Source organism: Leopardus geoffroyi, chromosome B1 (genome assembly GCF_018350155.1).
Source record: "Leopardus geoffroyi isolate Oge1 chromosome B1, O.geoffroyi_Oge1_pat1.0, whole genome shotgun sequence".
NCBI classification, from domain to species: Eukaryota; Metazoa; Chordata; class Mammalia; order Carnivora; family Felidae; genus Leopardus; species Leopardus geoffroyi.
Genome location: NC_059327.1, coordinates 71,627,045 through 71,689,240, shown reverse-complemented (window position 1 = coordinate 71,689,240; position 62,196 = coordinate 71,627,045). Strand labels below are relative to the sequence as shown.

Sequence of the window (62,196 nt, the reverse complement as noted above, 5' to 3'; positions counted from 1 at the left end):
CGAGAACCTCCCGGACCCCACTCTGTTCCTGGAGATTCACCCTTCCCACCAGAGCACTGCCAGGTATCGAGCTGCTGAGTTGCAGCCTTTGCGCTCCCCTTGTTTACAGTCTCAATGGAATGTAAACCCTCTCCTTTCTCCCTTTTTAGTTTAGTCCCTGCGGCTGTTTCCAATTTTCCACTTTCTCTCCAGCTGCTTTTGGGGAGGGGTGCTTTTCCCATATTCTCCCCCCCCCCAGTCCTCCCTCTGCTCACAAAAGCACCTCCCTTACCGCTCCCCAAGTTCAGCTTTCCGCGCCGCATACCTGCTGAATTCTGTGGTTCAGGTTGTGAAGATTGTTATGTTAATCCTCCAGTCAGTTTTCTAGGTGTGTAGGATGGTTTAGTGTTGGTCTGGCTGTATTTCATGGACGCGAGACACACAGAAAACTTCCATCCTGTTCCGCCATCTTGGTTCCCCCTGGCTTTGTTTTTTAAGGCTAAAATAAATAGTTCCTCCTTTCCTAGATTTGTCCCTTGAGCCCAACACCAAATGGGCACTTACCATATGTTGGGTGAAGGAGAGGAGGGAGCAGTCTCTTCCAGTGGTGGGGCCACAAATGAGAATCAAAGAGAATGATAAATGGAGACTGGACAAAAAGGGAAGCACAAAAGGACTTTAAAAAGTGGCATTGCATAATTTGTGTTTGGAGGAGACCATACTGTCACTGAGGTAGGGGCTGATTTAGAGAGAGAAGAACCAGGGTCGAGGGTGGAACTGGGGGGCCTCTGCTAGTTTGTGTACTACTTTATTGTGGTGGCAGGACAGAAGGTTTGCTGAAGACAGATCAAAGTTCAGTGAAGCAATCCTACTGAAAACCATCCAAAAAAATTAGAGCCAAATGTTATGAAAATGTTATGTCAGTTTGAATTGACGATAGAAGTACACATTTTAAAACTTTTACATTAGAAGACCAATTTATATACACACACAAAAATACCTTGCAGAAAGAATTCATTATTTTATTTGGTTTAAATAAATATAGGGGTAAGTCACCAAATGACATATTCTGTTTTCTGTGTTATTAAAGTTTGTGACATTGTAATAAGAAATATCTATTTCATCTTTGTCTCCTCCCTGTTTCTAAACACAGGACTCCTTGGGGATGGCTGGGTGGCTCAGTTGGTTAAGCTTCTGACTCTTGATTTCGGCTCAGGTCATGCATGGTCTTGCTGTTCGTGAGATCAAGCCCCATGTCAGGCTCTGTGCTCTCAGCATGGAGCCTGTTTGGGATTCTCTCTCTCCATCTCTCTCTGCCCCTCCTCCACCTGTGCTTACAGGCCCTCTCTCTCTCTCTCTCTCTCTCTCTCTCAGAAATAGATAAATAAACATTTAAAAAAAAAAGAACTAAAACTCTTGGAATTTCCTGAGTGATGAGAGGACAAAGGTGTCTTTTTTACTTTAATGAGGTGACTTTTATTTATTTATTTTATTTATTCATTTTTTAATTTTTTAACGTTTATTCATTTTTGAGAGACAGAGAGAGAAAGCATGAGTGGGGAAGGGGCAGAGGGAGGGAGACACAGAATCCGAAGCAGGCTTCAGGCTCTGAGCTGTCAGCACAGGGCCCGACGTGGGGCTTGAACTCACGAATTGTGAGATCATGACCTGAGCCGAAGTCAGGTGCTCAACCGACTGAGACACCCAGGCGCCCCTATGAGGTGACTTTTAAATCACACCTAAGGATGGAGGCTGGTGCCAGTGGAGCCAACCATTGACTGGAGGGTTGGAACTTTCAGTCCCACATCTGAGCTCCAAACTCCAGGGAGGGTAAAAGGACAGGAAGCTGAAAAGAATTGCCAAATGGCCAATGGTTTAATCAATCATACCTATGTAATGAAAACTCCATAAAAGCTCAAAAGGACAGGGTTGGTGAACATGAGGACATAAAGGGTGAGTGATGCCATGGGAGAGGACTTGGGGACTCCATCCTTCACCTTCACCCACCTTGCTCTATTCCATTTGACTGTTCCTGAGTTATACCTTTTATAATAAACTGGTAATTTAGTAAGGAAAATGTTTCTCTGAGTTTGCATGCTGTTCTAGGAAATCAATAAAACCCAAATAGGAGATTGTAGGAAACTTGGATCTATAGCCAGTTGGTCATAAACACAGGTGACAATCTAGACTTGCAATTATCCTCTAAAGTGGGGGACAGTCTTGTAGGACTGAGCCCTTAACCTGTGGAATTTGATGCTGTCTGCTAGTAGATAGTGGCAGAAATGAGTTGAATTTTAAGACACCCAGCTGGTTTCATGCTTGGCGGTGTGCAAAAAAAAATAAAATACAAACAAAAACCCACCTTGTAAATGGGCGCAGAATTCTTAAAGGGGAAAAGTCATTTACCTGCTTACCCCTAAGTAAATTTCTCTTTTTGCTGTCCTCACTAATGACTCTTAAAAGCTCTAGAGGGCAGCAGAGAATGCTATTTAGAATCTAAGTCTGATAAAGAATTGGGAGGGACACAGGGTACCTCTTGGAAGTGCAGTTCACCACCTTGGCTCCCGACTGTCACTTCTTATGTGCAACCTTGAATGCCTCCCTTCCATTCATCCATCCTCCCCTAGGTTCAAAGGAATGTCATCAAAATAACTATTTCTATCTCATTATAACCGTTTGTGTAGCATGAAACATATTCACACACATCTTGTTTCAAAATTTCACCCATGTCTTTCCTGCCAATTCTGTAGGAAGCTGTTTAAATTTATTAAAACAGGCAATTGTGACAGAAGCTATAATTTTGTACAGACAAACTAAGCTGTATTTGTCTCATGTTAAAACCTATTAAATACAAATAAGCAAGTACTATTTATTTACCAGGAGAAAATTAGAAAACCTCTTCTATTGTATTAAAAGTGTATTTAAATGATACCTCCTTGCTACTTCTACTATATTGGAGAGAGGAAATAGTGTAGGGTAGATTTTAAAAACCAAACAAAAGCAAAAAACACTGGACAGAAAGTTAAGAATCTGAATCCAGTTCTCCTGAGTTTAGCCCTGTGGTTTTAACACATCATTTAACTTCTTAGGATTTAGTTTCCTAATCTTTAAAAAAGGAGTTGAAAAAGATACCTAAAGTTAATGCTTACTCTAAAATTCCATCATTCCTTCGGTAAAAATTCCAGTGGAGTGATGCTATGACTTTGGTGTGGCCCTTTTGGAAATACTTAGATAATCTGTACTAAATGTACTCTCTTAACAGTTAATGAACATTGAGTAGATCAACTGAGCCATTTTAAAGTAACTTCTAAGAAATGAACAAATCCAAGGCAAAGAGTTGATGAGGACTTTTGGCTGCAAGCTAAAATCAGAATGCCTAGATCCTGATTAGTGTATGAAAGTATTAACGTATGTATTTCTATTAAAAATTGACCTTATATTATTTACCTAATTATGATACCTAAGTTTAAATTCTTTAATAAAGTTTTTTTTTAATTTTGATTCTCTAAAATAAGGGGAGAAAATGTACCTCTATTTTAAGCAGTAATCCTTTTGAATAGAAAATTACCTCTTAAAATTAAAGACAGCAAGTGTCAATATTACCTGTAAGGTTTTTAAAATTAGTACTAGGGGCACCTGGGTGGCTCAGTTTGTTAAGCGTCTGGCTCTTGATTTCAGCTCATGTCATGATCCCAGGGTCGTGGGATCGAGCCCCACATAAGTCTCTGCACTGAGCATGGAGGCTGCTTGGGATTCTCTGTTCCCTCTGTCCCTCTCCCCTGCTTACACTCTCTCTATATATAAAAGATAAGGTAAGATAAGATAAGATAAGATAAGATAAAAATGTTTAAAATTGTTACTAGTGAAATTTATTGCCCATTTTGTATTAACTTATGAAACATTTCCCTTAAAAAAAAAAGAAAAGAACTTCATTACTGAAACTTGGAAACAATCTGTGTCCATCAATGGATGAATGGATAAAGAAAATTGATACATACATACAAATGGAATGTTATTCAGCCCTTAAAAAAGAGTAATCCTGGGGCACCTGGGTGGCTCAGTCCTTAAAACGTCCAACTTTGAATCAGGTCATGATCTCACAGTTCATGAGTTCACGCCCTGCATCGGGCCCTGAGCTAACAGTGCAGAGCATGCTTGGGATTCTCTCTTTCTCTGCCTCTTCCCCACTTGTGCTCTCTCTTTCAAAATAAATAAATAAACTTAAAAAGACAGAGAGACAGAGAGAAATCTATTTGTGACAACATGGATAGATTTTGAGGACATTAAGGGCATTATGATAAGTGAAATAAGCCAGACACAGAAAGGCAAATAATGCATGATCCAACTTATGTATAGAATCTACTAAAGTTGAAGTCATAGAAACAGGGAGTAAAATGATGATTACAAGAGATAGGGTTTGGAGGAAATGGAGGGATGTTGGTCAAAGGTACAAACTTAAGAGGAATGAGTTCTGAAGACCTAATATACAGCATGACTACTGTTAAGAATAATAATGTGTTGTATACTTAAAATTTGCCAAGATCTTAAGGGCTGTCACACACATATGCACACACATACACACAAAAGGTAAATATTAGAAGTGATAGATATGTTAATTAGCTTGTGGCAATCTTTTCATAATGTATACATATATACATACATCAAAACATCATCTTGTACGCCTCAAATACATGCAATTTTAATTTAACATTTGTACCTCAGTAAAGCTAGAGAAAATGGTTTTGTCAACTTAAAAAAATAAATTAAAAAAGTTTATAAATACTTTCCCTTTTGTGGTTTTGTGCACCACATGAATAAATTTCAACATAATTTATATATATTCACGAATATAAAACAATCATAAAGTTCTAGGCAACCACAACACGAAAATCTGGCAGTTTAGTTTAAATGTATAAGGACAAATAACAGAATCAAAGGGATTTGGCTCATCTCTGTGTAAAAATCATTACAGTGTAAGGCACAGGCTGAGCCAGCTTCCGGGCAATTGGCACTCTCAGTGGGAAGGGTCACAGTGTTTCCCAGGGAGTAAGGAGTTTGCATCCTGGAGTCTGGGACAAGGTGATGTCAGGGCTGAAGAAAATATCAGTCTCAGGAAGTAGGTAGAAACCAAACTTAGGATCTGGCAGGAAAGCCTCGTATCTTCGAGATAGGGGCCGGGAACCTAGAGATTGCGAGGCAGGAAAGATCTGGGAGTTAAACGTGTCTTGGGGTCCAAAGCATTTTAAAAGCAGGGTGCCAATGTGTATGTGCAGTGATGGTTTTGAAACATGTGTGTTTAAGGATTTTGCATTCTCAATTTTAAATATAGAGCAGGATATAAAATAATAAGGTGGTTATAATTCCTTGATGCATTAGTAGAACTATTTCTGCATCCAAAGCACCATATCTTTTAAGCTTGTTTAGAAAATTGCAAGGGTGGTCTTTGTCCACATGGCCAAAAAGAAATGTAACATCAGATGTAAATTTGAGTCACATTAAAATAGGGAAATTTTAAATGAAAAAATGTCTGGTAGCCACACTTCAAAAAGAAGAAAGAAACAGGGTGCAACAATTTTAGTAATATGTTTTATGTAACCAAATATATACAAAATATTATCATCTCAATATGTAATCCATGTACAATATTATTAATGAAGCATTTTATATTCTTTATATCTTCCTGAAATTTTGAAATCCAGTGTGTATTTTATACTCGCAGTACATCTCAATTCAGACTAGTGTTAAAATTTTATATGTTAAATATTTTAAGAGTCTATTTGAGCAGCACCTGGGTGGCTCAGGCTGTTGGGCATCTGACTCTTGATTTCAGTTCAGGTCATGATCTCGCAGTTTGTGAGTTCAAGATGGTGCGGAGCCTGCTTGGGATTCTCTCCCTCTCCTCTCTCTACTCCTCCCTGTCTCTCAAAATAAATAAGCAAACTTAAAAAAATTTTTTTAAAGAGTTTATTTGAGCAAAAATCCATTCCAAGTGGGCAGTACTATACTGGCAGTGGTTAGGAGCACTCCACTGACTGTGATATCAGGGAGAGACTTTTCTAGAAAAAAGGTGGAAACAAAGTAAGGAAAATTTTGAATGGCTAATAGTTTAAAGTATAGATGGCTGTTTGTGATTGGTTGTCTTTGGGTTTCAATTTCATAACCCTGAGGCATTTTCAGGCTTAGATTTTGGGTTGCTTATGTAGACTTACATGGCCTTAGAGCCACATCAGTCTAATGACCTCCTCATTTGGTTAATTTAACACCAGCCCCGCGTGCCTTGGTGGCTCAGTCGGTTGAGCATCTGACTTTGGTCAGGTCATGATCTTGCAGTTTGTGAGTTTGAGTCCCGCTTCAGGCTCTGTGCTGACCGCTCAGAGCCTGGACCCTGCCCCCGATGTTTGTCTCCTTCTCTTTCTGCTACCCCTCCCCCCCACCAAATAAACATTAAAAAAAAATTTTAAACAAACAAATAAAAAACACCAGCCACTTTTCAAATGCTCGATTGTCACTCAAAGCTGATGGCAATTATCAGACTGTTCAGGTCTAGCTACACAGGATACTGACTGCATCTTCTATAAAAAGTGAATAGTCATAATGAAATATTTGATTGTTTTGTTTCTTCCTTGCCAGCACGTTGAATCGTACCTTGTTATTTATAAAAACAAAACAGGGGGCTCCTGGATGGCTCAGTCATTTAAGCATCTGACTCTTGATTTTGGCTAAGAATACGATTTCATGGTTGGTGAGTCTGAGCCCCACGCAGGGGGGAACCTAAAAGTGGGGAACCTACTTGGGATTCTCTCTCTCCTTCTCTCTCTGCCCTGTCCCTGCTCTCCCTCTCTCAAACTAAATAAATAATATAAAAAATATAAAAATATAAGAACAAAACAAGAAAAGTAGCTGAGTAGTTGAAAGTGAAAGTCATGTGATAAAGAAAAAAGTATATGTATGCTTATACTTCCTATTTTAATTTATAATATGCAGTTTTGAATAGAGCCTTTTCTTTTAAACTTAAACACTCTGTGTACTACAACATAATAGAAATGGTGATAAGAAGAGTAATGAAGGAAAATGAGTTCTATCTGAGAGATTCTTAGAAAAATATTTAAGGAAAGAGAAATTGGACCTTTTCATAAGTTGCTAACATTAGCAACTTAATGTTAAAATATTATAAAGATTATAAGGAACCTTGCATTTCCACTTGACAATTCTTTTGCAAGTTTTGCGAAAGAAGCAATTATAAAGTACTAAGCAGCACCTATTATCTTTTGACAAAGACTATAAAAATCTAGTTTATCGTTCAGTTACCACCCACATTCCATTTCTCCTCTTCATTTGTATTCTTGTTAAATGCTGCTCTTTCCCTGTCAACGGAGCCTATTTTTAACACCTGACAGGAGGATTATCAAAGTACTAAGTGAAAATGAATAATGCAAAAGATAACTACTAGCAGTTTTGCACACCTGTGGACACATGAGCAATTTTTACTTCACTTGTGCTCAATAAAATCCCCTGAAAGGTAGGAGTTCTTCAGATTTCAGTGGGAGAAAATGTGCCTATCATACGGAGCTCATGCTCTCCTCTTTCGTGCTAAAAAGGTGTTCCTGATTTATAAATTTTGGGGGATTTAAAGCTGTTTATATATAGCTCATTGCATTTGTTAACATGTAAATCCCTTTTAAAAGTTCTTTTAAAAATAGCATTAAAACTGTAATAAAAGTTACAAAATTCTTTCAGCATACGTTTCTTTAAATGTTGTACTGTACTGTAACAGTTATTTGAACTTGGCATGAAAAAGTTGAACAAAGAGGTGATCAGAATCCCTGCAGCCCCTCAAACTCACACAAAAAAAATCTACATGACCAATGGCATTTGGGGAGCAATACTACAGTCACTGGGTACCCCATGTGCCCAACACTGTTTTGAACATTTTGCATGTGTTTATTTTATTTTATTTTATTTTATTTTATTTTATTTTATTTTTATTTTTAACTTTATTTTAATTTAATTTAATTTTATTTAATTTAATTTAATTTAATTTTATTTTATTTTATTTTATTTTATTTTATTTTATACTTTCAAACTGTATCCAGCTTTATTAAAGATGCTTTTCATAAACAATCATGGTATTTCAGGCAGGGCATAGGGAGACAACCGCTAACAGTATACAACAACTTTTGGGTTGCCTGTGTGGGTCAGTCGGTTAAGCATCTAATTCTTGATTTCAGCTCAGGTTATGATCTGACAGTTTCTTGAGTTCGAGCCCCACGTGGGCTCTATGCTGACAGCGTGGAGCCTGCTTGAGATTCTTTCTCTGCAACTCTCTTACTTACATTCTCTCTGTCTGTCTCAAAATAAATAAGCTTAAACACACACACACACACACACACACACACAACAGTACACAACAACTTTCAAATTCCCTTCTTCAATGGACTACCAAAATCAGAAAGCCTCTATGAAATCCACTGAAGTCTTCATTTGATGTTCTGAACATCAAAGTGAAGGTTGACATTTCACATGTAACATGTTGTTTAACCACTTTTCACAAGTGGGTCCTGACTTTCAGGAAGTGAAATGAAAATGGCAGAATTACCAAGATCCACAAGCTAAAAAAGAAATGGTTTTAAGAGATGCCATCTCCGTGGTGACACTGCAAAGTCCAGATTGCCTGGTGTGCTGGGGACCACTTCCTGGGCTCAGGTTCCAACAGGTCTTTGGGTTTAAGGGAGTCAAGTCTATGGTGAAGGCAGAAAGGGAAAAGAAGTCATAAAAAATTGAGGAGGAAAGCTGGTAAACGCAAGTAAAAAGGACCAGCCAGATGTCTGAGGCTGGACACTCCCCTTGCGTGCTTTTGGCTTCTGTAATCTTGCTTGCCAGCAGCCAGGAACTAAAAGCTTGACTATACTAGTCCTGCCCAACCCGGAAGCAAATATAATAACAGATCAGTAAAACCCGAGCCAGAGGCTAGGCCTTTGAAGGTAACTCTGCCGGCCAGCAGCGGTGCGAAATAAACAGTCTTTTCTGATTTCCTGAGTGTGTGCTTCTTGTCCCTTCCTGGGCACCAAGTATTTGCTGTAACAAAATGAATTTCAGTTTTTCCACACCACAGGTGTTTGTGCCAAGGTAGCTAATGTGTGTCAACATCAAGGAATCCCCCACTCCTGGGAACCAAGAGGAAGTTTCTCAAAACTATAAGGCAAAGGCGTTTCACCCCTGTATCAATCCAGCTTCGGAAATATTCTATTAGTGACATGGGCCCTTTCCCCAAACAAAATGAAGCTTTCTGTATACTACCAATATAGTTCAAAAAAAAAAAAAAAAAAAAAAAAAGAGAGAGAAAGGAAGGAAGGAAGGAAGGAAGGAAGGAAGGAAGGAAGGAAGGAAGAAGGAAAAAGAAAATCCTGCATTTTTATAAAACTTGATGAAAAATAGTATTTCACCAGGAGTAAACAGTTGTCAAAAATGCACACACTTCACTTGGCGTCTCCAGGACCCTCACCTCCCTGTGCCTGGTCTGTTTGGGCATCTCTGTTTTCCGCAGGGTTGTTAACATCCTCACCAGTATTTGCTTTTCCCTTTTCCTCTTTGAGTACCTTCTCTCCTTTCTTCATAGGGGTCTTTTGAGGGTTGGGCTCTGGCTTTGGAGGCACAGAGAGCCTTCAGACCTTTTCTGTGGCTCACCCTTCACCTTGGCTTTCCTTCTGCTAGCATCCCCTTCAACGATTCTCTTAGGTATGGTGGTCGTTACAGGGGGATGTAGGTGCTGGTTGCGGGGACGCAGTGGCCCTCGGTTTTACCGATCCGGGGTCGTTCTTGCCTCTTCTTCACACAGCTCCACCTCCATTTTACTTAAAAGGAAATGGAGCACATAAAGTTTGGGTAATCTGCCAAAAGTCAAACAGAGAGTGAGTGGGAGAGCTAATAATTATATATGGTAACTAGGTGCCAGAACCTTCGCTTCTAAGCAGAACGTTCTGATGCCTAACATGTTATAGGCAAGCAAAGCAGTTGGCAAGGGGTGAGCTTCTGATGAGAGTTTTAACATTAGATTATTATCTGTCAGGTGATAAAGTTCTAGTTGGACAAGTGTGCAAGGAGCGTGGGGGAGATATGACAGGTGGTTTTAGCCCTATACCTTATGACTAATACTGAAAGGCAGGATTTGGAGGGCTGGGGCACAGGCAGGTGACAAAAGCAGGTCCAGAGAAAGAACACGTGATAAAACGCAGCGTAGGTCACAAAGCGACAATCATAAGGATAGAACAAGAGGATCATATATGTAGTAGGAGAGATGTCGTGATAGCGATCAGGCCTTCTAAGTATGAAAGGCTTATGCTCTGCCTGAAAACCAGATTTGCCTCAAGTTTTCAGGTTGTGGGACTGTTTAATTCCAATAGTATGCTTTGATGGGCCATAAAAGTAGGGATAGAAAGTCATTTACTGTACCTTTCCATTAAGGCATTTTCTAAGAGTGCGGACTCCTTGGATGTGGAGAGAACCCTCCGAACGTGGCCAACCTCGCTCTCATGCTCCTCACCTCTATCGACTAGCAACTTCATTTTATTTGTAGCAGTTGTTGACTAAAAGAACTTTTACTGACTTTCCTTCTCAAGTCTTGTAACGAGGTCTGCCAGAAATACAGGAGACCCTGGTTTCCCATCCTAGTTTAGGTCTGTGCTTCCATTGTACCTGGGCATAATCCACTGCCATTCTTCTGTCTGATAAAATTTTGATGGCTTGTTCTCTTGTCAAATAGATTATGAAACAATGCATGTCCAAAACTGCATCTCCATCCACTCAAATCCCTGGCAGCCAGGCTAGAGCTTTGCCAGACGGCAGGAGTTCAGGATTGTCGATGTCCTTCTTCCGGGGGCGCCTGGGTGGCTCAGTCAGTTAAACATCTGACTCTTGGTTTGGGTTCAGGTCATGATCTCTCATTCATGGGATCGAGCCCCACGTTAGACTCTGCTTGCCACTCAAATCCCTGGCAGCCAGGCTAGAGCTTTGCCAGACGGCAGGAGTTCAGGATTGTCGATGTCCTTCTTCCAGGGGCGCCTGGGTGGCTCAGTCAGTTAAACATCTGACTCTTGGTTTGGGTTCAGGTCATGATCTCTCATTCATGGGATCGAGCCCCACGTTAGACTCTGCTTGGGATTCTCTCTCTCCCCTCTCTCTCTGCCCCTCCCCCCACCTCCCTCTCTCAAAATGAATAAATAAACTTTAAAAATAAATGACGTCCTTCCAAATACTAGAGAATCTACTGGGGAGGAAGAATCATATTTGCACAGTTTCTAAAGCATCTGTGTTTTCCACTTAGCAGTTTGTTCTTTGTGCTGACTGTGGAGTTATTTATTGAAACAGCCTTCCCTTCACATACACATGCACATGGATGGTTAGTACCAAGTTGCAGTTTGAACAAAGCTTCACTGAAGATATGAGGGAAGAGATCAGATGGGAATAGCTGCAAAAAAAAAAAAAAAAAAACAGAAAAAAATGTAACATTAAAGTTCATTATTATTCTCAGGTGTCTGAATTTCACTGATTATACTCAATCACAGCAATCCAGCATTAGTCAAAAGACCACTCAGAATCTCTGCCATCTTGTCTCTTTGTCAACTTCTGGTGTCACCAATGCTCTGTTGACCACCTGGAGGAATTGTCTATTTCCTTTTAATCTCAGCGGAGGGCAGAGGGGAGGGGCTGGGGGAATAGGGAGGATGACAATTAATTATTATTTTAAGGGAAAAATTTTAAATTGTTAGCAATTATCCTTGCTATCAGATAAAATATTGTTGATATATGTGAACAGATCTCATCATTCATTCAAGGGTATATGCGTATTTTCTTCTAAATGGTGTCATCAAAAGAAGACTTGATTAGCAAAAGATATATATGATGGATTTATTTTCATATAGCTCCAATAAATATACTCAATTTGACTACTGCAGTAAAATGCTATTATTAGAGCATAAGTATTTTATAATCAATTTTATTCATTTAAATTAACCTAGATTTCCCCATATATACCTTCCACTCTCCCCACTGGCACAAGTGTGTGTGACTGTGTGTATATGTGAGTACATGTATCTTAGAGAATTTAGAAGATGATATTAGCCAGATTTAAAACAGTAATTATATGTACCTAAAGAAAACTGACTCACACTTAGATATAAAAATTTGGATTTTAAAATCTTGAAACTTTAACTGGATATTCCTTGACTTTTTATTTTTCCTTAAACAGAACCAAAACTAGTAACAGACTTATTTGTTTACTTGTTTCTGTAACTCCCTAATAATATACACATTTTGCTTTTTCATACGGTTGTAAGAGAAAAAAATGGAAAAAGATGCCAACATGTCTCGATCTGTGGGCTTGAAATAAGAGAAATGCCAGGCAGGTCCTGCGCTCACTGCTTTCAAGGTGCTGGCTTTCAGTGTTAAAATTCATCCTTGAAGCTCAATGAAGATCTCACAAAAGGCTCACTGCTTAGCTCTTGCAATAGTGCTGATTCAAAGGTTTACTCAACTTTTGTTGCTATATTTTCCCTTTCGTTTTAAAGGAATTTTAAATTAGATAAAATTTGTATTGCATCGTAAATCTATATTTAACAAAAAGGCAAGGTCTTAACAAGTTTCTAAAACTTTCAAAGATATGAGATCCCAACAATTTTGCTAAATGATTAGCACTTCAATCAGTATTTTGTATATATAAAATATTTTATTGTCTTCAACCTTTTCTTTTTGTCAAAAGAAGAAAAATTACTCTGACCTTCATTCTAGAACTAAAGCATCTATTAAGTTCTTTCGGAAGTTTAATCACCCAATATTTTTCTCAAAATTTTTAAATGTCATGACCTGGGTTTGCCCATTTACTTTTCTTTTTTTTTCCCCTGGTAATTTTTTTTCAGATGTTTGCCATAAGCAGCAACTACTTTAAGTGAAAAGAAAACAAATCTTTCTCCTGGTTCTCACTCAGTAATTTGATTATTACACATTATTTATATGGGATTGTATATTTTTGTCTACATTTTAATGACTGAATTCAAATAGATTTTTCAATTACTATCTACTGTATTATTTTAATCACTCAAAAATCATCAAATTGTTAAAAATCATTTCTAAAATGTTGCTCCTTATTAAAGCACAAGTTAAGCTAAATAACAACAAAAGTATCAACACTTTAACATCATTAACATCAAATAATATTTCCATAATGGAAAAGTACCATTTTCCAGGCATAAATTATTTATGTGGCCAAACTTGACTGAAAACAAATATCGTCATGACACTGAAATAGGAAATCTTTATTTGTTCTTCCACTGTGAGGCATGATCTATTGGGGGTCACCAACATAAGTGTCCACAAAATAACATTTCTTTACTAATGGACTACCAAAATATCCCCAACTCCCAACGTTGTAATGTATGTATATTTCTCCTCATGTTTTTATGTGTGAATTCTTCCCTTGGGAGATTATACACATGAACAGACACTTGTATGTATGTATGTATATATATATATATATATATATATATATATAGAGAGAGAGAGAGAGAGAGAGAGAGAGAGAGAGATACACACACACTTTTGGAAGAAATACTTACATATTTACTTTTTGAGATTTTTATATATGATATATGTGATACGATATATACATAATATGAACACATAACATACTGCATAATATTAAATATATATTATATATAATATGTATTTATGTTTTCAATAGTAAAATTTCTGGGTCCTAATTAATGTGTAAATTTAATCTGCCTACTACTTGCATAGAATCTGTCAACATTACTATTGGCATTGCATGGAGATTCCCATATTCTGTTGGTATCATACAGCCTATTTTTCCTTTTGATCTGCAACCACAATCTAACCACTCCGTTCAAGAAACGATAGTGTCTCTTCCTCAATTTGCTGCAGGGCAAAGATCAATTACCTTAGAGAAGAATTTAAGGATTCCTATAATCTAATCACTTCTTTTATTCAAAAGGATTTCTAGTTCAACTTGATGTCCTTCCCACTCTCTCTAAACTAATCTCCTTGATGTTTTGCAAACACACTGTACAAATCTGCAGCTGTAAGGTTTTGTTTCAAGCTTCTATGCTGAAGACCTTGCCTTCTCTCTGTTTATCCAAGTTCTACCAATCTGATCTGCAGGATTCAACTCTGTTTAGATATCTCCAAAACTGTGAATAATTATTTCTCTTCATCTTTTCTGAACTTTTTTTTCAATAAGCTTTCTGAAACTTAACCGTGTATTAGTATAGATGTATATATACCATATTATTAATATATATGTACATATAATCATGTATTAGTTTTCTTTTCTCTCTCTCTCTTAAAACAAGAATGATTTAGTGGATTTTGTTGTAGGAAAGCTCCCTTTAGGCTCAGGAGGTTAAAGGTGCTAGCTTGAAGGTGATTTTAATTTACTTTTAACAGAGACAGAAATTTTGCCAGTGCCTTAGAGAGATGTGTTAATTTATTGGGGACCTCCAAATGGTCACTGACAGAGTTCATATTTAATTGAATGGTACACTGTGTTTTGGTAACATGAAAATTTTAAATTCATTTAATACTCAATCTCCATGAGTATGACATCAGGGGGGAATTTTGGCTTAACTGCTGAAAAGACAGCCTCATCCTGGGATCATTGTCTACTCGAGTTTCATTTACCTTTCAATCCATAATTAAAACTCTAAATCTTTTATTGTAACGTACAACTGCAGTGGAAAGATGAAAAATCGTCTTTCCATACCATATCTCAGTTAATATTATCATGTTATTTATCAAACCGTCCCCAAAAGATTTCTTTCTATATAAAAATGCATCCCCTGCTACAAAAACAGTTACCAGAGGCCACTGCTCACTAAACTTCAGGTTCCATCTGGGATAAGAGGGGCAAAATTCTAGAAGCAAATTTCCAACAACATAGGTTTTCAGGTATCACTTTGAAGCTCTGACCATTTTCCTCTCCAACAATCTGACATCTACCTCCTGAGCAATTGGATGTACCATGGGGAAGGTTCTTTGTTGATTCATGGCATTTTGGAGAGGAAATAGCACTGATATATATATATGTGCTCTTACCAGAAACATGTCATATTTTAAACTGTACAGGGTTTCCACAAATGTATTCCTCTAGCTTGAGTCTTCTCTGTATGAATATGATAAACATGGCTTGAAAAGCAAAACCCAAAAGATGATTCCTACTTGCTCATTTTGCAGGCAGTTTACCAAGGGCTGCCAATTAATATCTTTTCTTCAAATACCTCAAATAGCTTTATTGGGTCAACTTTATAGTTTGGCTTCAGGTCATTTTTCTGTCTCAGAGGAAAAGCACATCAGCATGGATCATGACCCATGACCATACCTGAAAGAATTAAGAGTACTAGGTCTCTTGTTCTGAGCCCCTCTCTCTGGAACAGAATGACAGTATTCTTTCCCAAGGTTATTTGTCATTTATGTGCTCCTTTTCCATATTCCACAGCTTCTGCCTATCTGTTTTTCACCTGGAGACTTGACCTCTCTAGGCTATAGTTTCATATGCAGCCATGCCACCAACCCCTCACAGGCAAGTAGCAAAAATCTTAGTGTTCCTTTTGTCCATTCCCAATAAAGTGTACTGTTAGAAAGGGAAAGATTAGGGGACTGTCACTACACAGGCAGTGGGCCAGGACTTCCAATTATTCCCAGGTGAGCCACATAGTGTGGAATCTTCATTCAGTCTATTTTTCCCCTTAGAAATATTTATACTTTCAGAAAAATTGGTGGCTCTTCCCTCTTCCAGAACATACAAGTGCAGTCCTCGACCTGGTACAGCTAGACACATAGAATAAGGAAGATATTTTTGAGGTGAGAAAGTCAGATAGTATGTGCTTGCATCATCCTCCAACATTCATTCTCATCCCCGTATTCTTTACAAAGAATGCTTTGCAAAGGTGCTCCTCCACTATCCCTCATATTCAGATAAAATCTGAATTTACTCATGAGTCGGATCAGCTTTTCATACCTCTATCATACTCTTTCCATTTTTAATAAAGGTTTTTGATTCCAGTTTGAGGATGATAGGAGATATATTAAGTCCATATGATGTTAAGCTTCTAATCTCAATTTGCTACATTAGCAGCAATGACATGTCTCCTTGATCTGTGAAATGCAGTTGGTAGAATCAAATAGAAACACAATCTGATGGGGCGCCTGGGTGGCGCAGTCGGTTGGGCGTCCGACTTCAGCCAGGTCACGATCTCGCGGTCCGTGAGTTCGAGCCCCGCGTCAGGCTCTGGGCTGATGGCTCAGAGCCTGGAGCCTGTTTCCGATTCTGTGTCTCCCTCTCTCTCTGCCCCTCCCCCGTTCATGCTCTGTCTCTCTCTGTCCCAAAAATAAATAAACGTTGAAAAAAAAAAAAAAGAAACACAATCTGTTGTTCCAAATCTTTGAGGGGATTGACTTCAGTCAAAGGGTAATAAAGCCCAAAGTAGTAATCATGCCTATTCCAGTCAGAACCTATTTGAAGTCACATGGGGTCACTGGTAAGAGTTCCCCTAACCTATCTGCTAGCTATTGTCCTTGAGAATCTTACCCAAAGCCTTGTAATCTTTTCCTCTTGGCATTCTGGGAAGTGTTTTAAATTTTTTTTTTAACGTTTATTTATTATTTTTGAAACAGGGAGAGACAGAGCATGAACGGGGGAGGGTCAGAGAGAGAGGGAGACACAGAATCTGAAACAGGCTCCAGGCTCTGAGCTGTCAGCACAGAGCCCGACGCGGGGCTCGAACTCACAGAGTGCGAGATCGTGACCTGAGCCGAAGTCGGCCGCTTAACCGACTGAGCCACCCAGGCGCCCCGGAAGTGTTTTATACAGGAGAAAAGAATGTCACTTTTATACCCATCATTGAATAGTTTAAACATCTCTGTATTCTTATATTTCATATACCAAGTAGCCAGCTTCAGGGGCCAGAACAAGCCTCAGACTTTGCATTCCAAATTCCTTTTGAATCAGCCACTAGGCTTTTCCCAGATGGACATCTACATGACCCATTTAGATTTTTCTTCAGAATTCTTACAGAGATTTCTAAAATTTCATTCTCCATAGAGAGATATTCCTAATTGTCCTAACTGAAGCCTCATTTGATTGGACACACAGCAAGACTGTTGACAAATTCCAATTGTCTATGAATATCCAAATGTTATTCTGGTGGTGGGAGTCCCATGCTTCAGTATCCCCAAGTATAATGTCTTCTATTATGTCCATTGTGTGGACTTACTGTGCCTTCTTCAACCAAAGATTTATCATTCACAGGGTGAATGAGGGCTCATTTCTAAACTGACTTACATCTTTCAGTGAAGAATTTTCCATCAGTACGCCAAGAAGCTTGTTTTGTTTAAACAGAGAGGAAATGATGATGTTTGGGCCATTCAGTAATAGGAGCTCCCCATTTTGGGGATTTTGTCATGGCCTTAAATGCACAACTACAACCTGTTCTTGGATGCAATATATTCCCACCCTTCCCTTCCTTCAGAGCTGCCATTGAACATGCTTCTGTAAAGACCATTTCCATTTTATCATACAGTCCTTCTGAATTGTTCTGTCTTTACTGGATGGCATCTCTGACGTTGCAGCTAAATTGGGGCTTAGAATTATTTGATGTGGTTCTATCTCCACTAAAGCCTGGTAACAGATCAATGATTGACTACTATGAGGATCATCTGTAGTTGCTGCATTCAGTGACTTGCAACCCTAAACTTCCACTATTTTATGCTGAGATGCAATATTAGGCTTCTGTAGGGAGACGACAATCTTCATATATCTATTTGACAATATTTTCAAAATTATCTGTGCTTTTTTTAAAGTTAAAATATTAACTGTGGATGAAAATTGGGTAATTCTAAAGGTTCTCACTTAGCATGACAAAATGGAGCAAAAGGTTAAATTGACTTATTTAAGCTACAAGCCATTAATGGCAAAGCCCTCTATTTTATGCAGTAAGTGCATTCCATTATGGTAAGTGCATTCCATTCCTATCAGGTATAGGCAATGCCACAACAAGATGTTTTTGTTTTTCTTTTTTGCTCTCCAATGTGCAATTTCTTATTAATACTTATGTCATCCACTGCAGCACCAATGCAACCTCCAAGTTGTTCTTTCAACTTCTGGATATTGCCCTACATAGCCTCAAGTTGCTATGTGACCTTGTCCCCTTTCAATAGGAGGGCTATGTAAAGGGCCCAAACATTTATTGATATCCACTATTATTGGCCTCAGGGTTGTATCACTGGAGGGTTTGCTGGTTATTATGTCACAAGCCTAGAGTTCTTTGCACCCACAATATTTCAAATGCTTCAGAACTATTCCATTTTTCTGTAGGTGCACAGACTCTGTATTTCCATCTTCATCAATTCCCAAAGAGGTAACATTTAAAGTTCTGCAATTGTATGTTTAATTATATTTACATTTAAAACATTTGGGATTGTGTATTTAAAGTTCTGGGATTTTTGTTTGGATGCTGAACATGGCAACCAACCAAAATTAATATTCATCCTGAATAGTCTCCTCCATTCCACTGTGTTTACCATTCCATTATTTGTCTCTTGATCATTTAAGCAAAGAAGTGAAGAAAGCAAGGATTCATTTGCAATTGATGGTACTTTTCAGCCAAGTGGTCCAACTGTCCTCTGGCCTGTTACTGTATAATACTGAGATGGTACATTTGTAATAAAGTCCTAAATAAGTAGCCTCACAGGGCACCTGGATGGGTCAGTCACTTAAGCGTCCCACTTTGGCTCAGGTCATGGTCTCACGTTTTGGGATTTCAAGCCCCACATGACTCTGCTGTCAGTGCGGAGTCCATCAGATCCTCTGTCCCCCTCTGTCTGCCCCTCCCTTCACTTGCTCTCTCTTTCTCTCTCAAAACTAAATGAACATTAAAACAAAATAGCCTCATAGTATACTATGTTTCCAAGTTCCCAAAAGAACTTTGAGCAGAAATGAGGCCCATTTTGTTTGCATGTTTGTTTCATATATCAGTCTTGATTTTACCTTGTTTGTGTTTCATTTTTTTTCTCTTTCCTCATCAGTAATTTCACTTTTACAAAAGTGATTAACAGACACAGCAGCCTCCTCTTTTCTATCATTTCCCCTTTCATTCATCTTCTTTATTTCAATCAATTTTGCCAATTTTCCAGAGGTCAAAGCTCTATCAGGCAAAGTCTATGGATGAGATTGGTCTCTGCTTAGTCTGTTTTAGAGCTTTTGCTACTTTTAACCAAGGGTAAGATGACAACCCTTAGGCATCAAAATCTCATGAAATCCATAATACCTATTGTTTTCCCAAAGTAATTCTGACCTATTGATTTAGGGGTCCAAAAGCTACCCCTTATACTGCTTGTGTTGCTCAATTCTCTTTACTGACTCTATGGTCTAGGGTCTCGGAACTTAAGTCTCAATTACAGGAAGTGAGGCTTACATTCTGAGAAGTTCTGTTCTTAATCAGTTACTTCATTACAACAATCCTTATTTAATTTCTTTTAAACAGTATATATTTGTAATGTTTAAAGCATAGGAATATCGGAAGATAAGTTAGTGAAGGTCATGTGAAATACTTAAAATTTGTTGTAATTCAGGATTCCTCAAGTCCAAAACATAGGAGTTATCTCAATTATATTTTGTGACTTTCTCATTTTATGTTAGGCATAGAAGAATGTTTGTGGAGTTTTTCCTGATGGATTCAAATCAGTTAAATATTTTTTCAATGTGTTGAAAAAGAGTAAGAATGGTATCTCCTTGGTTTCACTTAACAAATTTGAATAAGTAGAGGAGAAAAGAATTGCAATACAAGAAGTAAGAAGCTGTCCTGCAGTAAGCCTGAGATTCAGTTACACTAATATTAGCACAACAAATGATTTTTCACAACGGTCACAAAACAAAACCAAAACCAAAAATAAACAAAAAAAACTCATGGCTTTGCAGCCAAATATTTTATGCTAGATTTTGGTCCACAGGGTAGAGAAATGAGTTACTTCTCACTCTGCAGTATCATCAGTCCTATATTTTCTGTTTATTGGTTTATTTACCTTATTTATTTCTTATTTCTTATTTTATTTCTTGTTTCTTTATTACCTTATATATTTCTCCACTTCTCATTCCCCTTTCCACTACAGGCAATCTTTCTGATGTGTTTTTATGTAAATATTTAATGTGATATTTTTGTTTACTTTTTAAATATGTGTTCTCTTAAAGACATAACATACTTGCTCTGTGTGCATGCATATTCAATTTACATAAACTATCACATTATAGAGTTTTGGAGTCTTATATATATATGTTATATATATGTTATATAAATTATAATATATATGTTATATGTATGTGTGTGTATATATATATATATATATATATATATATATATATATGTTTATTTATTTTGAGAGAAAGAGAGAGACACTGGGGGAAGGCAGAGAGGGAGGGAGAGAGAGAATCCCAGAATCGCCATGCTGTCAGTGTGGAGCCCGACGTAGGGTTGGATCTCACAAACCTTCAGATCACAACCGGAGCCAAAATCAAGTCAGATGTATAACCAACTGAGCCACCCAGGTACCCCAGGAGTGTTTTATATTTTAAACTTTTCTTTACTTAACACTTTATTTTTTAAGATTTATCAATATATCAGCATTTGGGGGGAATCACATTTAATCCATAGTGTCCCTCTGCTGCTTAGTCTTGCATGGCATGTACCCACGCCATTGCTGTAGGTCTCCCCAATGATAGCTATAAGGATGAAGCAGCTTCTAGCCTGTCACATCTCAGGGAGAGAATTCCTCTGAAGTATTTGTCATGATAGGGATGGCCAGGTCATGAGATAAACATATTCCTCATTCGACTGAGTCCTGTCTAATTGCACTGGCCTTATCTCCACAGCACTAAGCACTTGCTTATAAATAAACTTGAAAACAACACCTTAAAACTTTTCAGATGTTATTCTCATGTGGCTGGAAAAGAAATGACACCTGGCAGCACTAGAATGAGTTTGGGGTTAGAATTCTATGACTTGATGATTATTTCTTAAATGTTTTTGACAAGACTTCTGAATAATTCACCATTGATTGAATATTCTGAGAGGCTGAAAGCAGGTTGATTGATTAAATAAGCACATGGAGATATGTGGAGAAACTGACAAAACACTATGTACTCCCAATATACCAATATACCAATAAACTTAAATAAATTTAACTTTACTTTTAAATAGATTTAAATATCCACCTGTATAGGAAATACATAGAGATTCCTGCCCCTAAAAAAGTTATACAGCTATACAGTATAACTTTCCAGACAAAGTAAAATAAAATTACGTTTAATTTTAGTGAAAATAAATATTCTCAGAAATTTTGTAAAGCACAGATTGCACATCTTATTTCCAGAATAAAAAAGTATCTTTTCTCCTCACATACAGTTCATTTACCAGGTCCAGTTTGCATTTTTACATAGGACATAAGAACATAAAGGACACAAAGAATGTCCTTTTACATTATACATTCATTCATTAAAAAAAAATTATGAAATGCCTACTACACCATCTCTACTGTTGTAGGTGCTGGGAATTCAATGTTGAAAAAAAAAAAATAGTACCTGCCTGCTCTCTCTCTCTCTTTTTTTTTTTTCTCTCTCTCCCTGTATGTGTATGCATGTGTGTGTGTGTGTGTGTGTGTGTGTATGTGTGTGTGTATATATATATTATATATATGTAATGTATATATATATATATATATATATATATATATTATAGATATACACATAAGTATAGACAGAGATAAAGATGTATAAAGAGATAGATACCTACAGTGGCTTTTATTGAATTCCCAAAATATAAGATAAAATTACATAACAGTGAATTAGTCATGAAGAAATTTGAAGGTATTATGAAGAGAAAAACAAAAGCTTTTGTCCTATGTGAACATTAGTGTTCTTCTATGTGATTTCTCTTCTTCAGATGATGCTGAGGTGGAGGAGACCCCTGGGTCATTTGAGGTATCTTCAGCAAGAACAAAATGCACATCCAGTAGAAATTGGTGAATATAGGGGTGCCTGGGTGGCGCAGTCGGTTAAGCGTCCGACTTCAGCCAGGTCACGATCTCGCAGTCCGTGAGTTCGAGCCCCGCATCAGGCTCTGGGCTGATGGCTCAGAGCCTGGAGCCTGTTTCCGCCCCTCTCTGCCCCTCCCCCGTTCATGCTCTCTCTCTGCCCCTCCCCCGTTCATGCTCTGTCTCTCTCTGTCCCAAAAATAAATAAACGTTAAAAAAAAAAAAAAAAGAAATTGGTGAATATATATTCAATAATTTCTATAATTGTAATCATGCTGGCCCCACAAAATAGGTCCAGTTGACCACCAACATCTGATGTAATAAAGCCAATAATGAAATCAAATAAATAATGTGTCTTTTATAAAAGGCACATCAAACATTACTAGAGTTTAAATTATTTGAAGCTAATAGATTAACCATTATATGAAAATTAATTAGTTGTATTATGTTAAGATTGGTATAAAGTAATATAAATTAATGATATCTTAAAATAATATTTATGTAAATCATCTCAAAAAGGAGAGAGTTACAGAGAAAGAATTAACCAACTGATGAGAGAGAGAGAGAGAGAGAGAGAGAGAGAGAGAGGGAGAGAAAGCAATTATAAAATCTGTTTCCAAAAATATAACTCAAAGATTTTGGAAGATAATAAATTGAGGCAAATCAATAAAACATCTTAGACAATTACAAATTCATTTCCATGTGCTAAATGAACAGAAATGTAACATTCAGGTGACTAATTGAATGATGATGTTTTCCAGAAACAATTTGTGAAGCAATTTGTGAATTCTAACGTCCAAACTATTTCTTTTTAAGCACTTGTAATATTTCATCTAACTAAAATATGTTAGCACAGTATTGCCTTCTCTTTAAGAAATTTTTAAAATCTACATTTGTCTTTATTGATTGTGCTTAGTTGTAGTAAAATGTGACACAAAATTTGCCATATTAATAGATTTTAAGCATGTAGTTCTGTGGCACTACGTACATTCCCACTGTAGTGCAGCCATCACCAACGTCCGTCTCCAGAACTTTTTTATCCCCCCAACTGAAACCCTGTACCCATTTAAAAATCTCTCCAGTCTCCCATTCCCCTCAGCCCCTGGCAACCACCATCCAACTTTTTGTCTCTGAATTTGACTACTGTAGCACTGACTTCTTTTTTTTAAATTATTTTTTTAAATGTTTATTAAAATTTTTTATGTTTATGTTTATTATTTTAATAATAATAATGAGTGAGGGAGGAGTAGAGGGATCTGGAATCTGAAGCAGGTTCCAGGCTCTGAGCTGTCAGCACAGAGTCTTATGCAGGGCTCAAACCCATGAACTGCGAGATCATGACCTGAGCTGAAGTCAGTCTCTTAACTGACTGAGCCACTCAGGTGCCCCTGTAGCACTGACTTCTTAAATAGATTACATTATTAATCTTTTTCTCATTGCCTTGGACCATTCTTAGAATCATGCTATTTTTTCGTACAGTTTGGTAGTGAAATATAAGTTGCCTCTAGACCTTTGAGAAATTTGTATATTTCCTCCCCATTTAGGGTCTTAGCTGCCCACGTGTGATTGCTGTTATTTTGCCTGATTGATACTCTCTACTGTCTCCTACATCACTTCCTGTAAATATGCAATAAGATCTACAAAATCAGCAATTTTAAATTTGTTAAGGACATGAACAGACAATGCTTGTAACTTAAAGATTGAATTTTACTTGAGTGCTGATTCATGGGGGCATATGTACCCCAATGTTTATAGCAGCACTATCAACAATAGCCAAATTATGGAAGGAGCTCAAATGTCCATCACCTCATGAATGGATAAAGAAGAAGTGGTACATATATACAATGGAATACTACTTGGCAATGAAAAAGAATGAAATCTTGCTATTTGCAACAAGGTGGACGGAACTGGAGGGTATTACACTAAGTGAAATAAGTCAGTCAGCAAAAGACAGATATACGTTTTCACTCATAGGTGAAAGTTGAGAAATGTCGCAGAAGATCATGGGGGAAGGGAAAGAAAAAAATATATACTTACAAACAGGGAAGCCAGCCATAAGAGACTTTAAATACAGAGAACAAACTAAGGGTGGAAGAGAGTGGGGTGGCAGGGGGATGGGCAGGACAATCAGTGGTGGGCACTGAGGAAGGCACTTGTTGGGATGAGCACTGGGTGTTTTGAGTGAGCGGTGAATCACAGGAATCTACTCCCGAAGCCAAGAGCGCACCATGTACACTGTATGTTAGCTAACTTGACAATAAAGTATATAATAAATAAATAAATAATAAATTGGAAGTACAAAAAGATTAAATTCTACTCGCTCAGTCTCTTCTTTTCGCTCCAGTCTGAGTGGAGTTCTGTGTGGATGTCTGAGATGCTTATCTACTCAGAAGCAGGATTGCTGAAACACTCTATAATAGTCAGTTGCTTGGCAGGGAGGAGTGCCCAGTGTCTGAAAGGAAAGCAAGATGCTGAGTTCAAATATGAATGTCAGCCTTTCTTGGTGAAACCCGGTGTGAGGTTTACTGGATGTGTGTCTAGGGAGAGGGAAAATGTCAGATTTAAATGACAGACGAAGACTAGCACTATCACTTCTCCGTTGAGAAGCTAAAACCTTAAGTACAAAAGGAAAAAAAAACCAACAACCTGAGAGAAAATGTCTTAAAAATTGAAGAACAAGTAAATTAACACTTACCAAGTAACTCAGACACACTCACTGCCTTTTGCTGCTGAGTTATAGTATAAGTCACTGTAGTTTATTTCAATGTTCACAAGATTCTCCCTGGGGATAAAAACAGAGTTAATCTGGCTCAAGATTGTCAGCATTACTTTTAATGCTTATTTGATGAAATTAATATTCATTTTTAATTCAGTTGTCACTTAATGTTGAATTAAACACAGCACTGTAATCACAATAGCTTGTTACATTTGGAAGGTACTCTTGCCATGTTGGTATTTAAGGAGAAGAATTTTTCCCCAGATCCAATAATTTTTCTATGGCTTATTCCTGAGAAAATTGGAAAAAGACATTAAATGTTAATATCTATTGAGTAGATTGGAATATTTACAAACATTTAAGTATGTGTCTGATCTGAATTCAAATCTTGTCTTTTGTTACTTGTGTGATCCTGGAGAAACCATGTGGGTTTCTGGAACCTTGGTTTCCTCATCTGTAGTGGGGATTTTAGAGTCAGGATTGGATTGGATTTGATTTGATTTATTATTTTTTTTAATGTTTATTTTTATTTTTGAGAGAGAGACAGAGAGTGAGTGGGGGAGGAGCAGAAGAAAGGGAGACACAGAATGCAAAGCAAGCTGCAGGCTCTGAGCCGTCAGCACAGAGCCTGACATGGGGCTTGAACTCACGGACTGCAAGATCATGACCTCAGCCAAAGTCAGACACTGAATCGACTGAGCCACCAGGCACCCCAAGAGTTGGGATTTTAAAGCTATGTGAGGAGAAATTAAATAATGTATGTAAAGAATTGGCATAGAATCTGGTATATACTGGGTGTTCAATAAATGGCAGTCATTTATATCATTAATATATTAGGACAGACTGTTTTCCTAGTGTCTTCTAGAAATCTTTACTTGAGACCAAAGTGAATAAAAATTATTTTAAAATATCTCTTCAGATAGCCTTGGATGCCCTCACACTCTGTCCCCACCCCAGCTCAGATCTTACTTTGAACTTGAATAACATATCCAGTTGTCTCATGGTATTTTTCTTTGAATGTTCAATAGGTATTTCAAATTGAACATATTCCAAGTCAAACTCTTCACATTTCCTCCATTTATAAGGTATTAACAATACACAGCCAAATCCATCGGTAAATATTTGCTTTACCTTCAAAATATGTACAGAATCCATCTCACCTGGATTTTTCCAATAGCTTTCTGATTGGTCTTTCCACTTCCAACTTTAATGTATTTCACTGCAATATCTGTATATCCTATTTTCTTCACACAATGATCAAAATAATACTTCTGCAACTAACAAACCATATCACTCTTTTGCTCAAAACTCCCTAGATACTCCCCAGTATACTCTAAGTAAAACTCCATGGCCCTACCTCTGTCACCCACCCACTTTGAACTTTCTCAACTCATGCCCTACCATCCTTGGTCATTGCTTATACTGCTTCCTGCCACACCAACCTCCATTGTGCTCTATCCGTACCTGAGGCATGCTGTTGGCTTAGAATCTTCCTCTGCATTTGATTTTCCCTCCTGCTGGAATGTTCTTCCACCATTTATCACTGAGGCTAATTCTTATATCTCCTTTAGATCAGTAGTTTTCAAAGTGTGGTCACAGACACTTAGGGGTCCCTGATATCTTTTTGGGGGGTTCATGAAGTCAAAATTATTTTCATAATAAACGAACATATCATATCATGTGATATTTTCACTGTGATTGTTATTTCAAGAAAGCTAGCAAACTGGCAAACTATGGTTATTCAGACTATGATATTTGGTGGACATTGTCACAGAAATGAACACAATGACTTGTTGCTTCAACAGCTGATAAGATTTGTAGTTAATAATAAATTTCGAGGGGCACCTGGGTGGCTCAGTTAAGCATCCAACTTCGGCTCAGGTCATGTTTCACAGCTTGTGGGTTTGAGCCCCATGTCAGGCCCTGCGCTGACAGCTTGGAGCTTGCTTCAGATTCTGTGACTCCCTCTCTCTTGGCCCCTCCCCCATGCACCTTCTGTCTTTCTCAAAGGTAAATAAACATTAAAAAAAATTAATAGAAAATAATAATATAAATTTTGAGCCTAGGTTTTAATGTGACAGTTAGAATTTTGGAGAATTTGTGTCTGCTATGATGAGCTTGACAACTCCCCAATTTTTAAAGACTTTTCTGATAAATAATGATATTAAAATGAAATATATATTATATAATAAAATGGATCAATATTTGGAAGATCTGCACAACTCAGAGAATTTTTTTCTTTTTTTAATGCTTATTTATTTTGAGAGAGAGAGAGAGAGCATGAGTGGGAAAGGGACAGAGAAAGTGGAAGAGACAGCATCCCAAGTAGGCCCTGTGCTGTCAGCGTGGTGCCCAATGAGGGCCTCGATCCCACGAACTGTGAGATCATGACCTGAGCTGAAATCAAGACTCTGATGCTTCACTAACTGAGCCACCCAAGCGCCCCTAGAATTTTTCTAATGACCAAGAAATAACGTTCAAAATCATTCATGGATGAAAGATCCATTGAAAGTACAAGACCAAGAGATATTAATGTATTTAAGTAAAAAACTTCATTGAGATGTTTTGATATATCACTACTTTCAAATGGCAGCTTTCCAGTGCCATCCTTGCCTCTTCCTATCCCATAAGAGATAAACTGATAGGAAAGCCCATGCACTTTCTCCTTTGGTACCTGGGAAAGTTCAAACCCTTGGGATTTGTAAGCCAAGTCTTAATTCATAACCACATTGCAGGGCAAAGATGGCTGCCTCTCCTTGTTCTCTCAAGCCAACAGAGGATCTGCTTGGGAGACCCCAGGGACTTCCCAGAAAGTCTCATTATATGACGATGAATTTTTTCATACTCCCTTGATGCGAGTGTGGCATCATGGGTCCCAACATCCAAATCAAATTTTGAGTAGAGAGTTAATTCCACTCCCCATGGGGCAACCACAAGATGCGTATTATAATGAACATGTAAGAAACTTCACTTGTTGAGTTCTGATGTGTTATCAAAGAAACGTGTCACATATCCACAAAAGCTATTAAAATATGCCTGTCTTTCCCAACTACATATCTGTTTGACCTAAAGTTTTCTTCACAGTCTTCAACCAAAGCAACATGAACCAACAGATTAAATGAAAAAATGAGAATCTAGCTGGCTTCTATTAAGCCAGACACTGAAGAAATTTACAATATTCTAAAACAATACTACTCTTCTTCCTAAATTTTATATTTCTGAAAATAGTGATTGTTTATAAAAATCTTTTATCTAATGTTGCCATAGAGTAATTTATTATTAGTTTCAAATGAATTAATAAATAACATTTTTATAGTTTAAATTTTCAATATGACAAATATTGATACAACTCACACAAATAAAAGCTCATTGGACTCTTCAGTAACTTCTAAGAATGCAAAGGGACCTTGAGATCAAAAAGTTCGAGAACCACTCCTTTAGATCTTTGCTCAGCTGCCACCTTCTCAGGAAGATCTTACTTTATTGCAATCCTCAACCCTAAGAACAGCTCTTCCTGACTCTGGCTTCCTCGGGCCCTTTTTCTGCTTCCTTTCTCTCCACAGCACTTAGCACCATCTGATATGACTTATATATTTATTGTTCATCTTCACCCCCGTGGGAATAAGTACAACAAGTCAGGGTTTTTGTCTTTTGTTCAGTGAGGTAAACTTAATGCCTAGAACACCTCAAATCCTGACACAGAGTAGGTGCTCAGTACATATTTGTAAAATGAAGAAATAAGGGAACAAATTGAAGATGAAACCAATGAAGGAAGGGGTACATATTAACCTGTCTGTTTATAAGCTGAGGTGGAAACCAACCACCTGACGATTTTTCAGATGGCAACAATAAGAATGAATCCTATTAGCAATGTTTCTTGGAATTATGTGGTGTTTTCTCATATATCTAAGGAACATGGCTGTAAATCACTCTCCTAATTGTTCACAGTTAGAAATCAATATTCCTAAGTACACTTACTTCAAAATATATCATTAATATGTTTACTTAATTTCCACTGGTTTAACCCAGGGTGACAGGAGAATGTATTTTATTTAAGTTGATAATCAGGAGGCACTGCCATATTTACAAATAATAAAACAGCTGCCAAGGTGAAGGAAATAATAAAGTCTTGGAAGTCCAATAACTTTAGCAATACTGCAATCTTCTTACTCTCCATTGTGGTCCTAATTTGCATGTACACTGATAATATTGTTTCATTTCCTAAGCACAAACCTCATAACTGTTTCCAATCATTATCCATCTGTGTTTTTGAGAGAAGATAAATTCATCCCTTACAAAATAGTGTGACATTTATTCTACTTCTCGCAGGCATGTGCCTTGCCTAGTAATTTGGCTCTCATTGAATCTATGCTTCTTGAAGATAATGAAATTGTTTGGGATTTAAGTCCAAGAATATTTGTTTGTGTCAGGGGAGGCACAATTATAACATATTCGGGTTTTAATAACAGTAAGGAGATCAACATAAAAATCGAGAGTATATTGCGTTTACAAAACACTAAATAAGGACTTCCAGTTGCTTGAGTACGAGTGCTGTATTAAGGGGAATGAATTAGTTTTGCATAAAACAAACAATTTCATACAGTTTTTACTTGAAAAATTGTCAAATTAAAACAGAACAATTCACAAAGTTCATTTGTTTTGCTAATGGAATTGGCCTGGATTCAGCCAAAATTTATCTTTATATTCACTTGCAAACTGCCTACCTTAGTCAAGCTAAGCTTCCTATCATCTTTCTAATGGGGTTTGGCAGCTGCCACATGAGGCCCTGGACTGGTCATAGTCTGAGGTTGGCTTGTGTGCACGGAAGAAACACAGACAAGTCTTCATGTATGTTGGAAGTTGCTTTGTTTCAAATCTTACCGCGGCTGAGATTTCACATCTGCTCTCCTGGCATTTGTGTTTTCTGATTTATTACTCTTTGATTTCTGGTACCTGTGCCCAAGCCAGTTTCCTAATTATATGTGTGGTTTCTAACCACCAGCTCCATCTATGATTTGGACACCCTGCATTCCGCTGCCTCAGTTTAGCGACTCGCCCTATCCTCGCAGTAATGGCCTCAACTCTTCACAACCATGTGAGGTCCTCACATATCCATTGTGTGATAAGATTAATTGGAAAGAAATTTATAATAATCTAAGTTTTAGGGAAAAAAAAAACCTCTCAATGTTCTCTAGGATCATCTTTGTTATACATGGGTTCTTTTCTAATTCACCGATATGTCTCCAAAATCATGCCTACATTCTTTGCATATTAAATAATGATGAAACTCGGGAGATCTCTAGCAGCCAAAAGTCACACAAAGTACTCTTCTTGGTCATATTTTAGTATAACAGAAATAATACCATACATAAATCACTTTCACATATTAAAATGGAATACAAAGAGACATCTGTACTGGATACAAAACCATTAACAGAGATCATTGCAAATTTTCTAGCCTTTTCTTCTTTTTATCTGCTAAGTATTTGAAATCATACCTTATCAACCCTGTCTTGATGAAAGTACTTTCTCCTTCTGATTTAAAAATGTTTTAAATGTTTCTAATTTCTGAGAGAGAGAGAGAAAGAGAGAGAGAGAGAGAAAGAGAGAGAGAGAGAGAAAGAGAGCATGAGCAGGGGAGGGGCAGAGAGGGAGAGAGACACAGAATCCAAAGCAGGCTCCAGGCTCTGAGCTGTCACCGTAGAGCCTGATGTGGGGCTCAAGCCCACAAACTGTGAGATCATGACTTGAGCCAAAGTCAGACCCTTAATCAACCCAGCCAGCCAGTTGCCCCACTTTCTGATTTTTAAAGATCACTTTATTGTTTGGGTATTTACATGGGGAGAGTATTTTATTTATTTCATTAAAATAAATACCAGGATAACACTGGATTCAAAACATGCCTTTACCGTTAGATACCGGGCTGTGCAAAAGTAAATCAGCTTTTAATTAGTTAATATATTTTAATTATATTAAATGAAATTGCAAACACCAGTGTACTATGTTGCTGTTTCAGGTGCTCAACTTAAAAATATAAACACGAAACAAAGAGAAATGTTAAGGCTGCTCCCTGATTTTAAAAGAGTTCTCCATGAAGTTTGACTTGCAATTTCTAATGGTGTAGCAGAAAGAGACCTAATGTAATCCTCAGTTAATGAAACTTGGAAGTATATATCTGTGTGGAAAAATACAAGGAATCTGTGGTCATAAGTCTTGGGCATAAGTTCTTTCTGTGCCACTGACTACCTTTATAGGACATTTACATGAGATATGGTGTGCTTCAGTTTCCTTACCTGTAAAATGAGAAAAATAATTTGTGTTCCATCAACCTTACAGTTATTAAAACAAACTATGTGCTATGCAGGTAAGGAGTTTTCACACTTTAATTTTTTTAATGTTTATTTATTTTTGAGACAGAGAGAGACAGAGTGAGCTGGGAAGGGGCAGAAGGAGCAGGAGACACAGAATCTAAAGCAGGATCCAGGCTCTGAGCTGTCAGCACGGAGCCTGACGCAGGGCTTGAACTCACAAATCGTGAGATCATGACCTGAGTCAAAGTCAGACACCCAACTGACCGAGCCACCCAGGTGTCCTGGAGGTTTTCATACTTTAAAGCATCAACTAATATTAGTCAGTACTATTACTTTCTCCAGTTGGGTCAACAAGGGTGAGATCATGAGCAAATTTCTCAAGCAGGCCTCATTTTAGTTTTCACACAATTAAAGGATTCAAGGGCATGACCTTATGTACTTTTAAAATTCTAGGTTTTCATTGTTAATTGAGTGACATAAGTCTTTGCCTCCTTTGATTGATCAGAATTTTGTTTTCTCGGCCTTTAAGAGTTTTGAGTAAACAAAATATTCGTGCTGATTTCAAGGAATTTACAAGACTGAAAAAGATTACCTGATCTATTCCTGACTTGATTTAACTTCTTGGAAAGATATTTCAAAGCTTTTTGACTTGGAAAAATAGAATAAGAAATAGTAGCAGGGTATTCTGTTTCTTCACAAGGAACAGGGCAGCTAGAATTATATTTTCCCATTGTACATGATTCCTTAACTTTAATGTAGTCTGAAATGAAAATCAGGACAGGATATTGAGAAAAGGGGATCATTTCACAGTTGGGAGGAAAGAGCTTTTTAAAATTTTATCATTTGATTTTCAATGCTAAAAACGTGGTTAACAATTTCTATCATCACTGTCTTAACAAATGGTGTTTATATTTTATATTTTAACATAAATACAGTGAAGGAGACAGAATATGAAACATAGGAATTATCTTTTAAATTCATTGAGTCACTGGCTTCTGACCTTTGTGAGAAATGAGAAGTTTTTTCTAGAAATTCTTTGGGTTTATCTCCATAAAATAGTATGCATTCAGACAGGAGAAAGATGGAAAGTTGTTTGTGTGACCTTATATCACTTTGAGAGGAACTTTGAAATATAATCCTGAAAGCCAATGACTCAGGTTTAAAGTAAACTTATCCTGCGGTTTATCTCAAGTTCTAACAGCGTAAAATACATGGCTGGGTGTTCAGATTATCTTGTAGCTGTGGACCTAGTGACTTCTGACTCAACCACCGAGGTTCTCCGTCCTCTGTCTTGTCTTGACTTCTGTAGAGCAATCAGGCTATCGATGCAAATGTATCCTTGAAAAATCCCCTGCAGGAGGTGGTATTTGTCTCCAGCTTTCCTTTGGACCACATCCTGGTACCCAATCTCTCTGCTCCTTACTCTGGGTAAATATTCCTTTCTTGTTCTTCCCTGTAGTTTTGGTATGGAAACTCTTTGTTCTTGTGAATGCTTTGTTTACCAAGACTCCCTGATTAATGGCAAACTTTGGGTTTCTTCTCCGGAATCTAAGTATGATACTTCTTTAGGGCATGACTTTTGCTTGCTTTCTCTAGTTCTTTATTCTGGTAATAAACACCATCCTTTCCTTCAACTCACACAAACACATCCACTCACACACACATGCTGTCATAGCACACATTTTTCTGTGTAACCCATTATCACTCCACACTCCCTGAAGGACTGCATGCATGATTTATTTCCCCAAACTTTCTCTCCAGCCTCCATCAGGGATAGGAAATCATAAGAAATTTGACAACGTAACTCCTAACTCCACTGGTCAATAATCTGACTTCTGCATATTCAGCTTGAAAGATATTAAAAAATACATCAGGTTCCTTCTACCCGTATCCATTCCATGAAATATTTTACAACAATGGAAAAGAAACTTCTCATTCTATTCCTGGTGTCCTGGAGATATTTCCACAATGGGATAGAACAGCAAGTTTTATAGAATATTATTCTATTTTAATTTTAAAAAGCAATGATTTACCATCATAAATACGAACCTATTTATGTGGAAAAAAATAAAAGTAGAATATACTAGAGTATTAACATTGGTTCGGAGTTAAGATAAATAATATGAAAGTAAAAAAAAATATTGCTTAAAAAGAAGTTGTACTCAGTAAAGGTGGCGTGTATGGTATTGGTCTCATTTGCATAAAAATTTATATAAGCATTTACATATAATGCGGTGTATAGCGAAATGAATAAATGAGAGGATGGTCACCTAAATAATGATAATAATTCTCGGAGTGATGCAACTTGTACTGATCTCCGCAAGATTTTTCTCTGTTCTGTAATGTTGGAACTAGTCACAACAAGCTTGCTTTATTTATGTAATAAGAAAAAAAAAAGCAAGGCTATTTTGATTATACAAAACTATAAAATTGAAAAAACACAAAAGTTGGAAATAAAAATCACGCGGTGCCTGGGTGGCTCTGTCAGTCAAGCATCTGTCTCTTGATCTCAATTCAGGTCAGGATCTCACAATTCGTGAGATAGAGCCCCACGTTGGGCTCTGCACTGACAGCACAGAGCCTGCTTGGGATTCTCTATCTCTCTCCTTACCTCTCCCCTGCTCATACTCCCTCTGTCTCTCAAAATAAATACACTTTAAAAAAAAATACACTTTTTTTTTTAAAGAAAACAAATAAGAATCAAAGCTTTCTGCTGTGACTTTGTCACTGAATATCTGTTTTTCATAAGAATTTTTTAATGTCTATTTATTTTTGAGAAAGAGAGAGCGAGAGAGCATGCAGGTGGAGGGAGGGCAGAGAGAGGGAGACAGAGAATCTGAAGCAGGCTCCAGGCCCTGAGCTGTCAGCACAGAGCCTGACATGGGGATTGAACCCACACACCGTGAGATCATGACCTGAGCTTAAGTCTGACACTTAACCCACTGAGCCACCCAGGTGCCCAGGTCAATGAATATCTTTAATTCAGGTGCATCTTGAATTCAGAGGGTTTTGTTTTGTTTTACTGTCTATGTCTATATAAGCTACTGTTCTTAATTTTAAAAACATTGAAAAAAAAGTTCCTCTTTACAGTCTCTATTCTGTTTCATCTCAGCACTAGCCACACTATGGTTTAATGTCTTGTTTCACTCTGAGCAATTTTCATATAAATCGTGAGAATAAAGAAATAAATTAAACCCTTACCAAGTGTAGGTGAGGCACAGTTGTAAAACTTTTGTAGGTCACACTCTATCCCATTTCCTTAAAAATAATAAATCTAAACATAAAGACTTTACATTTCATGAAATAAGTGACCTAATGACAAAAATATATTTTATCCATCCATCTTGTTGTTTGCAAAACAGCGAGAACAACAACAAACTATGAAACCATGCTAATACTTAAGGTAAATATACATGGGAAGGAAAAATAGTAATGTTTTTGTTAATTTCCATGTTTCTTTTCCTCCATCTGTATCAGGCAAAATCATTTAAGTGGAGATAATGTCTTAAAACATAGCTTTGAAATTTAAAATTGTTCTCACACTTATCATCTCATTTGTCCCTACACTAATCCTGTGATGTGGGAATCATCATTGTTATAAATAAGAAACTAAGGTTCAGAAAGTGGTTTGTCCAAGCAGTTGCAGGGGAGCTGGGCTGGGCTCATTTTGCTCACCTTCTGTCCTGTTCCTTCTATCCATTGATTGGTTGCTTGATTTTTTTTTTTTTTTATGGTATTGGAAGATGCATAGTATACAGTATATTTTCTTTAAAAAAAAAAAAAGTTTTTATCTAAGTTCCAGTTAGTTAACCTGCAATGTAATATTAGTTTCCGGTGTACAATTTAGTGATTGAACACTTCCATATTTACATATGCTTTAAACTTACCTGTAATTACAATACTTACATGTGATTTAAACATATATATACACACTGGCACACTTGGTATGTTGCCTTTCTAGCGGTAGTATGGGGCGGGTAAGGACCAATATTGTTAATCATTGGCTGTGGACCTTGCGAGAAATTATAAAATCAATATGTAGCAGAGCTGGGATTAATTCCAGGCTGATTCTAAAACTTTAGTCATTGCACCTTAACATAGCTAATTGTCTACTGCTGTAACCCCATGCGGTCTCTGGGGTTAGCCTCAATGTTAGTCAAGGATCTTGAAAATAACCAAAAGGGATTGTCCACTTATAATTTGCAGAGACATTTGGCTAAGAAGTGCTCTTTGTAAAGGAAATGAAAGGAATGCAAAAATAAAATCTACTTTCAGCATTAAATTGATAAACAAGCCTGTCTTTCCCAAAGTATGCGGGGCTTCTTCAAATGCTGTTTTTCTCATTGCAAAGAGCAATGACGTTTTGGAAACAATCCATATCTGAAAAACTGATTTTGGGGATTGGCTCTGAAAGTTGTTAGTAGAGGTACTTTCGCTGCTTCATTTAACGTCTCTATATTTTTAACGTCCTCGTCTATGTTCTCACATAGATGGATATGTGAGGATCAAACCAAATAAGATACCATTTTGGAAGCACGTGGGATATGCAAAAGTTTGCACAAATGCCATGCTTTGTATTTTATATTTCACTTTGCCTAGCTCCTAATTACATATTTGTAATTAAATTACAAAATTACATATTTGTAATTCAGTTTCTGACTTGTAAGAAGTAACACATTTTTAAATTATAAACATTATGGTTCATCCATCAGTTCAGATATTTTTTTTTTCCCCAGGAACTTTGGAAAGATAATTAGGAATGATGGATCAGATCCAGCATTAGCAGTTTTACAGAATGGCAGTTTTTGAGGGGCCAGAGGCCAATGATCAGAATGCTCGAAAGAAGGAAGTGATGATTCTCAAAATTCCTAAGAAGTTTGCCAAGTGGAAACCATTGTTAATAAGAGCAGAGTTAGCATTAGTATGTCCAGTGTGTGTGTGTGTGTGTGTGTGTGTGTGTGTGTGTATGTGCGCTCGCGCGCGCTTGAAATGGGCCATAGCAGCAAATTTAAAGGGCCAAACTGGTATTGCCTTTAATGCACTCTACACTTCTTTATAAATTTGCCGGCGAAGGGGGATGAGGCAAATCTGAATAAAAATAACCAGTGTTTATATAGAGTGTATTCTGTGTCAGGTGGGTTTCAAGCTACTTACATGCTCCTTTCATCCTTATGACAATCCCATGAGCTAGGATACTATTATTATTCTTCCCAGCTTATAGGAGGTACAGAGAGGTTTAGTTGAAGGTCACATAGAGGAGAAATTGTGTAGCTGAAATGAACAGCCTGGGTCAGAGTCTAGCTCTTATCCACCCTGCCCTCCTGCATCCTTCAGGGCTTGCTTCCAATATCCACGACTTTGGAAATGTTCCAAATTCTATGCAAAGGGAGCCTGGGTTGTTTTTCTAACCACAAAGAAAAGAATTTCCCAATGATGAAATATTTGGGGTTAAGATTTATATAGATGATCTAATTTTGCTTTCAAATTGAGAAAACTGTGATCGGTTTTAGATATTTAAAAGCACCAGACTTACATGCTCAAAAGAAGAATTGGGGCCTCGTTCAATTTTCTTTTCTTTTCCAGAAATCTCCACTATGACTCCAGGATTTAAAATCTGTCAGCGGAGGTTGTATTTGTTAAATGGATGACTTTCTGGCATAGAATTTCATAAGAATGGAAAACAATTTTCTGATACGTTCATTTCCTGTGACTCAAATTAAGTAGGTAAAATTAAATAAGGGAAATTTGTCATTCTTTATTTACCAGGAAGCAGAAAAGGTAAACATCCACATTGCTCTTGTATGTGCTGAGCCATGCATTCCTTCAAGCAACCAGAAGTGCTGTAGGTACTAAAATTCTGCAGCTTGATGTTAGGGTTGCATTCTCCCCAGGGGTATTCTTGATGGACTGTCTTGAGACAAAATAAATACCTGGCTCAGGAAGTTTATCTGAGTCAATCCATACATCTCCATTCCAAGAAGAGAAGCTAATATACATTTTTACTTTTTTTCTCAGATCTCTTTGATTCTTTTTTTTTTAATTGACTACATTTGCCTATTTTGCCTGCTCTATTAACATGAAAATCCCTGAAGGTAGATATAACAGGGGTCCTTTCACACATATCCCAAATGCTCTGTACCTGTAGTGAATTAATAAAATCAGACAGACTGCTCTAAAAATTAACTCATATAAGAAAAATAGTATCATTTATGGAAATAATATGTTAGCATATTAATCAGTCCACCCACAAAATAGGAACCAAAATCATACACACACACAAAAATCCTTTATTGAGTACTTATTTTATGCCAGGCAGTGGGTAAGTGCTTTCTTTATGTCATTTCACGTAAACCTCATAATAACCATGAAAACACAATATTATCTTTATCAGAGAAAGGAGATGGAATTTTAGGAAGTTAATTAAGGAAATTGCAGAGCAAGAGGCTGGCCGATGGAAATCAGCCAGACATGTCTGACTCCAAAATTCCTCCTCTTCCCACTTATTTTTCTTCTTTCCAGAACATCTCATGAGAAAACGTACAGTTTAGCAACTTAGGAGTCTCTTCATATTTACTGATCCTTTCCATCTCTAATGGAATTTAAAATTACGTTGATTTTACCAGGTTTCCCAGCTTTCACTTATGTTATACATGTGAATTCATTGTTTTTGCTAAATAGTTACCTCCTAGTAATGGGAAAGAATCTGAAATGAAACTATGGAATTTCCAGAGGTCTTCTGAGAGCATGGCAGAAAAAGGTTTCTAGTGGAAGTATTATTTATGTGTATATACATTTATTACCTTACCTGATTCCCTCAGACTCTACACCTTGTGAATATTATTTACCTTGACTTGGCGGATTGTTACCTGTGCATGCATTCCCACAGGTGACGACAAGCCTAAACCATCAATCTGGGGCACCTTCTGTGGTGAATGGATAACAAAGATGATTCCAGCATAAACAAAACCAAGGGTTTGTTCATAAGTGAATTCCTCCTGAAACAGACAACAACTTCTCCAAGTTACAAATTGATATCAATTCTATAAAAGTTTAAGAATTAGTTATACTATCTCATGATAGCATTTGACTTACTTAAAATCAAACATTTCATATCACTGTTCAATTTTTATATAAAAACTGAAAATTAAACACCTCTAAGATGTACTTTTCATGGTTGAATCACATGTCAAGGTGTCAAGAGTTTCCATAGATTACTTTTCACCTTAGATGAATGCCACAGCACGTATCATGACTGTTAATCATCTGATTTCCTGGCGGCCCTCTCTTCACCTTGTTGCCTTTTAGTTGCTTCTTCCGTGGCTGTTCTCTTCGCTTCATTGGTTTTAGAAAATCATTTGGCTCCTTTCGTCTCTTTGCAATTAAAATCTCTGGCCTTCTTTAAAATTGAAATTCATTTCCTCCTAAGAGAGGAGACTTACACTATTTCTTTAACATCATGCTCTTCTATAAATCCTATGCCAGATGAAAAAAACGAAGAAACTTCTGGTGATTTTGTTATTAAAGATCTTCCTTGATGTACAATGAGATTACATCCTGATAAAGCCATTGTAAGGTGAAAATACCATAAATCAAAAGTGCGTTTAATACTCCTAACTTACTGAGCATCATAGTTTAGCCTCACCTACCTTAAACATGCTTAGAGCACTCACTTTAGTCCACAGCTGGGCAAAATAATCTAACTCAAAGCTCTTTTTAATAATAAAATGTTGAGTATCTCATGTAGTTGACAGAATATGGAACTGAACATGAGAAACAGAATGGTTGTATGGGTGCAGAACGGTTGTAAGCATATCAGTTATTTATGCTGGTGATTGCGTAGCTGTCTGGGAGCTACTGCTACCCAGCATCACGAGACACTGTCACACCACATATCATTCGCCCAAGGACAGGTCCAAATTCAAACTTCGAAGTGTGACTTTGACTGAATGTGTATCACTTTGCACCATTGTAAAGCTGAAAAATTGCAAGTGGAGACATTGTGAAGTCAGAGACTGTCTGTAGTTGTAATTTCAGGTTATAAGGAGAAAGAATGGACTTGGGGATCCGATGATTTTTCCTGTGAATAGGTCGATTGTATATGTAATTACATTTAATGAACGTGCTTAATATTCCATTTGTAACTCAGGACCCTATTTCTCCTGGGTCTGTTAGGACTCTAAGAAATACTCGGTTGGCTAGTCTGGACAAGTATTTAAGAGCCATTCACTTATGGAATATTGCCTTGCATCTGCAGACTCTACTTGCATCCTAAAAATATTTGGGAAATTCCAACTTGTATAATCCACAATGTAATATTGGAACTGACCATATGGCCAGTATTGAAATCACCTAGAAATATTTTTTTAAATTTTTTTATTGTTTATTATTTTTGAAAGAGAGAGACAGAGAGCAAGCAGGAAAGGGGCAGAGAGAGAGGGAGACACAAATTCAGAAGCAGGCTCCAGGCTCTGAGCTGTCAGCACAGAGCCCAACACAGGGCTCAAACTCACAGACCGCGAGATCATGACCTGAGCGGTAGTCAGCCGCCCAACAGACTGAACCACCCACGCTCCCCTGAAATCACCTGGAAATATTAATCAAATATATGTACAAGCAAATACAGTATATGATCAAATATATATACATGCATTATACTGTGCAGTACTGTGTTGAGCAAAAAGTATCTTGAATGAGATACAAGAGGAAGTTATGAAATACACCTTAAGAAAAATTCTTTGAAAGTAGCCAATGGCCCCATTCACTTGGATTGGAAGATAGGATAATTCAATGGGATTTGGGGAAACTAGATGTATTTCTCAACTTTGCCATTAATTGTGTGATTTCGGATACTTAATTTATCAGCATTTCAGAATCCTCATTTATAAAACCACTATAATGAAGTAGATTATCTCTAAATGTGTAATACTAGAAACAGCTGTGTAAGATAAAACTTAAGAATTAACCTTGGGTGGGAGCTACACCAGGTACGCTTGAAGTTGACGTCTGTTGAATTTCTTAGGTGTCTGGACATCTGCCTCTCAAGCTTAAACACTTAGACTTCTTGGATCAATTACCAATTTACAGAAGCTAGGCTTAGGCAAAATCAATTCATATAAAATTCTTTCCATAGCAAGTATTTTTAAAATAATCCTTCAGACTATAGGTTCCATGGTTTGTTAAATACGTGTGCATGGCTTCTTTCCAAAACATATTGCCTTCTTTACATAAAAATCTTTCTAAAAATATTCTTAAAATACATAAAGTCATCTTAAATTAACTACACACATTGTGATTTAGAAACCTCTGGTTTCCTTATTTTGCGGCATAAACGTTTCTGGAGTCGCAAAACTGACAGTAGTATAGCTAAAAATGTCCAGGTTAGCCTCTAAATTATGAATTTTTAATATTAGAGATCAATATTTGCATACATGGGACTCCAGTCTACATAATCAAAAATGGAAATAACATACAATTCGTGGGCACAATATGACGGGGCAAAATGTTTTGATCAAGTCTTTTGATCATTCTTTTTTGTCTTGAGCCCTGGCTAGGTTTAGGAAAATTCAGTACCTGATTGAAATTGAAGAGCAAGCTTAATCCTCTTCCAGAGACACTCACTTTGTTCCTTGCTCGGATATTTTCACCATAATTAAAAGTAAAACAATTTCCATATTCAGTGAAGACATGTGCAAAGTCCTCCAATATGAAAATGAACCAAATAGGGGCGCCTGGGTGGCTCAGTCGGTTAAGTGTCCGACTTTGGCTCAGGTCATGATATCACGATCCGTGAGTTCAAGCCCCGCGTCAGGCTCTGTGCTGACAGCTCAGAGCTTGGGGCCCGTTTCAGATTCTGTGTCTCCCTCTCTTTCTGCCCCTCCCCTGTTCATGCTCTGTCTCTCTGTGTCAAAAATAAATAAACGTTAAAAAAAATTAAAAAAAAAAAAAAGAAAATGAACCAAAGAAAATACAATCAGCTGGGTAGTTTGGTCACTTTTGAAGTTTAAATTGCTCAAACTTTTTTTTTTTTTTTTAAATCAGATGTCTAAATGAGAATGCATAAAGATCAGAAAGAATAGATAATGTGGTGACTCTGGTTTGTGCTCAATAATAGTTTTTATTTTTTTGTATGTGATTATCTAGGTGGGACGTTTTAATATGTAAATAAGCAAGAAGAACTAATCAGTCTTCCATGGAATTATTAAGAGGATATTGGAGTATTAATCTATGATAATGAGAGGCTAGAGTTGCCAGGAGTCATCATGGCTCTGGGAGGGAGAACTCACACGGGAAAAAGCCAACGTGAGTCATGAGACAGAGAGAGAGGACCTAATACATGTTTACTATAAAATTTCTTGGTGACAAGTTTAAATATGTTGGTTGGTAAATAACAAGCAACAGAGAAGAACTTCTTCTCTAAAAAAAGAGTACAGCAGGGCTTTATCTCTGTCAGATGTCTGTCAGGCATTTTTTTTTTTTTTCCTGTTTTCTGTGTGCTAAAGAAGGCTACCAAAAGGATACAGAATTGTGTCCCAAAATCATGAATTTATGAAATTAACTTGGAATCACCTGACAACACATGCTACAGAATTGCTGATACAAGAAACAGGATGTCAAATTGCCTTTGCTAATAGTTTTCAGGCATATCTGAAACTTTATCTTAAGTGTAGATTAATCCTATAAAGGATAAAAACAGGATGTTATGAGTGATCAGAGAAATATACATAATTTTCACAGTCAAATGCTGGTGCCTACTCATTTTCTATAGCCCCCGAGCCAAAAAAACTAAATGTTGGCTCCTTAACGATAATAAAAACGCTATCTTGGAATAAGTTAGTGAAGAATGGGAAAAATTAAAATATCCCCTGGGGTGAAAATTGTTTTTGTTTTGTAAAGATTATCCTTCAATAAAGGTAATCGAAGATTTCTGTTTTCTACCTTTTCTTATCTAAACTACTTAAGAAATACGTCTGGTGTGTATTCCATACCCCTGATGTCATAATGCTCAACTAACTAAACACAATCTTTGAGAAAATTTCAATTGATTCCCCACGAAAGTCAACTTTATCTCAGTGTGAAGCAGTACTGTGCTCTAGTTTTATTATATTGATGATATTGGAAGAAATATCAAACCATTACCTGTGGGCCACATGGCTTTCCAAAAAAGTCACATTCCAACAAAGTGCTATTGTTGAGATAAAGACCATTTTTTTTTTTTTACAAACTCTGTAATGCTGAAGTTTTGATAACTTGCAAAAAAATCAATAGCATCTTTAAAGCCAGTATAATTGGACCTGATTTCCTGAAGATAGAGGACGTTGGATACAATATTCCATAAGAGAAAAATAATACTAAATTTGGCTGCAGCATCTGCTTGGAACCTATTAGTAGAAATAAAGGCAATATTTAGAAGAGCAAAAACTTTCTATTATCTAGAAGACACATTATCTAGGGGCCAAACATTTGGCCCCTATCAACTTCTCAGGCATATCTGCTACGCTCTCCTTCATTCATAACACATTCAAGCAAAATTGAATCCCTAAGAAGTCTTTGTCACATCCTGCAATTTACCTTGTATTTGCACATACAGTTTCATTTACCTAGAATACTTCTCAGACATTGATCTGGATATGTCCTAACGGATCTTCGAGATGTAACATGAAGAGAATAGGAACACGAGGTCACTAAGAATATAGACTTAGGGGCTAGATTTCCTGAGTTCAAATCCCAGCTCTGTCGTTGTGGCTTTGTACCGTGCCCATGTGGTTATGTTGGAACTATTTTCCAACATCTTCTTCCTTGGATTTATCTGGTTACAATCTGAGGTCATCGTAGGGTCGGAGCTTTGGTCTGGTACACACATTGTTGTAGATCTCCTGACTCAACTTGTTGGTGTGGGACAGCAGCCCGGAGCTCCCTGGCCTCCTTAAGCTTCTTCAGATCTTGGGTCAAGAAAAAGTACAACCTGGAGAAGGTGCCGGCTTATCCTGTAGGTCTCCTACACTACCAAGATCAGGGCTTGTGAAAAAGAGAGACACGCATTTCTAGTCTGTGTTTGTTTCCTTCACTTCAGATCTATTTTCCTTTCTGACTGCTGATGTTGCTGACTTCAAGCCCAGCACCAGAAACAGAGGCAAGAGACTTACAAAGACTGCTTAACCAGCCCCTACGTGTAGTGGACTTAATCCCCAGAATAAATCCCTTATTCTGTGTCACTCACAGGGCTTCTTTTTCTCTGATTGAGCCCTGATTGTTACAGCCACTTAATGGGATGACTTAGCCAATTTCTTCCTCTCACTGTGACTCAGTTTCTTCACTTGTAAAATTGGTGTATGTTAAAAAAAAAAAAAAACACCTGTCTCAAAACGCTATTTTGGGGGTGCCTGGGTGGCGTAGTCGGTTAAGCGTCCGACTTCAGCCAGGTCATGATCTCGCGGTCCGTGAGTTCGAGCCCCGCGTCAGGCTCTGGGCTGATGGCTCAGAGCCTGGAGCCTGTTTCCGATTCTGTGTCTCCCTTTCTCTCTCTGCCCCTCCCCCGTTCATGCTCTGTCTCTCTCTGTCCCAAAAATAAATAAACGTTGAAAAAAAAAAAAAAACCAAAAAAAAAAAACCGCTATTTTGATGATTAAGTTATTTTTCCTAAAAAATTTAGAAGAGTGCCTAGAATACAGTGAGAGGTAGATAAATATGCATTAAATAAATGAATGCCTCATTTATGGTCAAAGTACTTTCCTGGCAACTAAAGCAGAAGTTAGCTATTTGCCCTAACTATAATAAAGATTTTGTAACTCCCTTATTCTGCTGAGCAACTTCGACCCTGCCTTATGTATGGTTGTTTAAATGTATACTCTATATTCTTTTCAAAATGTGATTGGTATTTCATACTTTGGATATTATAAATCTTGAAACTGAACAAACATGCTCCATTCAAATTTACTGCGAGAAAGCATAGAATAAAATGTGTATCCACCCTTGGTAAGTAAGTACACAGAGCTATGTGGTGCATGGTTTGTGTGTATGTAACCACACTCTTGGACTTCCTTTATGTCCCAGATTTTATATTATATTTTATCTTCACTTTCAATTATATTTTATATCCTTTTGCTTTCTCATATAAGCCACGTGAAACCCTTTCTCGGTCAGGGTAGAACACACACAAAACCAAACATAGAAAATAGAAAACAAACCCAAGCCAATATACATCCTTTCAGAGATGAGAAACTGCTTTAATGGCCAGGTCCTAAGATAGTGTCTTACTTACCCAGCTTTGACCGTTGCAGGGCCTGTCTTAAATCCACCAGCCCAGGTTCTAGAATCCTATACATAGCCTCCTATGACTTCCTCTTCTCTTAAAAACACAGCTAACTCATGGTGGTATTCTACTAAGTGTATTAGAGCCAACAGCCTTGCTTTTCTTGGTCAAAAGTGTTTGTAGTGATCTTTGAGGAGTTAGCCATCTACGTTTGCAGAGGATTTGGGGGAGAGTCATGGTGTTAGCCCTAACTGAGGGATGGACCTTCCACTTCCTTCAGCCTTCTGTCTCTCTGAATGATGACAGCATACCAGGGATCAGCTCCAAAGCCCTGTGATTTTGGGTCAAGAATCATTACTACTTCATGTAATGTTCACCGGATTCTTTTCAAAAGGACTGTGCAGAGAAATGAAGGAATTACCACACGTGTAGGAGGTATGAATACAATAGATAAAAGGAGTACAAGGGAAGGCGTTTTAAAATAATCTTTTAAAATGTTTTGTATTACATAATAATAGTTGAGACCATGAGGGTGATTTAAGCAGATGAACTAAACTTAATGAATAAAGTCTAACAATATTTGGAACAAAGGAAGTAAAAAAAAAACTGTGAGACATATTGTTCAGCATAAAACCGAAGGGCCTTGCTGAGTTTATTTTCAACTTTAATTCAAATTTTAAAACCTTCCTGTGTCTAATCTTTCAGAAACCTTGCTTAGTTTGAGGGTACTTACTCTTTTATTTAACATACACTGGTAAGAGGCTAGCAAAAGAAAACATAATAAAAATACACTGATTTGTTTAAACAAGTTAATAAGTGATAGCCAGTCAACGAATCTGTCCTTCTTGTGTGGATTAATGCCCTCTCACTACACATCCCCAGGTTATGTAACCCAAATGTATATGCTTCATCTGATGTCCAAGTTGATGCCTGACTCAGCCCTTCACTGAATCCCACCAAAACAGATATAAGTACACCGTACACCATGCATTAACAAGAAATGAGTCTTTTCCAGATCGTTTTATGGAGAGGAAAAAGGGGGAAGAATGTCTGCTGGTTGGATCTCCTAGGAGCCAATTTTAATATCTTATCAGATCTCTCACTAAAATAAAATCTTTGAACCATTCATTTTATATTTGTATAAGAGTCATGCTTTCATCTTTCATTTAAAATCCCTTAACATGTCTTTGTTTTTTAAGCGTTTATTTATTTTTGAGAGGCAGAGAGAAAGCATGAGTGAGGGAGGGTTAGAAAGAGAGGGAGGCACAGAATCCGAAGCAGGCTCCAGGCTCCGAGCTGTCAACACAGAGCCTGACGCGGGGCTCAAACTCACAAACCGCAAGATCATGACCTGAGCCAAAGTCGGTCACTATACCAACTGAGCCACCCAGGCACTCCATATTATATTCTAATTATTGTAATAGATACAATGATTTTCTCTTTTTTGCTACTAATTTTTTAAAAATTTTATGTGGTAGGAACTCTTAATATGAGATCTATTCTCTTAACAAATTCAAGTATACAATATTGTATTGTTGATTATAGGTACAATGTGGCAAGCAGATCTCTAAAACTTATTTATCTTGTATAACTGAAACTTTATGCATATATTTTTTAATGTTTTTATTTATATTTGAGACAGAGAGAGACAGAGCATGAGCATGGGAGGGGCAGAGAGAGAGGGAGACACAGAATCTGAAGCAGGACCCAGGCTCCAAGCTGTCAGCACAGAGCCCAATGCAGGACTCCAACTCACGGACTGTGAGATCATGACCTGAGCTGATGTCGGACGCTTAACCTACTGAGCCACCCAGGGGCCCCTGAAGTTTTGTGCATATTGATTGCTACCTCCCCAATTCCACTTCCTGTCCCCTCAGTCCTTAGCAACCACCATTCCACTCTTTGATTCAATGAATTGGACTATTTGAGAGACATCGTATTAAGTGGATTCATGTAGTACTTGCCTTTCTGCGACCGGCTTATTTCGTTTAGCATAGTGTCCTCAAGGTTTATATTATAAGGATTCATATTGCAGAATCTCCTTCTTTTTTAAGGCTGGATAATATTTCAGTGTATGCACATATCACATTTTCTTTATCCATTTTTCTATCAATGGGCATGTAGTTTGTTTCAGATCTTAGGTATTATGAATACTGTTGCAATCAGTATGGGAGTGTCAGTATCTCTTTGAGATCTGTTTTAAATTCTTTTGGATACATACTTAGAAGAGAATGGTAAATATGGTAAATCTATTTTTAATTTTTTGAGAAGCCTCTACACTGTTTTCCTAGCCAATGTTCCCTTATGCATTCCCACCAACAGTGCACAAAGATTCCAATCTGTTCACATCCTCACCAACACTAGCTGTCTTTGTTTTTTTGTTTGTTTTCGTTTTTTGATAATAGACATCCTGACAGGTGTGAGGTGTATCTAATTGTGTTTATTTGCATTTCTCTGATGGTTAATGATGTTGACCATTTTTTTTTTTCCATATAACTATTCTCCATTCGTATGTCTTCCTTGAAGAAACGTCTACTCAAATACTTAGTACATTTTTTAACTGGGTTATTAAGTTTTGTGGGTTTTTTTTTTTTGGGGGGGGGGAGTTGTTTATATTTTGGAGATTTACCTCTCAATGGTTACCTTTTAAAAAAAAATAATTTTTTACCAGTTATGGTTATTTCTCTGAAGAGAGGATCTGTGAAATTCCTCACACTGCCATTGTCAAAATAGTATATACACTTTATTTTTAAAAAAAATTTTTTTTTCAACGTTTTATTTATTTTTGGGACAGAGAGAGAGAGACAGAGCATGAACGGGGGAGGGGCAGAGAGAGAGGGAGACACAGAATCGGAAACAGGCTCCAGGCTCTGAGCCATCAGCCCAGAGCCCGACGCGGGGCTCGAACTCCCGGACCGCGAGATCGTGACCTGGCTGAAGTCGGACGCTTAACCGACTGCGCCACCCAGGCGCCCCTATACACTTTATTTTAAGAACAGGTATCTTCAATCAGCCTTTGCTTATGTTAGAACACAGACCATTTAGCATAGTACGAGGCAATAGTATTAACAATCTCTGGGGGATGGGGTTGATTTGCTTTTACTCTTTGGGACCTTGATGCACACCTTGACACATATCTAACAGTCACACAAGTGTGCTATAATATCTGATATATATTGAACACCTGTCCAAGGAAAACCCCAGGAATGAGACAAAATGGTGTATGTGTCACCTCATCTGATGCAACAGGAAATGGGTAGACAATGCCATATCATTTTACACATACAGAAGTTGAAGCTAAGATTAAGTGACTTGTCCACGATCAAGTAGTGGATCAGTGGGGGATCTTAAGGAAATCGCCCTCCCCATCTCTAGGGTAAATCCAGCATGTGGTCTTCCAGGCCATCCATTGGCAATTACAAGGCTTTTCTGGAAGGTGTCATGGGGCACAGCCACCCTCCTACAGGAGACCTGATACAGTCATTGAATTGCAGTTTTCTGGAGGGAGTTGTAGCTAAGGACTCAAGAACAGCAGAGTATTAAGCCAAGTGTGTAAAGCTCTTCTGAGCTTCGGGCCCCGTGTGATGGCACAGGTCACGCATCCATGACGCTGGCCCTTCCTTGGTTACCTTAAAGGTCCCGTTATGTACACATCAGAACATTTCCTGTCTCCATACTACTTTCGCACAGTGGCTCCCTCTTCAGGTTCTTCTTCACCTCCATCTAGGAACTGCCTGGGCATCCTTGATACTCAGACTTCCATGACACTCCAGACCGAGACTGTCCCCTGTCCCCTGTGCTTTCAGAGCCCCTGCACATACCTTTATGGTACTGCACAATTATCATACACACTGCATGGCGACTGTTTATGTTTCTCTTTTTCTTCCTAATCAACAAACTTTTTAAGTGCAAGGATCCAGACTTTTATCTAACCACAGGATTTGGTGTGATGCCTAGTAAATAATTGTGGAAAGAAAGAAGAAAGGAAAGAAAGAAAAATTAAAGAAGAAATCAAATAAGCTCCTTTGCCTTCCTAAATTTGGGTTTTTAGGTATAATTTAAGAACTTCAAAGGTTTTATATACATTAAATATCACATAGTAAAACCCAACTTACGTTATACAAGCAAGGTTTCCCTAGCAAAGTGATAGAAACCTATCACTACTAAAAGAGTAATTGTTACCTGTTTAAATGACAAAACGTCACAGCCGGGAACTCGATCTTTTCCACATACTGAACCTCGATGGACATCGTGGTGGACCATGTGAAGTAGCTGACCAAGCAACTGTAGACCTGCCACACCACGAGTGACACTGAGCCCGGGACCACCACCAACCAGATCAGCTTGCGAATTTTGCTCTGGCTGCGAACAAGGTTGTGTACTCCGTGGAAAGAAGTGGGGATGGCAAAGTCATGGTCGGCTTCTTCCGGTCATTGGCAGATGGCAGCGGTTTCTTTGAGAGGCATAGCTTTATCTTTTCCAAGAGTCCTTAAGTTGAGCAAAATAATGAAACAAACACAAGTAATGAGTTAGAAAACCTTAATGCAATCTGTGAGAAACACAACCCAAAGAAAAGTTGGAACAGGTTACCCTTTTCACCTTTTTCAAAATCCATCTTGAGTTACATGGTTTCTTTAGAAACTAAGTAGACGTGTTGATTCCATGGGTCGAATTGAACGGGATGCTTACAACTCATAATCTTTAAAAGAATTAGCTCTCAGTTTTGAAATACAATTCCCCCTCCTCCCCCCCCCCCCCCATGAAACACAAAGTCTCTTAGATGTCTTGAGAAAAATCAGGCTGATTCTTCTGAGAGTTATAAGTGTGGTTAAAAAGCAATCTTTAATCTTTGACTTTTAATTGATCTTCAATTAATCATAGTCCTACAGTAACGCGTGTGTGGCTGAACGTAACCTCTGCAGCATCACAGGCGTCGAAACACAACTATTTTACTTCAGTTGGTTAATCTAATCAGAATGTTTAAAATCGTGTTATCAGTTAAGCAATCTATTTTCAACCTCTTCAGAAAGTGAGTTTTTTCAATACTGTCAGTAATAAATCAACTCATGTTTATTTATATTGATTGATAAGGGCTGGTGAATGTGGCCCTAAATTTTTCCTGGCAATATATAACATATTCTGAATCTTATGTTGGAAACAAAAAAAATTTGTTTTTATTTTTCTGTAGAAGACATTCAGAATTTCTTCGCTGAAGGAAGTCTGAAATACAGCTCAGAGGATGAGATGGCCTTTGACATGGAAATAGCATTCGCCTGGTCAGGCCTGGCCTCTTATAACCTGTGCTACTGTTCAGAAACTGTGCCAAGTTTCTTAATCTTTCTAGTAAGCGGTTCCTCTTCCATCAGATGGGAGAATAGTATTTGCCTCATGAGTTTGTTGTATTAAATAAGACAATACCTGGGGATAAATTGGCACATCACCTGAACCATGCATGAAAAGTACTCAATTAGTATTACCTATTTTTATTATTCTGCTAATTTAGTAGTGATGTGGCAAATGGCGAAATATTCGGCGATTTTTAAACATTGTCTAAAATTCTCAGTTAAGAAATGAGTTCTTTTTTTTTTTTTTTTTTTTCAGCATTTATTTTATTTTTGGGACAGAGAGAGACAGAGCATGAACGGGGGAGGGGCAGAGAGAGAGGGAGACACAGAATCGGAAACAGGCTCCAGGCTCTGAGCCATCAGCCCAGAGTCTGACGCGGGGCTCGAACTCACGGACCGCGAGATCGTGACCTGGCTGAAGTCGGACGCTTAACCGACTGCGCCACCCAGGCGCCCCAAGAAATGAGTTCTTAATGGCCTCACAAATGCTTATAATTAAGTGAATTGACTTATATTTTTTGCTTCAATTCAAGAAGTATCGTTTGTTTCAACTGGTCAGCATTTGTTTCTAAAAGGTTTCAAGTGTGGCTTATCATTAAATCATTACTTAATACATCATAGGTCCCAATCAATTAGCTGAGCTTACATCATGATATATAAAAGGCACTTATAAACATTTTCTAAGGGACTCCATTTCATTTGTAAAGTCTTAGGGCACAATTACAAATTATATTATGATTATTTTGCAGACTAGACACTAAGCAGGAAATTATGTATTAATCTGAGTAGCCTAACTTTAGACAAAAATTTTATAATTGCCCCACGTATCGTTGCTTTTAATATTGAGTTAGGCAATGTATATATAAAGTAATTGGCCCAGTCCCAGGGCAAAATTAGAAATACAAGAAAAACTATTGTGGGGCACCTGGGTGGCTCAGTTGGTTCAGCGTCCAACTTTGGCTCAGGTCATGAGCTCACAGTTCGTGGGTTCAAGCCCCACCTTGGGCTGTGTGCTGACAGCTCAGAGCCTGGAGCCTGCTTCGGATTCTGTGTTTCCCTCCCTCTCTGCTCCTCCCCCACTCGTTCTCTCTGTCTCTGTCTCTGTCTCTGTCACAAATAAACATTAAACAAAAAAAATTCTTTCTCTTTCTCCATCTGCACCTCTTCCCACTTGTGATCTCTCTCTCTGCATCTGTCTCTAAAAAAAAAAAAAAAAAAAAAAAAGCTATTGTTATTTTTATTTCCTAGCAAAATAAATTAACAATGCTCTTTTGTGTGTATTCCTTAGCCATCAGTTTACAAACACAAAGAATGAACTCTTACTGAAGGACAACTCAGTCTCTGGGCATCTGGCACCCTTCCTACTCCAGGGCCCAAAGCTGTGAGAAAGGGAAAAGTGATCTAGCAATTAGTAACTGGCCAAACAAAGTATTGCCAGTTGCAAGCATACCCTGAAAAATCAAAGTTTTCAGGTGTATCTGTCAACTTGTTTAATATAGACCCATTCCTTGACAATTACTGTGGTTTTGCTGGAATATTCTTAGTCATTTGCGAAGACTTTAAAAGAGTTTTGGAAATAATTATTATTGCTCATGAATAGTGAAGAAACAAGGTGAAATATTCCTATGAGGAAGGTTAAAATTGGTTTAATAAATGACACACCAGCCTGAAAGACAAAGCAAACGTCTTACTTTCCTGACTGAAGTAAACCCTACAGAACTACGGCAAGTGGCCCTTGCATTGAATACTGATCTTTAGAGAAGCATTTTAAGGAACATCAAACAAGTTTTACTGTACTTAAAAACAAAACAAAACAAAACAAAACAAAACAAAACAAAACAAAACAAAACACTTAGAGGCGCATGATACATAGAAACAACAACAACAAAAACCCAAACAAGATAAAACCAAAAAATAGATCCTAGAATACAGTGATATTTCACAACTATTTTTGTTTGACTCCTTCATAGAAATTACTTCATTCCTACATAACAGAAACTCCATTACTTATACCCAAGTCATATCGGAAATCAAATTTCCCAAATGCAAAACAGAATCTCCCTTTCCCTTGGCTAATTTCTAGCCTGTGGGAATGAAAATGGTAACTAGAGGAGTTCACTCCTTACCTTTCTCAGCATAGGCTTTTGGTTTCTCAATCTGCCTCATTCTCAATTTCAGCCTGTGGCGTCCTTGAGGTATATCCAATTCTCATTCATAACCGTGTTCATTTTGTGGCCTTTATATAAAATGCACCAATTGAGGGGCGCCTGGGTGGCGCAGTCGGTTAAGCGTCCGACTTCAGCCAGGTCACGATCTCGCGGTCCGTGAGTTCGAGCCCCGCGTCGGGCTCTGGGCTGATGGCTCAGAGCCTGGAGCCTGTTTCCGATTCTGTGTCTCCCTCTCTCTCTGCCCCTCCCCCGTTCATGCTCTGTCTCTCTCTGTCCCAAAAATAAATAAACGTTGAAAAAAAAAAATTAAAAAAAAAAATTAAAAAAAAATAAAATGCACCAATTGAGGTTGTAAAATGTGGGGGGCAGTATAAATGTTTGTGTTGCTATGTTTTACCTCATAAAACACATAATCTGCAAACCCAAAATGCTGGCAGAACCAGCTATGAGTATTTATGGACTGACGAGAGGCCATCAGAGAGGGAAACAAAATACATAATTGGGAAATCTTTTTCTCTGAATGAAAGAGACAATCCCTACAGATATCTTTGGTTTTAGAATCACCCCTGACCAGCCTCGTTGACACTTGGGCGGTGTACCTGGAAGAGAATCTCTTTAGCTTTCGTTTCTACCTCTCTCTTTCTACCACTTTGAATCAAAACGTGGTTGAAATGAAATTTGGGGGGTAGAGAGGCCTTTTCCTGGCTGAAGAGACTTTCTTAGTAACAGATGTAAACTATTTTAAACAGAAATAGTAATCAATGAAAGTAACAAAATAAAACATTAGAAAATTTCTCCTCAAGAAGTAATGATTGCTGAAAGCATACAAATTCAATAGAGCACACAGGCCAGTTATTTGTCCATATTAACATTTTTGAGAAATTATTATATTAAATAAGAAGTGAGAAAATACATTGTTGTGTATAAATGGCACCACCTATTGACAGAACTGAGGAACTGCATGTATCTCTACTCGGAGCCTTTTAGAATTTTTTAACACCATTAACATGGTTAGATATATTTTACATACAGTTTCTTGGAAACTCAGTACTGTAAGCTGAAACTAGTGTTATCTGGAGGCAAAGTAAGAAGTTTCAAAGGATGTAAATGAAAATCCTGGATACTTCCCCAACAATCAAAGATTTCAGGAAGAGGGTCAATCTCATGGTGGATAAACTTCTCCATGAAAGATCTCTTCTTTGGGGTTAAATGACAACTTCAGTTTTTAAAATTTAGGTATTCCTGAGAGGAATAACAGCTAGTTACCTATTCACCTTGCCTTCCTGGCCTTCCTCCCTTTCTTCTTACCATCTCTCCACAGCAGCTGTTGGAGCCCTGTGGTTAGCAAGGTCATAGATTACAGTGTTAAATAGGCCTAATTATTTATATCCTATATTTTCTATCCTATATAAACCTATTATTTATATTCTATAAATAAGGTAATTATTAGTTATCCACTGTTTGAACTTCTTTTTTTTAAATGTTTATTTACTTTTGAGAGAGAGAGAGAGAGAGAAGGGGAGGGGCAGAGAGAGAGGGAAACAGAGAATCCGAAGCAGGTTCCAGGCTCTGAGCTGTCAGCACAGAGCCCCTCGGGGCTCCAGCTCACAAACTGTGAGATCATGACCTGAGCTATAGTCCGATGCTTAACAAGCCACTGAGGCGCCCCACTGTTTGAACTTCTAAAGGCAGAGTCATTACTTGATTCAAGTTGAGAACAGACTGGTAAGAAGTGGGGCTAATCCAGAAAGAACAGGTCAGGCAGGCAACAATAATAAAGAAGGTGGGTGGGGAGAGGGGTTCCTATGAGTGTGTGTGGTGAGAGGAGGGGAACAGGTGGTGAGGGAAGCAAAATCAAGAGAAAGACAGTCTTCCAAAGCTATATTTTATCTGCTTATAATTTATCCAAGGCTCAAAAATAACTAGCAATTTTCCTAACGTTTCTTAATATCTTCACTTCCATGTCACTTCCTCTTTCTTGGAGCCCACACTTTAAATAATTGTTTTTAATGTTTATTTTTGAGAGAGAGAGAGAGAGAGAGAGAGAGAGAGAGAAGGAGGGACAGAGAAAGAGGAAGTCACAGGCTCAAACCCATGAACTGTGAGATCATGACCTGAGCCAAAGTTGGACGCTTAACCGACTGAGCCACTCAGGTGCTCTGAGCCCACAGTTTTAGTTATTTCCCCACATTGCCTTCGGGTGTTAGAGAGGGAGAGAGACAGGGAGAAAGAATGAAACAGAAAGGAAGGAGAGCAGGCAAGATCTCTCCATTTCTTGCCTGTCTTATACTTAATAAACAAGAAAAGAAAGAAAATCATCTTCTTATTTTTATTTGCTCAAACTTGTCCCTCTCTTCTGGGACATTTAAATATGATGAAAGTATCTGTTCCTGCTTGCACTGATGTAATACCTCCTCATCTCTCTCCCTCTTGTTTTAAATTTTTTTTAATGTTTATTTATTTTTTGAGAGACAGAGAGAGACAGAGCATGAGCAGGAGAGGGGCAGAGAGAGAGAGGGAGTCACAGAATCCGAAGCAGGCTCCAAGCTCTGAGCTGTCAGCACAGAGCCCCACGCGGGGCTCGAACTCACTAGCAGTGAGATCATGACCTAAGCAGAAGTCAGATGCTTAACCAACGTAGCCACCCAGGTGCCCCTCTCCCTCTTGAAGATAAACTTCTCAATGCTGATTTCTTCTCTCCTTCTCTCTTCAGGTGAAAAATACTAAACCATCTCCCCCACTCGATTAGCAACTTTTGGTAAACTTAAAATCCATCCTTTCTGTCTGGCGAGAAAATCTCCCTTTCATTTGCCTTGTTCTTCCCTGTTTGATTGAAATCAAAGCCCAGTGTCTTTTCCACAGTTATCCCTTATATCTTCTTTCTGATCTGAATTTCCTTAACTCTTTGAGGGATCTCCTTAAACATCAGTACAGAAATTTCCACTTTCCTTTCTCCTACTTTCCAGGCTTCTTGTACTTGTTTTGCATAGCAAGTGCATTTGCTAAAAGATAAGATTTTTCAGACCCCGTCCAACACCACCCCACAACATGCACACACACAAAAGTGGGTAATTACATGGCAAAACAAATGCAGTGAGGATCTAGAGAGTTCTGAACTGTCATTGTACAAGTAGCACCAACAGCAGAAAGCTACTCATTATTATTGATAAACTCAAAAGATAAAATAAAAGAGAATGAATAGGAAAGAAACAAAACCTTTCATCTGACTTCAAATTTGAATTCAGAACATAAACAACATTAAGAATTGTATGCAGTGTCCAGAGAAGTATATTCTGGCCCAGTCAATTAAATAGACAAGTATTTCCTATTTATTCTATTTTTCAGAAAATCTTATGTGTTTTTCATAAAAATGTCGATCCTATTGAATTGGCAGATATCTAAAGTTATTTTAACAAGTCATCTTTGGCTACTCCTTTTAAATTTAGCTTCCAATTAACACTCCGTGTTTTATATTTTGTTTAGGACAATGCATAACCATTAATGGTGATGCATTTTTTTTTTTTTTTTAATTTAGACAGATTTGGAAAAGCAGTATAGGATCTGCAAAGGAAGACAAGGTAAAGAATATGTTTTCTTTTACTGGAAATAGATTTTTTCCTTAATAATTTTGGAAAGAAAAACCAAAGAGAATTTAACAACTTAGGATGTTTTCAATAAATACTTTGATAGTGTCTTGCTTTGGTTTGTAATAATACAAAAAGCAGGGCTGATACTGGTATTTTCTGTTATATCCTGTACGTAAGCATTGTTGGTTAGTGGTTTTGCATTCATTGCAATGTAATCTTTTTTTTAAAACACTAAGTGGGAGCCTGGGTGGCTCAGTTGGTTAAGCATCTGACTCTTGATCTCAGCTCCGGTCACGATCCCACAACTTTGTGAGTTCAAAGCCAGCGTCACACTTCGCACTGACAGCGTAGAGTCTGCTTGGGATTCTGTCTGTCTCTCTTGCTTGCAAAATAAATAAAGAAGCTTGAAAGAAACACTAAGTGGAAGAAATTAGCCACTGTTATCATATCTATTCAACACAAATTCGTTCATCTAAATGATAGCAGTTAGTGTAGAACGGGGCCTTATGGTAGACGTCACTGAGTCCAGCCCAAGTGTCATCCTCCGTCCTCATCTATGGAAAAAAGGAGGAAGCTCAGACATGAGGTAAAAGCTCAGATGTTCCACGAAATCAGGGCTCTTTGCCTGTTTTGTTTGCTGATCCATCCAGCTCTAGAAAAATGTCTGGCAGGTGGGAGCAGGTGGTACATATTTGTGAATGAATAAAAAGTTTGTCCTAGCCTTGTACTTTTCTCATGACACACACTATATAAGAAAATTATTGTAATTTTTCCAACCTCTTATTATTATTTTTTAATGTTTATTTTATTTTTGAGAGAGAGAGAGAGAGACAGAACGTGAGTGGAGGAGGGGCAGAGAGAGAGGGAGACACAGGATCTGAAGCAGACTCCAGGCTCTGAACTGTCAGCACAGAGCCTGAGGTGGAGCTTGAACTCAAGAACTGTAAGATCATGACTTGAGCTAAAGTCAAACGCTTAATCAACTGAGCCATCCGGGTTCCCCTCTAACCTCTTATTTTTAAAAGTACAAACTTAACAGTGATGCCTGGGTGGCTCAGTCAGTTAAGCATCTGACTCTTGGTTTCAGGTCATGATCTCACAGTTCTGAGTTCAAGTCCTGCATCAGTCTCTGTGGTGACAGTGTGGAGCCTGATTGGGATTCTCTCTCTTCTTCTCTCTCTGCTCCTCACCCACTCACACTGTCTTTGTGTCTCTCAAAATAAATAAATAAACTGAAAAAAATAAAAAAAAATTAAAAGTACAAACTTATAGTAAAGTGGAAAAAATTGTGCAATGAATACCTAACTATGCTTTACTATAATTCACTATTAACTTTTTCCCACATTTGTTTCATCTTTTTTTTTTAAAAAAATTTAACATTTATTTATTTTTGAGAGACAGAGAGAGACATAGCATGAGTAGGGAGGAGCAGAGAGAGAGGGAGACACAGAATCTGAAGCAGGCTCCAGGCTCTGAGCTGTCAGCAGAGCCCAACACGGGGCTTGAACTCACAGAGGGCAAGATCATGACCTGAGCTGAAGTAGGACGCTCAACCGACTGAGCCACCCAGGCACCCCGCATTTGCTTTATCTTTGCTTCTAAATGCAATACATCATCCTCTTCTTTATTAAAAAAAAAAAAAAAAAGGACATCCTCCTGCAAAAATACAATATAAAAATCTTACTCAGGAAGCTTTACTCCGATACAGCACCATTACTTATTAGGCATTCCACACTCAGAATTTCCAACTTCCTCCCCAGACAGAAAGGTATTTTATTTATAATGTTTTATTTCCCCAATCCACCATCCTATCATGGATTGTGCTCAGTTGTCATGTCTATTTAGTTGCCTTTAATCCAGAACAGTTTCCTAGCCATCAACTTATTTTTGTCTTCTTGTTACATTTCTATTTTTGAATAATTGATACACATCATATGTTTTGCAGAATGCCTCTCAATTCTTGATTGTATAGTTTCTTCTTGATGATTAGGCTCCAGTCAACTATTTAAGGTCACTGGAGTACCACAAAGTTACGTATGTTCTTCACAAGGCATCGCGTCCAGAGGCCTGTACATCTCAGTCTCTCCTGTTATTGGTGACCGTGCATTTGATCTCTTGGTTAAAGTGCTGCCTGTCAGATGTGTCCTTTGTAAATGTACTTGTTCCCTTTAATAAGTAATAAGTAACACTGGGAGCGATTCTTTGAGTTTAAAATATCTTGTTCCCAACTTTTAGCATAGATCAACGAATCTTGTCTGAATTCATTATTGCTCTGATGTTTCCAAAATGATGATATTCTCCTTCTGTCATCATTTCTGCTTTGTTGTTGTTGTTGTTGTTGTTGTTGGCATTCTTCCGGAAACAAGAGCATTAATTTCTGGTTTCTCTGATTTTGTTTTTAAACTAATGGATTATTCTGTATATTAAAACATAGTCCTATGGTTACTCATTTAAGGGATTCTTCAAAGTAGCCCCTTTTCTGCAAGGACTGAAGCCAGTTTTCCGTGCTTACTGCTGTCTCATTTTCCATAATTATCCATTAAAAGATTGTAAGTCAAATATGTGTTAGAAGAAAAATACCGCTAATTTTGAAAAGACAGACTTATTATGCATTAGACTCAGATTAATCAATTTAAAGCACCAAAACAATTAGCTGTAGGAGAAGAGGTGGGGTTCATGGTAGTGTCAGTTGTCAGTTATTTGGATAGTTGTGAAAAATGGTAAGGCAACATATAGACATATATCTATAAAAGAAACCGAGAGATTATATTCTTGTCTTGATATACTTGTCTCCATGAAGAAGGTGAAGGATTTTTCTTTTAAATAACTCAATAATTTTTTATACTATATTTATTTTATGTTTTCCCAGCAAATATACTAGAAACCAAAGTTCTTGGATCAAAACAAAAGTGAATAGCATGCTGTGTATTTCTTTATTCTATGTCTTGTTATCTGAGTGTATCTATTAAGATGTTGATCTTGGTATCCAAGCAACTCTTCTGATTCATGCTTTCATGTATTGATTTAATGGGATGTTCATCCCTAGATGAATGTAGGAAGTGACTGCTTTATAATTTACGTAGGAACATACACAAGAAAATGTTACGTATCTGTGACATCGTCATTAACAATCATAATAAATGTATCATGAATATAGTCTAATTATTTGTTTAAAAAGCCCATCCTGGGGCAACTGTATGGCTCAGTAAGTTAAGCGTCCGAGTCTTAGTTTTGGCTCAAGTCATGATCCCACAGTTTCGTGAGTTTGAACCTCACATTGGGCTCTGAGCTGACAGTGCGGAAATTGCTTGGGATTTTCTCTCTCCCTCTCTTTCTGCCCCTCTCCTTCTCACACATACTCCCTCTCTTTCAAAATAAATAAATAAACTTAAAAAAAAAAAGCCCATCCCTAGCTGGTGTGCTCAACTTTCTGAAAATGAAAGGTTTTTGAGAATCTGCTAATGAGTTTTTTACTCCATTTCTTGCCATGGTGTGCTATTGGCTCAGTGTGTGGGAGGTTTTTGTTTGTTACTCAGCTGCTGCCAGGCCATCAGTAAAACAGCTCTGTTTATATACCTCAACCCTGTGGTTTTGCTCACAGGATTGAAAAACATTCCTGTTATTGGTCGAGATAGGGGGAAGGACTCCACTAATGCTTAACTTGTAGGCCCAGAAAGTTGCAAAATCATGTGTCCATATAGAACATGACACTGTGGGTCAAGGTTACCCGGACAGGGTCTAATTATACAAACATACTAGCTGCAATTTTATGTTTCTTTCTGTTTTCTTCACTCTAACCTCTTACCTTTTTGCACAATAGAACATTTGAGAGAAATGTATTTGCCAGAACAAAAATATTCATTTGTCATTATTTTCATATTTTTGAGGACTATTCCAAAGGAAGGTTATAAGTTGTGCGCTTAGTGTATCTTACCAAAAAAGAAGTCAAAGCAAAGCAAAACAAAAACACAACTCAAAAATAACAAAATTCAAAAGTTGAACATTCAAGAGGCATGAGGAATAATATAGTATAAATGATTTAAAAATTTTCACCATTTTATACTACAGTGGTATAGTTTCTCTCCAAATTCATGTCCACCTAGAACCTCAGGGTAAATTAATTTGGAAATAGATTCTTTTCAGATGTGATTTGTTTAAGGATCTCAGATGATGAAATAATTCTGGATTTATGGTTTACCAGCATCAATTTGCCATCTGTGTGGAGTAAAGAGAAGATGTGGATACAGAGACATTCGCAGAGAAAGGCCATGTGAAAACAGAGGGAGAGATTAGAGTGATGTAGCCACAAGCCCAGGGACTCCAGAAGCCACCAGAAGCTGGAGAAGTTGAGGAAGGGTTGTCCCCCTGGAGCCTTCATTGGGAGTATGGTCCTTACAGCATCTTGATTTTAAACTTCTAGAGATCTGTGAGATAATAAATTTCTGTTGTTTTTAGCAACCACATTTGTTGTGGTGATTTGTTACAGTTGTCCTAGTACACATGTTGAAGAGAAATCAGATGAATTTTAAGACTTATAAAAAGTTGTGAGGTTCCTTGGCAAATATAAGAATTTTAAAACTGAAAAAAAAAAAATAAAAAGACTTTTAAGCCTGATGAAAGAGCCTAGTTCAACTGTGTTTTTAAAAGGTGACTGCTGAGACTGTATGTGAGATGAAACTCATGCGCAGCTCTGTGGCAAAACAAATGTGACAAGCCAGATGAATGTCAGATAGATGTAGAGGATTTTTTTTTTAATTAAAAAAAATTTTTTAATGTTTATTTATTTTTGAGACAGAGAGAGACAGAGTGCAAGTGGGGAAGGGGCAGAGAGAGAGGGAGACACAGAATCTGAAACAGGCTCCAGGCTCTGAGCAGTCAGCACAGAGCCTGACGTGGGGCTTGAACTCACAGACCACGAGATCATGACCTGAGCCGAAGTCAGACGCTTAACTAACTGAGCCACCCAGGCGCCCCTTAGACGTAGAGGATTTAAAAAAAAATTTTTTTTTTCAACGTTTATTTATTTTTGGGACAGAGAGAGACAGAGCATGAACGGGGGAGGGGCAGAGAGAGAGGGAGACACAGAATCGGAAACAGGCTCCAGGCTCTGAGCCATCAGCCCAGAGCCTGACGCGGGGCTCGAACTCACTGACCGCGAGATCGTGACCTGGCTGAAGTCGGACACTTAACCGACTGCGCCACCCAGGCGCCCCTAGAGGATTTTTTAAACAAACATTATTACAATGGCAAGAAAATTCATGAACATTTATGTTGCATCATAAAACCAAATTCTTTGTAACACTTTCAGTAAATCTAGAATAATGAAAAGTATTTTTATACAGTACTTGGGTTAGAATTAAATTCTCAGGGTTAATTATCCTCATTCAACAAAGATAAAATACCTAATGTGGTCCAGATACTGCTTGCAGTTGTATAGGATGCATCAATGAGCAAAACATATGTCCCTATTTTTGTGGAGCTTCTAGTTTAGAAGAGATGACAATAAACCTAATCACTAAGTAAGTTACCTAATGAGTTGGAAGATGAAATGTGTTATGGGAAGAAGAAGAAGAAGAAGAAGAAGAAGAAGAAGAAGAAGAAGAAGAAAAAGAGAGGAAGAGAAAGAAAGAAAGAAAGAAAGAAAGAAAGAAAGAAAGAGAAAGAAAGAAAGAAAGAAAGAAAGAAAGAAAGAAAGAAAGAAAGAAAGAAAGACAACATGGCAGAAGAGATCAAGATTTCTCAGTTTTGAGGAAATGGTGTCAATTATTGTAATAAGTGGGGTAGGCAGTGTAGACATATTTGGGGAGGTAATATTTGAACAGTTTTGGAAGCAGTAAAGGAGAACATTGAAAGGAGTAAAGGGGAACGCAAGAGGAGAACATTCCAGGTACTCTGCATAGCTAGAACCAAGGTCCTGTGTGGAAGCTATTTGTTTTTGAGGAAGAGCAAAGAAGCCAATATAAGTGGACTGTAGTAAGAAAAAGAGAGGGGAGAGGATCAGAAGGATAATAGGAAGGCATATAATACTAGGCTTGTAGACCACTGTAAGAGTTTTATCTTTTATTTTAATAAAATGGAAAATTTTTGTGATTTGTTTAAAGAATGACGTGAACCTATTTATGTTTATTCTTGCTTAAGGTACTGGGAATAGCACATGTGTGGGGGGTGGGTGGGGTGAGTGAGTGGGTAGTGGAGAAGGTTGTAGGAAGCTGTTGGATTCTTACATTTTTAAAGGTAGAGCCAAAAGGATTTTCTTGTGGATTACACGTGGACTGTGAGAAAGAGATAGGAGTGAAGGATGACTCCAGGAGTTTTGACCTGAGCAATCAGAATGAAATTGCTATCACATGAGATAATAAAGGCTCTTTGTAGATTTTGCAGAAGTGGCAAGGTTAGCTCAGTTCTAGACCTGTTGAGATTGCAATGCCTATTAGCCATTCAGGTAGAGATGTTGGGCAGGCATTTGGAAAGGGTTGAGTCTGGAGTTCAGAAAGGAGGTCTGGGCTGGAGACAGACATTTAGGAATGAGTGGCAACTGGATTGTATTTAAGGCCATTAGAATGAGTCATCAAGCCAGGGAGTGTAGCTAGAGAAGAGGAGATGTTCAAGGACTGACCCCTAATCTCCAATTTTAAAAACTATGGGAAAAGGGAAGACCATATGGAGTGACCAATGAGAGGAAAGCAGGAGAAAAACCAAGAGAGTGAAATATACTTGTCTCCAAATGAAAAGGGTGACTCACAGGGGAAGAG

General features: G+C 37.7%; 1 protein-coding gene and 1 pseudogene across 1 annotated transcript; both read right to left on the bottom strand.

Annotated features, from left to right (window-relative positions):
* Nucleotides 1-9,328: 9,328 nt before the first annotated feature.
* LOC123596381 lies at nt 9,329-10,541 on the bottom strand (annotated as a pseudogene).
* An 11,358-nt stretch (nt 10,542-21,899) lies between these two features.
* On the bottom strand, nt 21,900-51,855 carry ASIC5 (acid sensing ion channel subunit family member 5). Its single transcript, XM_045474926.1, is given in 15 exon segments — nt 21,900-22,065; nt 22,314-22,380; nt 24,764-24,813; nt 24,815-24,850; nt 31,526-31,544; nt 31,688-31,855; nt 34,297-34,353; nt 36,859-37,006; nt 37,941-38,090; nt 40,666-40,791; nt 42,232-42,300; nt 42,302-42,473; nt 48,527-48,764; nt 48,767-48,832; nt 51,816-51,855. Coding segments are annotated over 15 exon segments (1,527 nt in total). The 3' UTR covers nt 21,900-21,944.
* Nucleotides 51,856-62,196: the final 10,341 nt, after the last annotated feature.